The sequence below is a fragment of the Ranitomeya imitator genome, chromosome 3, assembly GCF_032444005.1.
Source record: "Ranitomeya imitator isolate aRanImi1 chromosome 3, aRanImi1.pri, whole genome shotgun sequence".
NCBI lineage: Eukaryota > Metazoa > Chordata > Amphibia > Anura > Dendrobatidae > Ranitomeya > Ranitomeya imitator.
Window position 1 is genome coordinate 832112339 of NC_091284.1, and position 72089 is coordinate 832184427.

Here is a 72089-nt window from a genome sequence, read left to right on the forward strand (position 1 = left end):
GACAGTATCTTATCATGTATCTCTGTATACAGGGAGCTCCCCTTAGTGGTGACTGCAGACAGGATCTTATCATGTATCTCTGTATACAGGGAGCTCCCCCTAGTGGTGGCTGCAGACAGGATCTTATCATGTATCTCTGTATACAGGGAGCTCCCCCTAGTGGTGGCTGCAGACAGGATCTTATCATGTATCTCTGTATACAGGGAGCTCCCCCATAGTGGTGACTGCAGACAGGATCTCATCATGTATCTCTGTATACAGGGAGCTCCCCCTAGTGGTGGCAGCAGACAGGATCTTATCATGCATCTCTGTAAACAGGGAGCTCCCCCTAGTGGTGACTGCAGACAGTATCTTATCATGTATCTCCTGTATACAGGGAGCTCCCCCTAGTGGTGACTGCAGACAGGATCTTATCATGTATCTCCGTATACAGGGAGCTCCCCCTAGTGGTGGCTGCAGACAGGATCTTATCATGTATCTCCGTATACAGGGAGCTCCCCCTAGTGGTGACTGCAGACAGGATCTTATCATGTATCTCTGTATACAGGGAGCTCCCCCTAGTGGTGACTGCAGACAGGATCTTATCATGTATCTCTGTATACAGGGAGCTCCCCCTAGTGGTGACTGCAGACAGGATCTTATCATGTATCTCTGTATGCAGGGAGCTCCCCCTAGTGGTGGCTGCAGACAGTATCTTATCATGTATCTCTGTATACAGGGAGCTCCCCCTAGTGGTGACTGCAGACAGGATCTTATCATGTATCTCTGTATACAGGGAGCTCCCCCTAGTGGTGACTGCAGACAGGATCTTATCATGTATCTCTGTATACAGGGAGCTCCCCCTAGTGGTGACTGCAGACAGGATCTTATCATGTATCTCTGTATGCAGGGAGCTCCCCCTAGTGGTGGCTGCAGACAGGATCTTATCATATATCTCTGTGTACAGGGAGCTCCCCCATAGTGGTGACTGCAGACAGGATCTCATCATGTATCTCTGTATACAGGGAGCTCCCCCTAGTGGTGACTGCAGACAGTATCTTATCATGTATCTCTGTATACAGGGAGCTCCCCCTAGTGGTGACTGCAGACAGTATCTTATCATGTATCTCTGTATACAGGGAGCTCCCCCTAATGGTGGCTGCAGACAGGATCTTATCATGTATCTCTGTAAACAGGGAGCTCCCCCATAGTGGTGACTGCAGACAGGATCTCATCATGTATCTCTGAATACAGGGAGCTCCCCCTAGTGGTGACTGCAGACAGTATCTTATCATGTATCTCTGTATACAGGGAGCTCCCCCTAGTGGTGACTGCAGACAGGATCTTATCATGTATCTCTGTATACAGGGAGCTCCCACATAGTGGTGGCTGCAGACAGGATCTTATCATGTATCTCTGTATACAGGGAGCTCCCCCTAGTGGTGGCTGCAGACAGGATCTTATCATATATCTCTGTATACAGGGAGCTCCCCCATAGTGGTGACTGCAGACAGGATCTCATCATGTATCTCTGTATACAGGGAGCTCCCCCTAGTGGTGGCTGCAGACAGGATCTTATCATGTATCTCTGTATACAGGGAGCTTCCCCTAGTGGTGACTGCAGACAGAATCTTATCATGTATCTCTGTATACAGGGACCTCCCCCTAGTGGTGACTGCAGACAGGATCTTATCATGTATCTCTGTATACAGGGAGCTCCCCCTAGTGGTGGCTGCAGACAGGATCTTATCATGTATCTCTTTATACAGGGAGCTCCCCCTAGTGGTGACTGCAGACAGGATCTTATCATGTATCTCTGTATACAGGGATCTCCCCCTAGTGGTGACTGCAGACAGGATCTTATCATGTATCTCTGTATACAGGGAGCTCCCCCTAGTGGTGGCTGCAGACAGGATCTTATCATGTATCTCTGTATACAGGGAGCTCCCCCATAGTGGTGACTGCAGACAGGATCTTATCATGTATCTCTATATACAGGGATCTCCCCCTAGTGGTGGCTGCAGACAGGATCTTATCATGTATCTCTGTATACAGGGAGCTCCCCCTAGTGGTGACTGCAGACAGGATCTTATCTTGTATCTCTGTATACAGGGAGCTCCCCCTAGTGGTGGCTGCAGACAGGATCTTATCATGTATCTGTATCTCTGTATACAGGGAGCTCCCCCTAGTGGTGACTGCAGACAGGATCTCATCATGTATCTCTGTATACAGGGAGCTCCCCCTAGTGGTGGCTGCAGACAGGATCTTATCATGTATCTCTGTATACAGGGACCTCCCCCTAGTGGTGACTGCAGACAGGATCTCATCATGTATCTCCGTATACAGGGAGCTCCCCCTAGTGGTGACTGCAGACAGAATCTTATCATGTATCTCTGTATACAGGGAGCTCCCCCTAGTGGTGACTGCAGACAGGATCTTATCATGTATCTCTGTATACACGGAGCTCCCCCTAGTGGTGGCTGCAGACAGGATCTTATCATGTATCTCTGTATACACGGAGCTCCCCCTAGTGGTGGCTGCAGACAGGATCTTATCATGCATCTCTGTATACAGGGAGCTCCCCATAGTGGTGACTGCAGACAGTATCTTATCATGTATCTCTGTATACAGGGAGCTCCCCCTAGTGGTGACTGCAGACAGGATCTTATCATGTATCTCTGTATACAGGGAGCTCCCCCTAGTGGTGGCTGCAGACAGGATCTTATCATGCATCTCTGTATACAGGGAGCTCCCCCTAGTGGTGACTGCAGACAGTATCTTATCATGTATCTCTGTATACAGGGAGCTCCCCCATAGTGGTGACTGCAGACAGGATCTCATAATGTATCTCTGTATACAGGGAGCTCCCCCTAGTGGTGGCTGCAGACAGGATCTTATCATGCATCTCTGTATACAGGGAGCTCCCCCTAGTGGTGACTGCAGACAGTATCTTATCATGTATCTCTGTATACAGGGAGCTCCCCCTAGTGGTGACTGCAGACAGGATCTTATCATGTATCTCTGTATACAGGGAGCTCCCCCTAGTGGTGGCTGCAGACAGGATCTTATCATGTATCTCTGTATACAGGGAGCTCCCCCTAGTGGTGGCTGCAGACAGGATCTTATCATATATCTCTGTATACAGGGAGCTCCCCCATAGTGGTGACTGCAGACAGGATCTCATCATGTATCTCTGTATACAGGGAGCTCCCCCTAGTGGTGGCTGCAGGCAGGATCTTATCATGTATCTCTGTAAACAGGGAGCTCCCCCTAGTGGTGGCTGCAGACAGGATCTTATCATGTATCTCTGTATACAGGGACCTCCCCCTAGTGGTGGCTGCAGACAGGATCTTATCATGCATCTCTGTATACAGGGAGCTCCCCCTAGTGGTGACTGCAGACAGGATCTTATCATGTATCTCTGTATACAGGGATCTCCCCCTAGTGGTGGCTGCAGACAGGATCTTATCAGGTATCTCTGTATACAGGGAGCTCCCCCTAGTGGTGACTGCAGACAGGATCTTATCATGTATCTCTGTATACAGGGAGCTCCCCCTAGTGGTGGCTGCAGACAGGATCTTATCATGTATCTCTGTATACAGGGAGCTCCCCCATAGTGGTGACTGCAGACAGGATCTTATCATGTATCTCTGTATACAGGGAGCTCCCCCTAGTGGTGACTGCAGACAGTATCTTATCATGTATCTCTGTATACAGGGAGCTCCCCCTAGTGGTGACTGCAGACAGGATCTTATCATGTATCTCTGTATACAGGGAGCTCCCCCTAGTGGTGGCTGCAGACAGGATCTTATCATGTATCTCTGTATACAGGGAGCTCCCCCATAGTGGTGACTGCAGACAGGATCTCATCATGTATCTCTGTATACAGGGAGCTCCCCCTAGTGGTGGCTGCAGACAGGATCTTATCATGCATCTCTGTATACAGGGAGCTCCCACTAGTGGTGGCTGCAGACAGGATCTTATCATGTATCTCTGTATACAGGGAGCTCCCCCTAGTGGTGGCTGCAGACAGGATCTTATCATGTATCTCTGTATACAGGGACCTCCCCCTAGTGGTGGCTGCAGACAGGATCTTATCATGCATCTCTGTATACAGGGACCTCCCCCTAGTGGTGACTGCAGACAGGATCTTATCATGTATCTCTGTATACAGGGATCTCCCCCTAGTGGTGGCTGCAGACAGGATCTTATCATGTATCTCTGTATACGGGGAGATTTCCCTAGTGGTGACTGCAGACAGGATCTCATCATGTATCTCTGTATACAGGGAGCTCCCCCTAGTGGTGGCTGCAGACAGGATCTCATCATGTATCTCTGTATACAGGGAGCTTCCCCTAGTGGTGGCTGCAGACAGGATCTTATCATGTATCTCTGTATACAGGGAGCTCCCCCTAGTGGTGGCTGCAGACAGGATCTTATCATGCATCTCTGTATACAGGGAGCTCCCCCTAGTGGTGACTGCAGACAGGATCTCATCATGTATCTCTCTGTATACGGGGACCTCCCCCTAGTGGTGACTGCAGACAGGATCTCATCATGTATCTCTGTATACAGGGAGCTCCCCCTAGTGGTGACTGCAGACAGTATCTTATCATGTATCTCTGTATACAGGGATCTCCCCCTAGTGGTGGCTGCAGACAGAATCTTATCATGTATCTCTGTATACAGGGAGCTCCCCCTAGTGGTGACTGCAGACAGGATCTTACCATGTATCTCTGTATACAGGGAGCTCCCCCTAGTGGTGGCTGCAGACAGGATCTTATCATGCATCTCTGTATACAGGGAGCTCCCCCTAGTGGTGACTGCAGACAGGATCTTATCATGTATCTCTGTATACAGGGAGCTCCCCCTAGTGGTGGCTGCAGACAGGATCTTATCATGTATCTCTTTATACAGGGAGCTCCCCCTAGTGGTGACTGCAGACAGGATCTCATCATGTATCTCTCTGTATACAGGGACCTCCCCCTAGTGGTGACTGCAGACAGGATCTTATCATGTATCTCTGTATACAGGGAGCTCCCCCTAGTGGTGACTGCAGACAGGATCTTATCATGTATCTCTGTATACAGGGAGCTCCCCCTAGTGGTGGCTGCAGACAGGATCTTATCATGTATCTCTTTATACAGGGAGCTCCCCCTAGTGGTGACTGCAGACAGGATCTCATCATGTATCTCTGTATACAGGGAGCTCCCCCTAGTGGTGGCTGCAGACAGGATCTTATCATGTATCTCTGTATACAGGGAGCTCCCCCTAGTGGTGACTGCAGACAGGATCTTATCATGTATCTCTGTATACAGGGAGCTCCCCCTAGTGGTGACTGCAGACAGGATCTTATCACGTATCTCTGTATACAGGGAGCTCCCTCTAGTGGTGACAGCAGGCAGGATCTTATCATATATCTCTATATACAGGGAGCTCCCCCTAGTGGTGGCTGCAGACAGAATCTTATCATGTATCTCTGTATACAGGGACCTCCCCCTAGTGGTGGCTGCAGACAGAATCTTATCATGTATCTCTGTAAACAGGGAGCTCCTCCTAGTGGTGGCTGCAGACAGGATCTTATCATGTATCTCTGTATACAGGGAGCTCCCCCTAGTGGTGGCTGCAGACAGAATCTTATCATGTATCTCTGTATACAGGGAGCTCCCCCTAGTAGTGGCTGCAGACAGGATCTTATTATGTATCTCTGTATACAGGGAGCTCTCCCTAGTGGTGACTGCAGACAGGATCTTATCATGTATCTCTGTGTACAGGGAGCTCCCCCTAGTAGTGGCTGCAGACAGGATCTTATTATGTATCTCTGTATACAGGGAGCTCCCCCTTGCGGTGACTGCAAACAGGATCTTATCATGTATCTCTGTATACAGGGAGCTCCCCCTAGTGGTGACTGCAAACAGGATCTTATCATGTATATCTGTATACAGGGAGCTCCCCCTAGTAGTGGCTGCAGACAGGATCTTATTATGTATCTCTGCATACAGGGAGCTCCCCCTAGTGGTGACTGCAGACAGGATCTTATCATGTATCTCTGTATACAGGGAGCTCCCCCTAGTGGTGGCTGCAGACAGGATCTTATCATGTATCTCTGTATACAGGGAGCTCCCCCTAGTGGTGGCTGCAGACAGGATCTTATCATGTATCTCTTTATACAGGGAGCTCCCCCTAGTGGTGACTGCAGACAGGATCTTATCATGTATCTCTGTATACAGGGATCTCCCCCTAGTGGTGGCTGCAGACAGGATCTTATCATGTATCTCTGTATACGGGGAGATTTCCCTAGTGGTGACTGCAGACAGGATCTCATCATGTATCTCTGTATACAGGGAGCTCCCCCTAGTGGTGGCTGCAGACAGGATCTCATCATGTATCTCTGTATACAGGGAGCTTCCCCTAGTGGTGGCTGCAGACAGGATCTTATCATGTATCTCTGTATACAGGGAGCTCCCCCTAGTGGTGGCTGCAGACAGGATCTTATCATGCATCTCTGTATACAGGGAGCTCCCCCTAGTGGTGACTGCAGACAGGATCTCATCATGTATCTCTCTGTATACGGGGACCTCCCCCTAGTGGTGACTGCAGACAGGATCTCATCATGTATCTCTGTATACAGGGAGCTCCCCCTAGTGGTGACTGCAGACAGTATCTTATCATGTATCTCTGTATACAGGGATCTCCCCCTAGTGGTGGCTGCAGACAGAATCTTATCATGTATCTCTGTATACAGGGAGCTCCCCCTAGTGGTGACTGCAGACAGGATCTTACCATGTATCTCTGTATACAGGGAGCTCCCCCTAGTGGTGGCTGCAGACAGGATCTTATCATGCATCTCTGTATACAGGGAGCTCCCCCTAGTGGTGACTGCAGACAGGATCTTATCATGTATCTCTGTATACAGGGAGCTCCCCCTAGTGGTGGCTGCAGACAGGATCTTATCATGTATCTCTTTATACAGGGAGCTCCCCCTAGTGGTGACTGCAGACAGGATCTCATCATGTATCTCTCTGTATACAGGGACCTCCCCCTAGTGGTGACTGCAGACAGGATCTTATCATGTATCTCTGTATACAGGGAGCTCCCCCTAGTGGTGACTGCAGACAGGATCTTATCATGTATCTCTGTATACAGGGAGCTCCCCCTAGTGGTGGCTGCAGACAGGATCTTATCATGTATCTCTTTATACAGGGAGCTCCCCCTAGTGGTGACTGCAGACAGGATCTCATCATGTATCTCTGTATACAGGGAGCTCCCCCTAGTGGTGGCTGCAGACAGGATCTTATCATGTATCTCTGTATACAGGGAGCTCCCCCTAGTGGTGACTGCAGACAGGATCTTATCATGTATCTCTGTATACAGGGAGCTCCCCCTAGTGGTGACTGCAGACAGGATCTTATCACGTATCTCTGTATACAGGGAGCTCCCTCTAGTGGTGACAGCAGGCAGGATCTTATCATATATCTCTATATACAGGGAGCTCCCCCTAGTGGTGGCTGCAGACAGAATCTTATCATGTATCTCTGTATACAGGGACCTCCCCCTAGTGGTGGCTGCAGACAGAATCTTATCATGTATCTCTGTAAACAGGGAGCTCCTCCTAGTGGTGGCTGCAGACAGGATCTTATCATGTATCTCTGTATACAGGGAGCTCCCCCTAGTGGTGGCTGCAGACAGAATCTTATCATGTATCTCTGTATACAGGGAGCTCCCCCTAGTAGTGGCTGCAGACAGGATCTTATTATGTATCTCTGTATACAGGGAGCTCCCCCTTGCGGTGACTGCAAACAGGATCTTATCATGTATCTCTGTATACAGGGAGCTCCCCCTAGTGGTGACTGCAAACAGGATCTTATCATGTATATCTGTATACAGGGAGCTCCCCCTAGTAGTGGCTGCAGACAGGATCTTATTATGTATCTCTGCATACAGGGAGCTCCCCCTAGTGGTGACTGCAGACAGGATCTTATCATGTATCTCTGTATACAGGGAGCTCCCCCTAGTGGTGGCTGCAGACAGGATCTTATCATGTATCTCTGTATACAGGGAGCTCCCCCTAGTGGTGGCTGCAGACAGGATCTTATCATGTATCTCTGTATACAGGGAGCTCCCCCTAGTGGTGGCTGCAGACAGGATCTTATCATGTATCTCTGTATACAGGGAGCTCCCCCTAGTGGTGACTGCAGACAGAATCTTATCATGTATCTCTTTATACAGGGAGCTCCCCCTAGTGGTGGCTGCAGACAGAATGCTATCATGTATCTCTGTATACAGGGAACTCCCCCTAGTGGTGACTGCAGACAGGATCTTATCATGTATCTCTGTAAACAGGGAGCTCCCCCTAGTGGTGGCTGCAGACAGGATCTTATCATGTATCTCTGTATACAGGGAGCTCCCCCTAGTGGTGACTGCAGACAGAATCTTATCATGTATTTCTTTATACAGGGAGCTCCCCCTAGTGGTGGCTGCAGACAGGATCTTATCATGTATCTCTGTATACAGGGAGCACCCCCTAGTGGTGACTGCAGAAAGAATGCTATCATGTATCTCTGTATACAGGGAACTCCCCCTAGTGGTGACTGCAGACAGGATCTTATCATGTATCTCTTTATACAGGGAGCTCCCCCTAGTGGTGGCTGCAGACAGGATCTTATCATGTATCTCTGTATACAGGGAGCTCCCCCTAGTGGTGGCTGCAGACAGGATCTTATCATGTATCTCTGTATACAGGAAGCTCCCCCTAGTGGTGACTGCAGACAGGATGTTATCATGTATCTCTTTATACAGGGAGCTCCCCCTAGTGGTGGCTGCAGATAGAATCTTATCATGTATCTCTGTATACAGGGAGCTCCACCTAGTGGTGGCTGCAGACAGAATGCTATCATGTATCTCTGTATACAGGAAACTCCCCCTAGTGGTGACTGCAGACAGAATCTTATCATGTATCTCTTTATACAGGGAGCTCCCCCTAGTGGTGGCTGCAGATAGAATCTTATCATGTATCTCTGTATACAGGGAGCTCCCCCTAGTGGTGACTGCAGACAGAATCTTATCATGTATCTCTTTATACAGGGAGCTCCCCCTAGTGGTGGCTGCAGACAGAATGCTATCATGTATCTCTGTATACAGGGAACTCCCCCTAGTGGTGACTGCAGACAGGATCTTATCATGTATCTCTGTAAACAGGGAGCTCCCCCTAGTGGTGGCTGCAGACAGTATCTTATCATGTATCTCTGTAAACAGGAAGCTCCCCCTAGTGGTGGCTGCAGACAGGATCTTATCATGTATCTCTGTATACAGAGAGCTCCCCCTAGTGGTGGCTGCAGACAGGATCTTATCATGTATCTCTGTATACAGGGAGCTCCCCCTAGTGGTGGCTGCAGACAGAATCTTATCATGTATCTCTGTATACAGGGAGCTCCCCCTAGTAGTGGCTGCAGACAGGATCTTATTATGTATCTCTGTATACAGGGAGCTCCCCCTAGTGGTGACTGCAGACAGGATCTTATCATGTATCTCTGTATACAGGGAGCTCCCCCTAGTGGTGACTGCAGACAGGATCTTATCATGTATCTCTGTATACAGGGAGCTCCCCCTAGTGGTGGCTACAGACAGGATCTTATCATGTATCTCTGTATACAGGGAGCTCTCCCTAGTGGTGACAGCAGGCAGGATCTTATCATGTATCTCTATATACAGGGAGCTCTCCCTAGTGGTGGCTGCAGACAGGATCTTATCATGTATCTCTGTATACAGGGAGCTCCCCCTAGTGGTGGCTGCAGAAAGAATGCTATCATGTATCTCTGTATACAGGGAACTCCCCCTAGTGGTGACTGCAGACAGGATCTTATCATGTATCTCTGTTGACAGGGAGCTCCCCCTAGTGGTGGCTGCAGACAGGATGTTATCATGTAACTCTGTATACAGGAAGCTCCCCCTAGTGGTGGCTGCAGACAGAATGCTATCATGTATCTCTGTATACAGGAAACTCCCCCTAGTCGTGACTGCAGACAGAATCTTATCATGTATCTCTTTATACAGGGAGCTCCCCCTAGTGGTGGCTGCAGATAGAATCTTATCATGTATCTCTGTATACAGGGAGCTCCCCCTAGTGGTGACTGCAGACAGAATCTTATCATGTATCTCTGTATACAGGGAACTCCCCCTAGTGGTGACTGCAGACAGGATCTTATCATGTATCTCTGTAAACAGGGAGCTCCCCCTAGTGGTGGCTGCAGACAGTATCTTATCATGTATCTCTGTAAACAGGGAGCTCCCCCTAGTGGTGGCTGCAGACTTAATCTTATCATGTGTCACGATATGGTATGAAATATCATAAGTAGTTCTTTTGCTAGCCTGAGTGGGCTAAGCCCCCCCTTCTTGGAGTAACAGTTTGTAGCTGCAAATTCCTGGCTTTCCTTCTCAGAGAGTGTGGGGGTAGAAGTTTTATGGCCGAACGGAATTTACGACTGGCATTTCCTGTGTAAGCTCTTGTCCAGCTAGAACAGGAAAAATGGCTCCAAAAATCCATGAAAGATTCTTTGTTTAGTTTTTGTTAGATATTAGGCAAACGATTTAAGCTAGAAATACGAAAATATATATTCGTAGTCCCACTCGGTGTAGCTACACATCTCATGACACTCGGGTTTCTAACTCCATCTGGTAAAGAAGTAGGGTTTTCTCTGTAAATATGTATCCCAGATAGGACATATTTGATCTCATTAGAATGCTCACGTTAATCTGAGATGAATTATGGGTTTGGTATGACTCTGTCATGTTTTGTAGTGAAGTTATAGAAATCAGAGAGAATAGTTTAAAGTTTAGGCAGAATGTAGAGAGAGGAGGGTCTGGATAAGCCAGCCTTTCTGTGATGTCACAGCCTTAATGTTTTAAGTGTCTGGCAGGCTCTGAGGAGTCACTTTTTGCTGATTTCTCCTTCTGGACTGCTTTGTCCTATTGTCCTGGAAGAGCTGGTACATCCCATGGACTGGGATGTATGGAAACTGCACTAGCCTGGTTGCTTGTCATGCTTTAAACATGTGAGTGTTATCTTTTCTCATTTATTCCCTTTATGTTATAATTACCCATGTACATATTTGCAATTGTCTCATTTATAACCTCTTTATAAACTATTTTTGATAAAGCATTGCCTAATTATTTTTAATGGGATATACTATTATATATTAGTTCGTTCTCCTGCTCTAAACCGTACCCTAAGTCTCTTGAAGGGAAAATACGCTACTGTTACTGTTGTGTTGGGTTAGCTTCGGACCCGTTTAATCGAAGCTGGTGGCAGCGAAAGTGTGCTGACGGTTGGATTCTGCTGAAGCAACTGCGGGTTTGATAATTATTGTTCCTGCCTGTGTGGGAGTAGTTATCGCGTCGCTGCAGCGTGCCCAATAGCCAGTACATAGCAGGCAGCCTTTCTGGCGACTAATTACCCAGGGTGCAGTACCTAATCTGACCTGAGAGTAAGGGGGCGCCAGAGAGCTGCAAGTGTTAAGTGGAACTGTAAGCGGGATATACATAAATCCCTGCAGTTCGTGGTATATAGAAAAGCAGTGGGATACCTAGAATAAGCCCCTGCTGTAAACTAAGAGGTCAATAGCCTTGTGTGTGGTTTTTCATCACATTGTTAGCAGTGGAGGGATAACTAAGATAAGCCCCCCTGCACATGTGATAGCCGTCTGTTGGCCTAAAGTCACCCTGATCCGTGACGTAGGGGTGACGGTCACGGTGTGAATCCTGACCCAGTGGTGACAGCGGTCAGGGGAATCGTGACAATTGGTGGCAAGGCGGTGGGATATCTTAGAGCATTAGTGATTTGGTTTGAGTAATCATTCCTCTCACTAAAAACTTGCAGAAAGTTCTTGCGAGGACTCTGCGCAAATAAGTTTGGAGAACGAACTCAGTGCTTTTTAGTTGTGAGACAATTGCGTACTGGTAATTATCCCCTCCCTTTCTCTTCGTTTTTCTATCCTATCTTTTATTTGGCAACCATGGTTGTGCTGGGAGAAACCTTCTATGAGCAGCAGACCAGAGACACCCTTGTCGCCTTATGCAAGTCACAGCACATTGACTCTGCAAGCAAAAACAAAGCCCAACTGGTCGCAGATCTGGTGCAATGGGAAGCCGCTCGAGACCAATCTCAGAGCTCAGAGGCCGCAGAAGCCAGCACAAGCGAACATGGTGCTGCAGCAGAGGTCCAACCACTGAATGCTGGCCCTGTTAGCAATCCGGGCGAATTGGACCCCCACCTGCAGGCGGCCTTGAAAGAATTCCCCATTGACGACCATGAGGGACGTCGGCAGCTGATTCAGCAATACCGGCAGGAGGCCCAGCGAGCTGAGAGAGAGGCCCGAGCTGAGAGAGAGGCCCGAGCTGAGAGAGAGGCACAGGCCCAGCGAGCCGAGCGGCAAGCTGAGCGGGAGTACCAGCTGCAATTAGCCCGACTGCAAATGCAGGGGTTGTCTCAGACCAACCGTGAGCCCAGCAGCGCTCAGATACCTAAGCCCCGGCCCGATCACTTCCCTGTTATGGAGAAGGACGGAGACTTGGACACTTTTCTGCGGGCCTTTGAGAAAGCCTGCAGACAGTACCGGCTGCCTACAGATGAATGGGCCCGATACCTGACACCAGGGCTGAAAGGTAAAGCTCTGGAGGCGTTTGCTGCCCTCCCTCAAGAACAAGATGGAGACTATGAGGCCATCAAGCAGGCTCTGATAGCCAAGTACCAGCTTACACCCGAGGTGTACCGTAGAAAGTTCCGGACCCTCCAACGTGGCCCACACGACAGTTACAGTGATGTGGTGCATGGACTGGGGACCCACTTTGACCAGTGGACCCAAGGACTGTCAGTGACCACCTTTGCACAGCTGCGAGACCTGATGATCAAAGACCAGTTTTTTCATCTTTGCCCAGCTGAGGTGCGACAGTTCGTGATGGACAGAGAACCCAAAGACGTGACGAAAGCAGCGCAGATTGCCGATGCCTATGAGGCCAACCGTAGATCGGAAGCGCGGAAGCCAGTCACCACCAGCTGGAGAGGGGGTAAGCCTGCAACCAACGCCAGTACCCCTGCCAGCCAGCACACCCGAGGTCCTGGCCCTGTGGCCAACAGCACCAGACCTACCACCGAACCTCGCACGTGTCACACCTGCAAGCGGCCTGGGCATATCAGTACCTTCTGTCCAGACAGGCCGAAGAACACCCCAGCCAAGGCCCCAGGGCCTAATGCAGCAGTTCTTTTTGTGGGTGGTGTGGTTGGGAGGGTGTGTGACAACGTACAGCCCGTCACTGTGGGAGGCCATGTTGCTACAGGCCTCAAGGACACCGGGGCTGAACGAACCCTCATCCGACCCGAACTGGCGGCCCCTGAAGAAATCATTCCGGGGAAAACCCTAACTGTCACTGGGATTGGGGGCATCAGCTGTCCCTTACCAATGGCCCGGGTTTTTATTGATTGGGGTGCTGGGAGCGGGGTGAAGGAAGTGGGGCTGTCGGATAATTTGCCCACTGATGTTTTGTTGGGAACTGATTTGGGGAGGATGTTTGCATACTACGTCCCTGACACCCCTCCCCAATCTACTAATAAGGGTGACGTTAACCCTGATGATGATGATGATGATGGGAAATCGCGTGTGTTACCTGACCATGCTTTATCTTGTAATGATGCATCTAATAACCATTTTTTCCCTAGGATTGAGGGTGAAAATGTTGTACCTGTGCCAGCGGAACCTGATAATGATTTTTCTGTGAAGGTTAATGTGTCCATAGGTACAGGCGTGCCCAGCCACGTCGCTCTGCGGAGTGAGACGGCTGAGGAACCCCTAACAGGGGCAAGTGTCGGTGCTACAGGAAATGGGGAGATGCATGGGAACCGTGAGGAAGGTGACGCCATGAAAGTGACCAGTGCCACCGAGGAAGGTAACTGGCCCATAAGTAGCACTGCCCCTGGAGTGTTGGGGGTGGATGGGGAGGTAGAGCCCATAGCAGCGCTGGCTGATGGGCCTGTAGAAACCCCCGGGGAGACAGCCTATGTAGCTGCTGTCACCCGCAGTCAGAGTGCCCGGAACGCAGATAACTGTCTGCCTTCCGGACCCTCCTCAGTCATCACTGTGACTGAACCAGAGGTGGACCCAGAGCAGGTCCAAGAGGGTTCCCGTGGGGAAGGGACCCTGACGTCGCTTCTGGCTTCCCCTAGCCAGGAGTTTCAGGCCGCTCTGCACACAGATGCGAGCCTAGAGAGTTTGAGACAACTCGCCGGGACGCGCTTCTCCGAGACTGATAAGGAGAAGGTGTTCTGGGAACAAGGAAGGTTGTACCGGGAGACAGTACCCGGAGAATCACAAAAGGAGTGGTTGAGGGAAAGACAGCTGGTCGTCCCGCAGCAATTCCGGGGTGAGTTGTTGCGGATTGCCCATGAGATCCCGCTAGCTGGACACTTGGGGATCAGCAAAACTAAGGCCCGGCTGTCTCAACACTTCTATTGGCCTAAGATGGGGACAGATGTGTCAAACTACTGCCGCTCCTGTGTCACCTGTCAAAGAGTGGGGAAGGCAGGGCCTGCTCTTAAGGCTCCCCTGATCCCTTTGCCAGTGATAGAAGAGCCTTTCCAGAGGATCGCGGTGGACATTGTGGGCCCGCTGGCCGTCCCCAGCAGCTCTGGAAAGCAATACATCCTTACTGTGGTAGACTACGCTACCCGGTACCCAGAGGCAGTAGCTCTGTCGTCAACTAGGGCAGATAAGGTGGCGGATGCCCTGTTGGCCATCTTTTCACGTGTAGGATTTCCCAGGGAAATGCTTACTGATCAAGGGACCCAATTTATGTCTCGCCTAATGGAGGCTCTCTGTAAGAGAATGCAGGTTAAGCACCTGGTATCGAGTGCGTATCACCCACAGACCAATGGCTTGTGTGAACGCTTCAATGGTACCCTCAAACAGATGCTACGCATGCTGGTTGAGACTCAAGGGCGCGACTGGGAGCGGTACCTCCCACACCTGCTGTTCGCTTACCGAGAGGTTCCACAGGCCTCGACGGGGTTCTCCCCCTTCGAGCTCCTGTACGGCAGGCGAGTCCGGGGACCCCTTGGGTTGGTAAGAGAATCCTGGGAAGAGGAGCCGAACCCTTCTGAAGTGTCCATAGTGGAGTATGTCATGCGCTTCCGTGACAAGATGCAGACCTTGACGCAGTTGGTGCATGACAACATGACGCAGGCTCAGGCTGATCAGAAGCACTGGTACGACCAGAACGCCCGGGAGCGGACCTACCACGTGGGTCAAAAGGTGTGGGTGCTGGTCCCCGTACCAACGGATAAGCTTCAGGCAGCCTGGGAGGGCCCGTACGTCGTCCACCAACAGCTCAACCCGGTCACGTACGTGGTCACGCTTGACCACGCTCGGGGTAGGCGAAAGGCCTTTCACGTCAACATGATGAAGGCTCATCACGAACGTGAACCTTTCGTCCTACCGGTCTGCAGCTTGCCCGAAGACGGTGAGGAAGACACCCTCCTGGACTTGCTGGCCCAAGCCAACGCCAATGGGTCCATCGAGGATGTGGAGGTAAGCGCCTCGTTAACTGAACCCCAGCGGGTGCAGTTGCAAACCACCCTGGAACCTTTCCGGGTCGTGTTCTCCAACCGACCTGGGAGGACTGAGTTAGCAGTCCACGAGGTGGACACCGGGAATCACGCCCCACTACGGCGAACACCCTATCGAATCTCTGACCAGGTGCAGCAGACTATGCGCCAAGAGATCGATGAGATGTTACAGCTGGGGGTGATTCGGCGGTCAAAGAGCGCGTGGGCATCACCTGTAGTTCTCGTGCCAAAGAAGGACCGGACCACCCGGTTCTGCGTGGACTACAGGGGGCTCAACGCCATCACAGCCTCGGATGCGCACCCAATGCCGCGCATCGAGGAGCTGCTTGAGAAGTTAGCTGGCGCAAAATACCTGACAATAATGGATTTGAGTAGAGGATACTGGCAGATTCCCCTGAGCCCCGAGGCGCAGGAGAAGTCCGCCTTTATCACACCCTTTGGACTGTACGAGTCCACGGTCATGCCCTTCGGCATGAAGAATGCCCCTGCCACTTTCCAGCGGATGGTCAACCGCCTGCTTCAGGGACTGGAGACGTACGCCGTGGCGTACTTGGATGACATTGCCATCTTCAGTTCCTCCTGGAAGGAACACCTGCAGCATCTCGAGGAGGTGCTCAGGCGGATTCACCAAGCAGGACTGACTATCAAGCCGGGGAAGTGTCAGATGGGCAAGAGGGAGGTTCACTACCTAGGACACCGGGTAGGCGGAGGCACCCTGAAGCCAGAGCCGGAGAAAGTGGGCGCGATCGTGAACTGGCCCACTCCCGTGACCAAGAAACAGGTGATGTCCTTCTTGGGCACTGCAGGGTACTATAGGCGCTTCGTACAGCACTATAGTAGCCTGGCAAAACCTTTGACGGACCTCACCAGGAAGAAGCTACCCCACATCGTCAACTGGACAGATGGCTGTGAGGGGGCTTTCAAGGCGTTGAAAACCGCACTGTGCAACGCCCCTGTGTTGAAAGCAGTCGACAGCAGTCGACTGTTCTTGGTGCAGACCGACGCCAGCGAGTTTGGCCTTGGTGCTGTACTCAGCCAGGTTGACTCGGAGGACCAAGAGCACCCCGTGTTATACCTGAGTCGGAAACTTTTGCCGAGGGAAGTGGCCTACTCCACCATCGAGAAGGAGTGCCTGGCCATAGTCTGGGCCCTGCAGCGCTTGCAGCCCTACTTGTATGGTCACACCTTCACTGTGGTGACCGACCACAACCCTCTGCGCTGGCTAAACGCCATGTGTGGAACCAACGGCAGGTTGCTACGCTGGAGCCTTGCCCTTCAGCAGTTTGACTTCACCATTGAACATAAAACGGGCAAAGAGCATGGGAATGCAGATGGACTCTCCCGCCAGGGTGAACCTACTGAGGTGCCCATGGAGGCATACCGTGGGGTACTGCCTCCCTAGCGCACACCAAAAGGGGGAGGTGTCACGATATGGTATGAAATATCATAAGTAGTTCTTTTGCTAGCCTGAGTGGGCTAAGCCCCCCCTTCTTGGAGTAACAGTTGTAGCTGCAAATTCCTGGCTTTCCTTCTCAGAGAGTGTGGGGGTAGAAGTTTTATGGCCGAACGGAATTTACGACTGGCATTTCCTGTGTAAGCTCTTGTCCAGCTAGAACAGGAAAAATGGCTCCAAAAATCCATGAAAGATTCTTTGTTTAGTTTTTGTTAGATATTAGGCAAACGATTTAAGCTAGAAATACGAAAATATATATTCGTAGTCCCACTCGGTGTAGCTACACATCTCATGACACTCGGGTTTCTAACTCCATCTGGTAAAGAAGTAGGGTTTTCTCTGTAAATATGTATCCCAGATAGGACATATTTGATCTCATTAGAATGCTCACGTTAATCTGAGATGAATTATGGGTTTGGTATGACTCTGTCATGTTTTGTAGTGAAGTTATAGAAATCAGAGAGAATAGTTTAAAGTTTAGGCAGAATGTAGAGAGAGGAGGGTCTGGATAAGCCAGCCTTTCTGTGATGTCACAGCCTTAATGTTTTAAGTGTCTGGCAGGCTCTGAGGAGTCACTTTTTGCTGATTTCTCCTTCTGGACTGCTTTGTCCTATTGTCCTGGAAGAGCTGGTACATCCCATGGACTGGGATGTATGGAAACTGCACTAGCCTGGTTGCTTGTCATGCTTTAAACATGTGAGTGTTATCTTTTCTCATTTATTCCCTTTATGTTATAATTACCCATGTACATATTTGCAATTGTCTCATTTATAACCTCTTTATAAACTATTTTTGATAAAGCATTGCCTAATTATTTTTAATGGGATATACTATTATATATTAGTTCGTTCTCCTGCTCTAAACCGTACCCTAAGTCTCTTGAAGGGAAAATACGCTACTGTTACTGTTGTGTTGGGTTAGCTTCGGACCCGTTTAATCGAAGCTGGTGGCAGCGAAAGTGTGCTGACGGTTGGATTATGCTGAAGCAACTGCGGGTTTGATAATTATTGTTCCTGCCTGTGTGGGAGTAGTTATCGCGTCGCTGCAGCGTGCCCAATAGCCAGTACATAGCAGGCAGCCTTTCTGGCGACTAATTACCCAGGGTGCAGTACCTAATCTGACCTGAGAGTAAGGGGGCGCCAGAGAGCTGCAAGTGTTAAGTGGAACTGTAAGCGGGATATACATAAATCCCTGCAGTTCGTGGTATATAGAAAAGCAGTGGGATACCTAGAATAAGCCCCTGCTGTAAACTAAGAGGTCAATAGCCTTGTGTGTGGTTTTTCATCACATTGTTAGCAGTGGAGGGATAACTAAGATAAGCCCCCCTGCACATGTGATAGCCGTCTGTTGGCCTAAAGTCACCCTGATCCGTGACGTAGGGGTGACGGTCACGGTGTGAATCCTGACCCAGTGGTGACAGCGGTCAGGGGAATCGTGACATCATGTATCTCTGTATACAGGGAGCTCTCTCTAGTGGTGGCTGCAGACAGAATCTTATTATGTATCTCTGTATACAGGGAGCTCCCCCTAGTGGTGACTGCAGACAGGATCTTATCATGTATCTCTGTATACAGGGAGCTCCCCCTAGTGGTGACTGCAGACAGGATCTTATCATTTATCTATGTATACAGGGAGCTCCCCCTAGTGGTGACAGCAGGCAGGATCTTATCATGTATCTCTATATACAGGGAGCTCCCCCTAGTGGTGACAGCAGGCAGGATCTTATCATGTATCTCTATATACAGGGAGCTCCCCCTAGTGGTGGCTGCAGACAGGATCTTATCATGTATCTCTGTATACAGGGAGCTCCCCCTAGTGGTGGCTGCAGACTTAATCTTATCATGTATCTCTGTATACAGGGAGCTCTCTCTAGTGGTGGCTGCAGACAGAATCTTATTATGTATCTCTGTATACAGGGAGCTCCCCCTAGTGGTGACTGCAGACAGGATCTTATCATGTATCTCTGTATACAGGGAGCTCCCCCTAGTGGTGACTGCAGACAGGATCTTATCATTTATCTATGTATACAGGGAGCTCCCCCTAGTGGTGACAGCAGGCAGGATCTTATCATGTATCTCTATATACAGGGAGCTCCCCCTAGTGGTGGCTGCAGACAGGATCTTATCATGTATCTCTGTATACAGGGAGCTCCCCCTAGTGGTGGCTGCAGACAGAATCTTATCATGTATCTCTGTATACAGGGAGCTCCCCCTAGTGGTGGCTGCAGACAGAATCTTATCATGTATCTCTGTATACAGGGAGCTCCCCCTAGTGGTGGCTGCAGACAGAATCTTATCATGTATCTATGTATACAGGGAGCTCCCCCTAGTGGTGACAGCAGGCAGGATCTTATCATGTATCTCTATATACAGGGAGCTCCCCCTAGTGGTGACTGCAAACAGGATCTTATCATGTATCTCTGTATACAGGGACCTCCCCCTAGTGGTGGCTGCAGACAGGATCTTATTAAGTACTAGATTGCGGCCCGATTCTAACGCATCGGGTATTCTAGAATATGCATGTCCCCGTAGTATATCGACAATGATGATTCCAGAATTCGCGGCAGACTGTGCCTGTCGCTGATTGGTCAAGGCAACCTTTATGACATCATCGTCGCCATGGCAACCATTATGACATCATCGTCGCTGTGCCCGTTGCTGATTGGTCGAGGCCTGGCGGCCTCGACCAATCAGAGACGCAGAATTTCTACGTCGATGCTGTGCCAGTCTCTGATTGGTCAAGGCCTGGCGGCCTCGACCAATCACAGACGCGGGATTTCCAGGACAGACAGACAGACAGAAAGACAGACAGACAGAAAGACAGACAGACGGAAAAACCCTTAGGCAATTATATATATAGATTTCTGTATACAGGGAGCTCCCCCTAGTGGTGGCTGCAGACAGGATCTTATCATGTATCTCTGTATACAGGGAGCTCCCCCTAGTGGTGGCTGCAGACAGGATCTTATCATGTATCTCTGTATACAGGGAGCTCCCCCTAGTGGTGGCTGCAGACAGAATCTTATCATGTATCTCTGTATACAGGGAGCTCCCCCTAATGGTGGCTGCAGACAGGACCTTATCATGTATCTCTGTATATAGGGAGCTCCCCCTAGTGGTGGCTGCAGACAGGATCTTATCATGTATCTCTGTATACAGGGAGCTCCTCCTAGTGGTGACTGCAGACAGGATCTTATCATGTGTCTCTGTATACAGGGAGCTCCCCCTAGCGGTGACTGCAGACAGGATCTTATCATGTATCTCTGTGTACAGGGAGCTCCTCCTAGTGGTGGCTGCAGACAGGATCTTATCATGTATCTCTGTATACAGGGAGCTCCCCCTAGTGGTGGCTGCAGACTGGATCTTATCATGTATCTCTGTATACAGGGAGCTCCCCCTAGTGGTGGCTGCAGACAGGATCTTATCATGTATCTCTGTATACAGGGAGCTCCCACTAGTGGTGACTGCAGACAGGATCTCATCATGTATCTCTGTATACGGGGAGCTCCCACTAGTGGTGACTGCAGACAGGATCTTATCATGTATCTCTGTATACAGGGAGCTTCCCCTAGTGGTGGCTGCAGACAGGATCTTATCATGTATCTCTGTATACAGGGAGCTCCCCCTAATGGTGGCTACAGACAGAATCTTATCATGTATCTCTGTATACAGGGAGCTCCCCCTAGTGGTGGCTGCAGACAGGATCTTATCAGGTATCACTGTATAGAGGGAGCTCCCCCTAGTGGTGGCTGCAGACAGGATGTTATCATGTATCTCTGTATACAGGGAGCTCCCCCTAGTGGTGGCTGCAGACAGGATGTTATCATGTATCTCTGTATACAGGGAGCTCCCCCTAGTGGTGGCTGCAGACAGGATCTTATCATGTATCTCTTTATACAGGGAGCTCCCCCTAGTGGTGGCTGCAGACAGAATGCTATCATGTATCTCTGTATACAAGGAACTCCCCCTAGTGGTGACTGCAGACAGGATCTTATCATGTATCTCTGTATACAGGGAGCTCCCCCTAGTGGTGGCTGCAGACAGGATCTTATCATGTATCTCTCTGTATACAGGGAGCTCCCCCTAGTGGTGGCTGCAGAAAGAATGCTATCATGTATCTCTGTATACAGTGAACTCCTCCTAGTGGTGACTGCAGACAGGATCTTATCATGTACCTCTTTATACAGGGAGCTCCCCCTAGTGGTGGCTGCAGACAGGATCTTATCATGTATCTCTGTATACAGGGAGCTCCCCCTAGTGGTGGCTGCAGAAAGAATGCTATCATGTATCTCTGTATACAGGGAACTCCCCCTAGTGGTGACTGCAGACAGGATCTTATCATGTATCTCTGTATACAGGAAACTCCCCCTAGTGGTGGCTGCAGACAGTATCTTATCATGTATCTCTGTATACAGGGAGCTCCCCCTAGTGGTGGCTGCAGATAGAATCTTATCATGTATCTCTGTATACAGGGAGCTCCCCCTAGTGGTGACTGCAGACAGAATCTTATCATGTATCTCTTTATACAGGGAGCTCCCCCTAGTGGTGGCTGCAGACAGAATGCTATCATGTATCTCTGTATACAGGGAGCTCCCCCTAGTGGTGACTGCAGACAGGATCTTATCATGTATCTCTGTATACAGGGAGCTCCCCCTAGTGGTGACTGCAGACAGGATCTTATCCTGTATCTCTGTAAACAGGGAGCTCCCCCTAGTGGTGGCTGCAGACAGTATCTTATCATGTATCTCTGTAAACAGGGAGCTCCCCCTAGTGGTGGCTGCAGACAGGATCTTATCATGTATCTCTGTATACAGGGAGCTCCCCCTAGTGGTGACTGCAGACAGGATCTTATCATGTATCTCTGTGTATAGGGAGCTCCCCCTAGTGGTGGCTGCAGACAGAATCTTATCATTTATCTCTGTATACAGGGAGCTCCCCCTAGTGGTGGCTGCAGACAGAATCTTATCATTTGTCTCTGTATACAGGGAGCTCCCCCTAGTGGTGGCTGCAGACAGAATCTTATCATGTATCTCTGTATACAGGGAGCTCCCCCTAGTGGTGACTGCAGACAGAATCTTATCATTTATCTCTGTATACAGGGAGCTCCCCCTAGTGGTGGCTGCAGACAGAATCTTATCATGTATCTCTGTATACAGGGAGCTCCCCCTAGTGGTGACTGCAGACAGAATCTTATCATGTATCTCTGTATACAGGGAGCTCCCCCTAGTGGTGGCTGCAGACAGGATCTTATCATGTATCTCTGTATACAGGGAGCTCCCCCTAGTGGTGACTGCAGACAGAATCTTATCATTTATCTCTGTATACAGGGAGCTCCCCCTAGTGGTGGCTGCAGACAGAATCTTATCATTTATCTCTGTATACAGGGAGCTCCCCCTAGTGGTGGCTGCAGACAGGTTCTTATCATGTATCTGTGTATACAGGGAGCTCCCCCTAGTGGTGGCTGCAGACAGAATCTTTTCATGTATCTCTGTTTACAGGGAGCTCCCCCTAGTGGTGGCTGCACACAGGATCTTATCATGTATCTCTGTATACAGGGAGCTCCCCCTAGTGGTGGCTGCAGACAGGATCTTATCATGTATCTCTGTATACAGGGAGCTCCCCCTAGTGGTGGCTGCAGACAGAATCTTATCATGTATCTCTGTATACAGGGAGCTCCCCCTAATGGTGGCTGCAGACAGGACCTTATCATGTATTTCTGTATACAGGGAGCTCCCCCTAGTGGTGGCTGCAGACAGCATCTTATCATGTATCTCTGTATACAGGGAGCTCCCCCTAGTGTTGACTGCAGACAGAATCTTATCATGTATCTCTGTATACAGGGAGCTCCCCCTAGTGGTGGCTGCAGACAGGATCTTATCATGTATCTCTGTATATAGGGAGCTCCCCCTAGTGGTGGCTGCAGACAGGATCTTATCATGTATCTCTGTATACAGGGAGCTCCCCCTAGTGGTGACTGCAGACAGGATCTTATCATGTGTCTCTGTATACAGGGAGCTCCCCCTAGTGGTGACTGCAGACAGGATCTTATCATGTATCTCTGTATACAGGGAGCTCCCCCTAGTGGTGGCTGCAGACAGGATCTTATCATGTATCTCTGTATACAGGGAGCTCCCCCTAGTGGTGGCTGCAGACAGGATCTCATCATGTATCTCTGTATACAGGGAGCTCCCACTAGTGGTGACTGCAGACAGGATCTCATCATGTATCTCTGTATACGGGGAGCTCCCACTAGTGGTGACTGCAGACAGGATCTTATCATGTATCTCTGTATACAGGGCGCTTCCCCTAGTGGTGGCTGCAGACAGGATCTTATCATGTATCTCTGTATACAGGGAGCTCCCCCTAATGGTGGCTACAGACAGAATCTTATCATGTATCTCTGTATACAGGGAGCTCCCCCTAGTGGTGGCTGCAGACAGGATCTTATCATGTATCTCTTTATACAGGGAGCTCTCCCTAGTGGTGGCTGCAGACAGAATGCTATCATGTATCTCTGTATACAGGGAACTCCCCCTAGTGGTGACTGCAGACAGGATCTTATCATGTATCTCTGTATACAGGGAGCTCCCCCTAGTGGTGGCTGCAGATAGAATCTTATCATGTATCTCTTTATACAGAGAGCTCCCCCTAGTGGTGGCTGCAGACAGAATGCTATCATGTATCTCTGTATACAGGGAACTCCCCCTAGTGGTGACTGCAGACAGGATCTTATCATGTATCTCTGTATGCAGGGAGCTCCCCCTAGTGGTGGCTGCAGACAGGATCTTATCATGTATCTCTCTGTATACAGGGAGCTCCCCCTAGTGGTGGCTGCAGATAGAATTTTATCATGTTTGTATACAGGGAGCTCCCCCTAGTGGTGACTGCAGACAGAATCTTATCATGTATCTCTTTATACAGGGAGCTCCCCCTAGTGGTGGCTGCAGATAGGATCTTATCATGTATCTCTGTATACAGGGAGCTCCCCCTAGTGGTGACTGCAGAAAGAATGCTATCATGTATCTCTGTATACAGGGAACTCCTCCTAGTGGTGACTGCAGACAGGATCTTATCATGTATCTCTGTATACAGGGAGCTCCCCCTAGTGGTGGCTGCAGACAGGATCTTATCATGTATCTCTGTATACAGGGAGCTCCCCCTAGTGGTGACTGCAGAAAGAATGCTATCATGTATCTCTGTATACAGGGAACTCCCCCTAGTGGTGACTGCAGACAGGATCTTATCATGTATCTCTTTATACAGGGAGCTCCCCCTAGTGGTGGCTGCAGAAAGAATGCTATCATGTATCTCTGTATACAGGGAACTCCCCCTAGTGGTGACTGCAGAGAGGATCTTATCATGTATCTCTGTATACAGGAAACTCCCCCTAGTGGTGGCTGCAGACAGGATCTTATCATGTATCTCTGTATACAGGGAGCTCCCCCTAGTGGTGGCTGCAGATAGAATCTTATCATGTATCTCTGTATACAGGGAGCTCCCCCTAGTGGTGACTGCAGACAGAATCTTATCATGTATCTCTTTATACAGGGAGCTCCCCCTAGTGGTGGCTGCAGACAGAATGCTATCATGTATCTCTGTATACAGGGAGCTCCCCCTAGTGGTGACTGCAGACAGGATCTTATCATGTATCTCTGTATACAGGGAGCTCCCCCTAGTGGTGACTGCAGACAGGATCTTATCCTGTATCTCTGTAAACAGGGAGCTCCCCCTAGTGGTGGCTGCAGACAGTATCTTATCATGTATCTCTGTAAACAGGGAGCTCCCCCTAGTGGTGACTGCAGACAGGATCTTATCATGTATCTCTGTGTATAGGGAGCTCCCCCTAGTGGTGGCTGCAGACAGAATCTTATCATGTATCTCTGTGTATAGGGAGCTCCCCCTAGTGGTGGCTGCAGACAGAATCTTATCATTTATCTCTGTATACAGGGAGCTCCCACTAGTGGTGGCTGCAGACAGAATCTTATCATTTATCTCTGTATACAGGGAGCTCCCCCTAGTGGTGGCTGCAGACAGGATCTTATCATGTATCTCTGTATACAGGGAGCTCCCCCTAGTGGTGACTGCAGACAGAATCTTATCATGTATCTCTGTATACAGGGAGCTCCCCCTAGTGGTGGCTGCAGACAGGATCTTATCATGTATCTCTGTATACAGGGAGCTCCTCCTAGTGGTGACTGCAGACAGAATCTTATCATTTATCTCTGTATACAGGGAGCTCCCCCTAGTGGTGGCTGCAGACAGAATCTTATCATTCATCTCTGTATACAGGGAGCTCCCCCTAGTGGTGGCTGCAGACAGGTTCTTATCATGTATCTGTGTATACAGGGAGCTCCCCCTAGTGGTGGCTGCACACAGGATCTTATCATGTATCTCTGTATACTGGGAGCTCACCCTAGTGGTGGCTGCAGACAGGTTCTTATCATGTATCTCTGTATGCAGGGAGCTCCCCCTAGTGGTGGCTGCAGACAGGATCTTATCATATATCTCTGTATACAGGGAGCTCCCCCTAGTGGTGACTGCAGACAGGATCTTATCATGTATCTCTGTATACAGGGAGCTCCCCCTAGAGGTGACTGCAGACAGGATCTTATCATGTATCTCTGTATATAGGGAGCTCCCCCTAGTGGTGGGCTGCAGACAGGATCTTATCATGTATCTCTGTATACAGGGAGCTCCCCCTAGTGGTGGCTGCAGACATGATCTTATCATGTATCTCTGTATACAGGGAGCTTCCCCTAGTGGTGACTGCAGACAGGATCTTATCATGTATCTCTGTATACAAGGAGCTCCCCCTAGTGGTGGCTGCAGACAGAATCTTTTCATGTATCTCTATATACAGGGAGCTCCCCCTAGTGGTGGCTGCAGATAGGTTCTTATCATGTATCTCTGTATACAGGGAGCTCCCCTAGTGGTGGCTGCAGACAGGATCTTATCATATATCTCTGTATACAGGGAGCTCCCCCTAGTGGTGGCTGCAGACAGGATCTTATCATGTATCTCTGTATACAGGGAGCTCCCCCTAGTGGTGGCTGCAGACAGGATCTTATCATGTATCTCTGTATACAGGGAGCTCCCCCTAGTGGTGGCTGCAGACAGAATCTTATCATGTATCTCTGTATACAGGGAGCTCCCCCTAGTGGTGGCTGCATACAGAATCTTTTCATGTATCTCTGTATACTGGGAGCTCCCCCTAGTGGTGGCTGCAGACAGAATCTTATCATGTATCTCTGTATACAGGGAGCTCCCCCTAGTGGTGGCTGCAGAGAGAATCTTTTCATGTATCTCTGTATACAGGGAGCTCCCCCTAGTGGTGGCTGCAGACAGAATCTTATCATGTATCTCTGTATACAGGGAGTTCCCCCTAGTGGTAGCTGCAGACAGAATCTTATCATGTATCTCTGTATACAGGGAGCTCCCCCTAGTGGTGGCTGCAGACAGAATCTTATCATGTATCTCTGTATACAGGGAGTTCCCCCTAGTGGTAGCTGCAGACAGAATCTTATCATGTATCTCTGTATACAGGGAGCTCCCCTTAGTGGTGGCTGCAGACAGGATCTTATCATGTATCTCTCTGTATACAGGGAGCTCCCCCTAGTGGTGGCTGCAGATAGAATCTTATCATGTATCTCTGTATACAGGGAGCTCCCCCTAGTGGTGACTGCAGACTTAATCTTCTCATGTATCTTTCTGTATACAGGGAGCTCCCCCTAGTGGTGGCTGCAGATAGAATCTTATCATGTATCTCTGTATACAGGGAGCTCCCCCTAGTGGTGGCTGCAGATATAATCTTATCATGTATCTCTCTGTATACAGGGAGCTCCCTCTAGTGGTGGCTGCAGACAGAATCTTATCATGTATCTCCAGTGGCGTAGGAAGGGGGGTGCGGGGGGGGGCGGTCCGCCCCGGGCGGCACAATGCTGGGGGCGGCCGGCGCTGCAGGAGAAGAAGATTGAAAAAAAAAAAGACGCCCCTTTAAATCTTCGGGCGGTGCCGTCCGCCGCCACGACCAGGGCCAGCTCCCCCCACCCCCGGGTCCCGCCCCCGCCCCCCGCTCTATACTCACCTCTCCTGGTTCCTGCGGCGCCGGCAGCTGCAGCGTCCTCTGACTCTGCGACGTCTCAGAGCAGAGGGCGCGATGACGTCACTACTGTGCGCGCCTCTCTGTCCTGAGCGTCGCAGAGCCGGAGAGACGCTGACTGCACCGGACCTGCGCTAGGAACGGGTGAGGTGAGGATTTTACTTTTTTTTTTTTTTTCTTTATGTCTGACTGTCTGGCGCTGGGGCAATGCTGGACACACTGGGGCAATACTGGAGACCATGGGGCAGATTGCTGGACACACTGGGGCAGTACTGGAGACCATGGGGCAGAATGCTGGACACACTGGGGCAATACAGGAGACCATGGGGCAGATTGCTGGACACACTGGGGCAATACAGGAGACCATGGGGCAGATTGCTGGACACACTGGGGCAATACAGGAGACCATGGGGCAGATTGCTGGTCACACTGGGGCAATACTGGAGACCATGGGGCAGATTGCTGGACACACTGGGGCAATACTGGAGACCATGGGGCAGATTGCTGGACACACTGGGGCAGTACTGGAGACCATGGGGCAGAATGCTGGACACACTGGGGCAATACAGGAGACCATGGGGCAGATTGCTGGACACACTGGGGCAATACAGGAGACTATGGGGCAGATTGCTGGACACACTGGGGCAATACAGGAGACCATGGGGCAGATTGCTGGACACACTGGGGCAATACAGGAGACTATGGGGCAGATTGCTGGTCACACTGGGGCAATACTGGAGACCATGGGGCAGAATGCTGGACACACTGGGGCAATACTGGAGACCATGGGGCAGAATGCTGGACACACTGGGGCAATACTGGAGACCATGGGGCAGATTGCTGGACACACTGGGGCAATACAGGAGACCATGGGGCAGATTGCTGGACACACTGGGGCAATACAGGAGACTATGGGGCAGATTGCTGGTCACACTGGGGCAATACTGGAGACCATGGGGCAGAATGCTGGACACACTGGGGCAATACTGGAGACCCTGGGGCAGATTTCTGGACATACTGGGGCAATACTGGAGACCATGGGGCAGATTGCTGGACACACCCGGGCAATACTGGAGACCATGGGGCAGAATGCTGGACACACTGGGGCAATACAGGAGACCATGGGGCAGATTGCTGGACACACTGGGGCAATACTGGAGACCCTGGGGCAGATTGCTGGACACACTGGGGCAATACTGGAGACCCTGGGGCAGATTTCTGGACACATTGAGGCAATGCTGGAGACCCTGGGGCAGACTTCTGGACACACTGGGGCAATGCTGGACACTGGGGCAGATTGCTGGACACACTGGGGTAATATACTGGACATACTGGGGCAATGCTGGACACTGGGGGTAATATGCTGGACACACTGGGGCAGACTGCTGGACACACTGGGGAAAGGCTGGACACTGGGGCAGATTGCTGGACACACTGAGGGCAGATTGCTGGACACACTGGGGGTAATATGCTGGACATACTGGGGCAGATTGCTGGACACACTGGGGGTAATATGCTGGACACACTGGGGCAGATTGCTGGACAACATGGGGGTAATATGCTGGACAACATGGGGGTAATATGCTGGACACACTGGGGGCAGGACTTGAGGCATGGGCAGAATGTAGATACGGGGCATGATTGGAGACACGGGGCAGGATTGGATCATGGGGCAGGACGGATACGATGGAGGCTGGTGGGGCAGGATGGGGAGATCATATGGGGTAGAATGGATACTCATGAGGGCAGGATACGACAACATATGGCTGGAGCCAGGAATGAGATAAACGGGGCCAGGGTGGGGAATATTATTACCATAGGGGATAATTAAGGGATATTATTACTGCAGTGATGTATTTATTTTATTTTTTGAGTATACTGTTTTAAATGGGGGGGCGGTCCTGTTACTGTGCAGAGTGACACTATATCACCTTTTTTTCTTCATGTGGTGTAATGTAGAAGTTGTGAAAAATTAAGTAATGTGTTCTGCAAGCGGAGCTCGAGATAACTGTGTTATTTCCTGCAGAAACGAGTCCTGGCTGGAAGGAATGATGGCGGTCTGTGCTGGATGAAAGATGAAGGACTTCACCTAGAGACGTCACTGGTGAGTCAGTGTTACCTATACACTGGCACTATACACTGTATACTATATAGAGGTCCTGTGTATAATGTCACCAGTGATCTCTGTATTACCTCTACACAGACACTGCATACTAAGTACAGATCTCCTGTGAATACTGGCACTTATGGTGATAGTATTGTGGTTTTTTTTTTATTACTGATCAGTATTGTAGTATTCAGTCACTATGTGGTGGTAATATGTGGTCTGGAAATGGTGCGGTGGTATTTGTCCCTTGTATGTAGTATTATTCGGTCACTATGTGGCCTGGTCATGGTGTGGTGGTATTAAGTCACAGGTGTGGCATGTGGGGGTGACACCATTAGGCCCAGTTTAAGTTCTACAAAACAGGAAAACCATTTTTGGTAACCTTTGTGTGTATTGAGCTGGGGGGGGGGGATGGGGGGGGGGCGCCAAACTCGGGATCAGCCCCGGGCGGCAAAAGCTCTAGCTACGCCTCTGTGTATCTCTGTATATAGGGAGCTCCCCCTAGTGGTGACTGCAGACTTAATCTTATCATGTATCTCTGTATACAGGGAGCTCCCCCTAGTGGTGGCTGCAGACAGAATCTTATCATGTATCTCTGTATACAGGGAGCTCCCCCTAGTGGTGGCTGCAGATAGAATCTTATCATGTATCTCTGTATACAGGGAGCTCCCCCTAGTGGTGGCTGCAGATATAATCTTATCATGTATCTCTCTGCATACAGGGAGCTCCCTCTAGTGGTGGCTGCAGACAGAATCTTATCATGTATCTCTGTATAGAGGGAGCTCCCCCTAGTGGTGACTGCAGACTTAATCTTATCATGTATCTCTGTATACAGGGAGCTCCCCCTAGTGGTGGCTGCAGACAGAATCTTATCATGTATCTCTGTATACAGGGAGCTCCCCCTAGTGGTGACTGCAGACAGGATTTTATCATGTATCTCTGTATACAGGGAGCTCCCCCTAGTGGTGACTGCAGATAGAATCTTATCATGTATCTCTGTATACAGGTAGCTCCCCCTAGTGGTGTCTGCAGACTTAATCTTATCATGTATCTCTGTATACAGGGAGCTCCCCCTAGTGGTGACTGCAGACAGGATCTTATCCTGTATCTCTGTATACAGGGAGCTCCCCCTTGTGGTGGCTGCAGACATGATCTTATCATGTATCTCTGTATACAGGTAGCTCCCCCTAGTGGTGTCTGCAGACTTAATCTTATCATGTATCTCTGTATACAGGGAGCTCCCCCTAGTGGTGACTGCATACAGGATCTTATCATGTATTTCTGTATACAGGGAGCTCCCCCTAGTGGTGACTGCAGACAGAATCTTATCATGTATCTCTGTATACAGGGAGCTACCCCTAGTGGTGACTGCAGACAGAATCTTATCATGTATCTCTGTATACAGGGAGCTCCCCCTAGTGGTGGCTGCAGACAGGATCTTATCATGTATCTCTGTATACAGGGAGCTCCCCCTAGTGGTGGATGCAGATAGAATCTTATCATGTATCTCTTTATACAGGGAGCTCCCCCTAGTGGTGGCTGCAGACAGAATGCTATCATGTATCTCTGTATACAGGGAACTCCCCCTAGTGGTGACTGCAGACAGGATCTTATCATGTATCTCTGTATACAGGGAGCTCCCCCTAGTGGTGACTGCAGACAGGATCTTATCATGTATCTCTGTATACAGGGAGCTCCCCCTAGTGGTGGCTGCAGACAGGATCTTATCATGTATCTCTGTATACAGGGAGCTCCCCCTAGTGGTGACTGCAGACAGGATCTTATCATCTATCTCTGTATACAGGGAGCTCCCCCTAGTGGTGGCTGCAGACAGGATCTTATCATGTGTCTCTGTATACAGGGAGCTCCCCCTAGTGGTGACTGCAGACAGGATCTTATCATGTATCTCTGTATACAGGGAGCTCCCCCTAGTGGTGACTGCAGACAGGATCTTATCATGTATCACTGTATACAGGGAGCTCCCCCTAGTGGTGACTGCAGACAGGATCTTATCATGTATCTCTGTATACAGGGAGCTCTCCCTAGTGGTGGCTGCAGACAGGATCTTATCATGTATCTCTGTATACATGGAGCTCCCCCTAGTGGTGGCTGCAGACAGGATCTTATCATGTGTCTCTGTATACAGGGAGCTCCCCCTAGTGGTGACTGCAGACAGGATCTTATCATGTATCTCTGTATACAGGGAGCTCCCCCTAGTGGTGACTGCAGACAGGATCTTATCATGTATCACTGTATACAGGGAGCTCCCCCTAGTGGTGGCTGCAGACAGGATCTTATCATGTATCTCTGTATACAGGGAGCTCTCCCTAGTGGTGGCTGCAGACAGGATCTTATCATGTATCTCTGTATACAGGGAGCTCCCCCTAGTGGTGACTGCAGACAGGATCTTATCATGTATCTCTGTATACAGGGAGCTCCCCCTAGTGGTGCTGCAGACAGCATCTTATCATGTATCTCTGTATACAGGGAGGTCCCCCTAGTGGTGGCTGCAGACAGAATCTTATCATGTATCTCTGTATACAGAGAGCTCCCTCTAGTGGTGGCTGCAGACAGAATCTTATCATGTATCTCTGTATACATGTATTGGCAGCATCAATAGTGAAAATTTGGTCACACAGGGTTAATAGCAGCGTTAATGGAGTGCGTTACACCGCGGCATAACGCGGTCCGTTAGTCCTGCCATTAACCCTGTGTGAGCGCTGACTGGAGGGGATAATGGAGCAGGCACTGATTGCAGGGAGGAACGAGCGTCCATTTTGGCACCGGACTGTGGCCATCGCTGATTGGTCGCGGCAAAACAGCCACGACCTATCAGCGAGTTGGATTTCTGTGACAGACAGACAGATGGAAGTACCCCTTAGACAATTATATAGTAGATACATAGGGGACAATATTATAATAGTTACCATATAAAATTATTGCATGCCTAGTGAGTATTGGTGGAATTGTATACTGTCACGTTGCTGCAATGCAGGTAGGTGCAAGCACCAATAGATGGCTATAGAGAGGAATGAGGGCTGCACCTAGACAAAGCAGGCTTGTCGTGCAGCAGTGATGCTACCACTAAGTGGCAGCAGGAAAGTCAAACAAGCCGGGTCGAAATTAGTAGCGCAGTACCAAATGAATAGAAAAAAGAGGCAAGCCAAAAGGTCATTAACAGTCAGGAGCTGATAAGCGAAAGACAGAAGCAGGTCAGGATACAAGCCAAGTCAAAACCAGGGAGTAAACACATGAAAGGTAAACACTGAGTCAAGACGGGCATAGGGGGAAACAGAGACACGGGTTCAGGCAGCTAACGCAGCAGGACAAATCAGGATGTAAACAAAACCAAAGAATAAAAGAATAACATAGTAACATAGTAACATAGTAACATAGTTAGTAAGGCCGAAAAAAGACATTTGTCCATCAGTTCAGCCTATATTCCATCATAATAAATACCCAGATCTACGTCCTTCTACAGAACCTAATAATTGTATGATACAATATTGTTCTGCTCCAGGAAGACATTCAGGCCTCTCTTGAACCCCTCGACTGTGTTCGCCATCACCACCTCCTCAGGCAAGCAATTCCAGATTCTCACTGCCCTAACAGTAAAGAATCCTCTTCTATGTTGGTGGAAAAACCTTCTCTCCTCCAGACGCAAAGAATGCCCCCTTGTGCCCGTCACCTTCCTTGGTATAAACAGATCCTCAGCGAGATATTTGTATTGTCCCCTTATATACTTATACATGGTTATTAGATCACCCCTCAGTCGTCTTTTTTCTAGACTAAATAATCCTAATTTCGCTAATCTATCTGGGTATTGTAGTTCTCCCATCCCCTTTATTAATTTTGTTGCCCTCCTTTGTACTCTCTCTAGTTCCATTATATCCTTCCTGAGCACCGGTGCCCAAAACTGGACACAGTACTCCATGTGCGGTCTAACTAGGGATTTGTACAGAGGCAGTATAATGCTCTCATCATGTGTATCCAGACCTCTTTTAATGCACCCCATGATCCTGTTTGCCTTGGCAGCTGCTGCCTGGCACTGGCTGCTCCAGGTAAGTTTATCATTAACTAGGATCCCCAAGTCCTTCTCCCTGTCAGATTTACCCAGTGGTTTCCCGTTCAGTGTGTAATGGTGATATTGATTCCCTCTTCCCATGTGTATAACCTTACATTTATCATTGTTAAACCTCATCTGCCACCTTTCAGCCCAAATTTCCAACTTATCCAGATCCATCTGTAGCAGAATACTATCTTCTCTTGTATTAACTGCTTTACATAGTTTTGTATCATCTGCAAATATCGATATTTTACTGTGTAAACCTTCTACCAGATCATTAATGAATATGTTGAAGAGAACAGGTCCCAATACTGACCCCTGCGGTACCCCACTGGTCACAGCGACCCAGTTAGAGACTATACCATTTATAACCACCCTCTGCTTTCTATCACTAAGCCAGTTACTAACCCATTTACACACATTTTCCCCCAGACCAAGCATTCTCATTTTGTGTACCAACCTCTTGTGCGGCACGGTATCAAACGCTTTGGAAAAATCGAGATATACCACGTCCAATGACTCACCGTGGTCCAGTCTATAGCTTACCTCTTCATAAAAACTGATTAGATTGGTTTGACAGGAGCGATTTCTCATAAACCCATGCTGATATGGAGTTAAACAGTTATTCTCATTGAGATAATCCAGAATAACATCCCTCAGAAACCCTTCAAATATTTTACCAACAATAGAGGTTAGACTTACTGGCCTATAATTTCCAGGTTCACTTTTAGAGCCCTTTTTAAATATTGGCACCACATTTGCTATGCGCCAGTCCTGCGGAACAGACCCTGTCGCTATAGAGTCACTAAAAATAAGAAATAATGGTTTATCTATTACATTACTTAGTTCTCTTAGTACTCGTGGGTGTATACCATCCGGACCCAGAGATTTATCTATTTTAATCTTATTTAGCCGGTTTCGCACCTCTTCTTGGGTTAGATTGGTGACCCTTAATATAGGGTTTTCATTGTTTCTTGGGATTTCACCTAGCATTTCATTTTCCACCGTGAATACCGTGGAGAAGAAGGTGTTTAATATGTTAGCTTTTTCCTCGTCATCTACAACCATTCTTTCCTCACTATTTTTTAAGGGGCCTACATTTTCAGTTTTTATTCTTTTACTATTGATATAGTTGAAGAACAGTTTGGGATTAGTTTTACTCTCCTTAGCAATGTGCTTCTCTGTTTCCTTTTTGGCAGTTTTAATTAGTTTTTTAGATAAAGTATTTTTCTCCCTATAGTTTTTTAGAGCTTCAATGGTGCCATCCTGCTTTAGTAGTGCAAATGCTTTCTTTTTACTGTTAATTGCCTGTCTTACTTCTTTGTTTAGCCACATTGGGTTTTTCCTATTTCTAGTCCTTTTATTCCCACAAGGTATAAACCGCTTACACTGCCTATTTAGGATGTTCTTAAACATTTCCCATTTATTATCTGTATTCTTATTTCTGAGGATATTGTCCCAGTCTACCAGATTAAGGGCATCTCTAAGCTGTTCAAACTTTGCCTTCCTAAAGTTCAGTGTTTTTGTGACTCCCTGACAAGTCCCCCTAGTGAAAGACAGGTGAAACTGCACAATATTGTGGTCGCTATTTCCTAAATGCCCAACCACCTGCAGATTTGTTATTCTGTCAGGTCTATTAGAGGTCTATGTGCATATACCCTAATGAAAATAAATAAGTATGATTATTGTGTACATTTACATTTGATATCTTTATGTTTGAAGCATGATATGTGGGAAAAGGTGGAAAAGTTCCAGGGAGCCGAATACTTTCGCAAGGCACTGTATATTCTAGTGGCCTTCTAATGCAGGTCTATATACAGTGGGTACAAAACGTATTCAGACTCCGTTACATTGTTCACTCTTTGTTTCATTGCAGCCATTTGGTAAATTCAAAAAAGTTCATTTTTTTCTCACACTCTACACCTCATCTTTACTGGAAAAAAAAACAGAAATGTAGAAATTTTTGAAAATGTATTAAAAACGAAAAAAAAAACTGAAATGTCACATGGTCATCAACAGTGCCATAGTATGTATACTGAGACCCTTGACTCTGCTACATCAATGGACCCTGCTACATTGTTGCTGTGAAATTTTGGACCTATTGAACTGTGCTACATCACTGGACTCAACGAGATCACTTCAGTGACATTTATGGTTCACTCTGCTCTGCCGCTACTTCTTTACTTGTCCAGTTACTATACAGCCTCTACTAACTCCCCTACTGCAACGTCATCAGTCCGTTCTGCACTCCAACTGCTTACTTCCAGAACAATGACGTTAAGAAGCCATCCATTCAGTTGAGACGTAACACAATTGTTTGGTTCATCCCAGATCTAGGCACATCCTCTATCATCCTGCAAGTACCTGGAAACCATTTTTCTCAGGGGCTTACCTCCTTCCATGGTGGTCAATACAGACAAGAAGTTACAAAACATTATAGCATAAGGCATTAAGAAAAACAGTGAATTATACAAAAAGTTAACGAAAACTAACTCTTTGTAGGTTCCAGTTTGTTCATTGACCTTGTATCACAATAGTCGGCCGCCATTTCTGTCCATTCCCAAGGCACGAGCTCCTAATTGTCCAGTCTTTAGACCAGAGCTGCATTCTACAGACTAACATTGCCCTTTAAGGAACGATCAATAAAACATTGAAGGAACAAGGGAGACAAACTGCTCAGAATTCAGGAAAAGTCAAATCAACAACACTTAATCAATCACAACAAAGCCAATTATTTTCCATTCACAAGATGTCACCCCAGGCCTAGAGCAATTGCATTTAGAGCTAAAGTGTCTTGTTTTATTTGTCCATCACCAGAGAACGGTGTCAGCTCTCCCTTCCCCCTCCGTGTGCAGGATATATTGCCAGAGTAGGTTGATGGACATGGCGTTTCCACCCTCCCAATAATGCGACTTCTGGGACCTTCTTGTAACATAACATAGTAACATAGTTAGTAAGGCCGAAAAAAGACATTTGTCCATCCAGTTCAGCCTATATTCCATCATAATAAATCCCGAGATCTACGTCCTTCTACAGAACCTAATTGTATGATACAATATTGTTCTGCTCCAGGAAGACATCCAGGCCTCTCTTGAACCCCTCGACTGAGTTTGCCATCACCACCTCCTCAGGCAAGCAATTCCAGATTCTCACTGCCCTAACAGTAAAGAATCCTCTTCTATGTTGGTGGAAAAACCTTCTCTCCTCCAGACGCAAAGAATGCCCCCTTGTGCCCGTCACCTTCCTTGGTATAAAAAGATCCTCAGCGAGATATTTGTATTGTCCCCTTATATACTTATACATGGTTATTAGATCGCCCCTCAGTCGTCTTTTTTCTAGACTAAATAATCCTAATTTTGCTAATCTATCTGGGTATTGTAGTTCTCCCATCCCCTTTATTAATTTTGTTGCCCTCCTTTGTACTCTCTCTAGTTCCATTATATCCTTCCTGAGCACCGTATGTATGATGTCCATGTCTAGTTAAAAAGGCCACAGGGTTATAGAGGTTAATCATGAAATCAATATCACGTTGGTGGGGGTCCGACACCTGGGAAAGTACATAAACTAAGCATTGCGTAGAGCTTCTTCATATGATAGGCATCAATATCAAATCATTGGTCATCTGACTGGAAGAGAACCAACCGGTTCGAGACTAAACCAATTTTTGCCTTGAATTTCACGAAAAAAAAAAAAATAACTTGCCAATAACTAGTGTCTGGTTAGCTGTCACTTTGTTGAATAATAAAGAGGTTAAGGAGGGGAAGAGGTTAAAAAAAAAGATGTCCTCACCAGTAACTGTGTGCCAGCATGCTTGAGTCCGGTGATCTTCTTAGGTCTCTTCTTCTGCCGGGTTTGCTCTTGACCCTGGCTCTTGGCATCTTTAGCCGTAACTAAGCCCTGAGTCATCATGACGTTCCCTGTAAGCTTCACACAACGACGTGATGACAACCGACATCCTCAAGCTGCTGCCTTGGCCAAAGATTGTCTTTTCGTTATGATATGGCTTGTAGACATTTTCAAAGCGTGCCTAGTAGAATTCACATGATGATATGATGTGATAAAGTAATAGGTATACTGGACTTCTGTCATGAGGATTGGATACTCAAGTAGGGTTCCACTCCATTAGACCAGAAATCCAAAAATAATTCAAACTCTAGGTAGATGATATTTTTAGTTTGATAATTCAATAAAAAATAGTAGTGCAACCTTTTGGTCACAGAGTATGGACCTCCATCAGACACGGATTGCTAATTTGATACAAGGAGGTAAGGTAGAGATGAGAACAGCACTGGAGAAAAGTGATCTTAATCGCATGACGCAGGGTACTCTGCACCCTGTCTGATGAAGGTCCATACTCTGTGACCGAAACGTTACAATACTATTTTTTGTTGAATTGACAAAGTAAAACACGAATCTATCTACAGTTTGAAGTGCCAAGTATTTTTGCATTTATGACATGATGTTATAGTCAGGAGTTGGAGTAAGGCACCAAAAGAAAAAGAAGAGGCTGCAAAGACAATGAAGAAGACACTGGGCTCCACGTCGGAACAGATGGGGATCGAGTGAGTATAATTTTTTTTTTCCATTTTAATTATGTTCTGTGGTCTGGAACGAACATTTGATTGTAAATAAATTTGATGGAGATCAAATTTCCCAACCAAATTTGAACAATTTGGCTAAGTTTAATTTGGTAGAGAACAAATTCAGTCATTCTTAGGTCTGGCAACCTCATCGTTCAGCTGACACCTGGAGCTTTGACTTGTGGATTATCAGCTACGTACTTTGTGTAATGACCGTTCTCTGCTTAGATCACATTGACTTTAATAGGAGCCAAGCTGCGGAACCCAAGAAAGACCACTATATAGTGTAAGGAACTTTGGTGTTTCATCTCCGCACACTAGGAATTTTCGGTGGTCGTTACTCCAAGTATCAGCTGATTGAGACATTGCCGGAAGTTGAATCCCCACATTTCCCTATACAGTAGATTACCTTTTTGTCAGATGGGTAATCAGTATTTAGCCATGTGTCCATATTTTACTCAAATGCTACTGTCGGCTTCGTCTTAAGACATAGAAACTAGTTAAGACTTGGTCCCTCATTGACCTAATGTTCCATGTGTAGAAGTCTCGCACCATTCTGAGATTAAAGATGAAATCTAAGTCTGATGGTTTTTGAAGGACATCAGTCCTTAGGGAAATTGGATTCACATGGTTCCCATAAGTCATTTTTCTTTATCAACCAGACCGTAGTGTCTGTAAATCAGCGCTCATCGTCTTCTCGCTGGTGGCTTCTGTCACAACACTTCATCCTTTTATCTCCGATATGACAGGGCTTAGTTTTTTTCTTTTTCCTCTTCAAAGTTCTCCTGCTGTTACACCTCGGGTGAACCTTCGCTTCTATGTTCCTCGCAATTATTCATTGGTACCTTCTTCATCTTTGGGCTATTTTTCTATTACAGAATCCAAAACTTTATTTTAACTCAGAACTGAAAAAAAAAGATCACATTCGGGCTTTTAGAAAAAAACATTAAGGAAAACCAGAATGAATAGAGTAGTGTCTAAGACTACATGACTAACAGAAACCAGACAAATTTAGTCAAAGTCAGTTCGAAAAACATAAACAAAAAGTATATATCACCAATCTATAACAAATACTTGGAAGGGTCAGCTATAAGGCTATGTTCACACTGAGTTTTCTTCGGTAGTTCAAAAACTTTTTTAATTAGAAACTGTTTCAGGAAATGAAACTTTCCCTTTTAGGGAGTATTTTGGAGGAATTTTAGAAGAGTTTTTTTTATTGAAGGGTTCTTTGAAACATTGGAAAGTCAGGGGTGGACATACCACCGGTGCAGCCAGTGCAGCTCCACCAAGGCCCGTGGGCGCACTGGCCATACTGTTTGACACTGGGCCACTCCCACCCATAATCATTCTGATACACAGAGCTGGGGCGAGGGCGCTGTGCCAAAGGCGGGAACTGAAACATGAGTGCATGTATGTGCGTATTTGTATTTATGTATGTTTGTGTGTCTGTATGCGTATATGTCAGATTGCACTTGTTGGGCAAGGAGGGGGCCCAGACACATTTCTTGCACAGGGGTCCCAAGCTATCAGTGTCTGCCCCTGTGCTGACAAACAAAACTAACAATGACAGACTGATACAGAGGGGCGAGGACCCTGCCCTTGTGGGCTTACATTCTGCAGGATTATGGGGAAGGAGACAGTAGGTCGAGGCTTGCAGTAGCTCCAATGGTGTTGAGGTGGCCGTGTGGTCTTTACAGGCTGTAAGCTTCCTTGAAAAGGTGGGTTTTCAGGTTTCTTTTGAAGGATCCAAAAGTAGTGGATAACCGGATGTGTTGGGGCACTGAATTCCAGAGGATGGGTGATATTCGGGAGAAGTCTTGGAGGCGATTGGGTGAGGAGCAAATAAGCGTGGAGGAGAGGTGGAGGTCTTGGGAGGATCGGAAATTACGTGAGGGAAGATATTGCGAGATTAGTGTGGAAATATACGGAGGAGAAAGGTTATGGATGGCTTTGTAGGTCAGTGTTAGTAATTTAAACTGGATACGCTGGGAAATTGGGAGCCAGTGAAGGGATTTGCAAAGAGGGTAAGCAGGAGTGTTACGAGGAGAGAGATTAATTAGTCGGGCAGCAGAGTTAAGGTTGGACTGGAGGGGTGTGAGAGTGTTAGAAGGTAGGCCACAGAGGAGTATGTTGCAGTAGTCCAGGCGGGAGATGATTAGGACATGCATGAGCATTTTGGTAGAGTGTGGGTTGAGGAAAGGACGGATTCTGGAAATATTTTTGAGCTGGAGGTGACAGGAGGTGGCGAGAGCTTGGATGTGCGGTTTGAAGGACAGGGCAAAGTCAAGGGTTACTCCGAGGCAGCGGATTTTGGGGACAGGGGAAAGTGTGATTTCATTTATTTTGATAGATAGATCAGGTAGGGAAGATATGCGAGATGGAGGAAAGATAATGAGTTCAGATTTGTTCACATTGAGCTTGAGGAAGCGAGAGGAGAAGAAGGAGGATATGGCTGATAGACACTCTGGGATTCTGGACAGCAGAGAGGTGACATCTGGGCCAGAGAGGTAGATCTGTGTGTCATCGGCATATAGATGGCACTGGAAGCCATAGGACCTTATGAGTTGTCCCAGGCCGAGTGTATAGATTGAGAAGAGTAAAGGTCCTAGGACAGAGCGTTGGGGGACTCCAACAGAGAGAGGGTGGGATGAGGAGGTAGTGTGGGAGTAGGAAACGCTAAATGTGCGGTTGGAAAGGTATGAGGAGATCCAAGATAGGGTACAGTCTTTGAACCCAAAGGAAGAGGGGATCTGTAGTAGGAAGCAGTGGTCAACTGTGTCGAAGGCAGAGGACAGGTCTAGGAGGAGGAGTATAGAGAATTGTCTGTTAGCTTTGGCTGTAAGTAAGTCGTTAGTAATTTTGGTCACGGCAGTCTCAGTGGAATGGTGGGGACAGAAGCCAGATTGTAGGTTGTCGAAGAGAGAGTTAGATGCAAAGTGAGAGGAAAGTTCAGCATGGACGTGCTGCTCAAGGAGTTTGGAAGCAAATGGGAGCAAAGATATTGGGCGATAGCTGGACATACCGCTTGGGTCAAGGGATGGCTTTTTGAGGAAAGGTGTGATTGTGGCATGTTTGAAGGCAGAGGGGAAGGTACCAGAAGTTAGTGAAAGGTTGAAGAGATGGGTTTGGGATGGGATTAGTGTGGTGGTGAGGTGCACAAGTAGTGAGGTGTGATTTGGAGAGAAGATGACCACGCTCCCCTTCAGAGATTTTGGATAGTGAAGTTATGGCGTTTGGGCATTGGTCTCTCATACAAAGGGGTTGTGGTGGTTGGCCAACAAAGACTTGCCTTGTTTGGTCTATCTTATTTTTGAAGTGCGTGGCAAAGTCCTCAGCAACGATTAGGGAACTCGGAGGGGGCAGTGGTGGGCAGAGGAGGGAGTTAAAAGTGTTGAACAACTGTTTGGGGTTGTGGGATAAGGAAAATACGAGGGTTGTGAAGTAGGCCTATTTAGCAGAGGTGAGAGCTGATTTGAATGCCAGTGTTGCTTGTTTGAGTGCAGTGAATTCATCTTGTGAATGCGATTTCTTCCAACGCCGTTCTGCAATTCTGGATACTTGCTGAAGCTTTTTAGTGATGTTATTGTGCCAGGGTTGTCTATTGGTTCGTCGCACTCTGCTATGCTCTGCTATGCTCTGCTATGCATGATAGTGGCAGTGTCTGTGTCGTGGAGTGAGGATATAGAGTACAGTGGTAGGATAGAGTCAGAGAGTGTGTTGGTGTCTAGGTGTGCGAGGTTCCTGCGTGGCTGCGCATGGTGCTGGACATGGGTGGCAGGTGAGGAGGACAGAGATGAGAAAGTGAGCAGATGGTGGTCAGATAGAGGGAGAGGGGAGGTTGTGAAGTTCGATAAGGAGCATAAACGGGTGAAGACCAGGTCTAATGTGTGTCCGTCTGTGTGGGTGGCTGAGGAGGACCACTGAGTAAGTCCAAAGGATGAAGTAAGGGACAGGAGTTTGGAGGCTGCTGACTGGTGGGTGTCAATGGGGATGTTGAAGTCACCCATGATGATGGTGGGAATGTCAGCAGACAGAAAGTGAAAGAGCCAGGTGGAGAATTGGTCAATAAAGGCAGTGGTTGGGCCCGGAGGTCGGTATATGATGGCCATTTGGAGGTTGTAGGGGGAGTAGATGCGGACAGAGTGGACTTGAAAAGAGGGGAGGATAAGGGAGGGTAGAGGTGGGATTGGGTTAAAGGTACAGTTGGAAGAAAGGAGAAGGAACACTCCTCCACCATGTTTGTTGCCAGGGTGAGGAGTGTGGGTGAAGTGGAGGCCACCGTAACATAGTGCAGCGGGGGAGGCTGTGTCAGAGGGTGTCAGCCATGTTTCGGTGATGCCCAGAAAGAAAAGATTTCAAGAGGTAAAGAGGTCGTGAATCACGTGGAGTTTATTGCAGATGGAGTGGGCATTCCATAGCGATCCAGAGAGAGGGTGCATGGGGGTGGGCGTCATGGGCACGGATTTGAGGTGGGCAAGATTTCGGGTGTTTATATTGGGTTGGGAGCGATAGGAGGGGGTAGTAGTAGGAGGTATGAGCTGTGTGGGACCAGGATTGGGAGATATGTCACCAGCAGTGAGGAGAAGCAGAGAGAGAGAGAGCAGGTGGGAGAAGAAGAGTGGGCGGCTTGTTTTGTGTTTTATTAGGAGAGATCTGAGGTTGAGGAGCAGGTCAGCGGAGGAGGTCAGGTGGGGAGGCAGGAGGGAAGGAGAGATTATTACTTGGTTAGGGGGTGCTGGGGTTTGAGGATAGCGAAGGAGAGTGAGGAGTAAGGGAGCCAAAACTGTTAGAGCGTATGTCAGCATGATGAGAATAAGTGTGGCGGAAAGGGAAAGAAATTTAGTACATTTATTAACAGTGGTTAGTCTCACCTTCTGTTCATTTCTGGCATATTTCTGCTGTCATATTTGCTGTTATCCTTTTAGAGACATCCTTCTAGAGACAGACCGAGGTCCAGACAGACCTGTGTCTCTGAATTTATAACAGGCTATGTGCTCATGAAATAGGCCAGGTATGATCGGGAGGGAGGAGCAGCAGGAAGACTGGTCACAGACACAGGAGGGGATTAATTAGAAGTCAGAAGGGAAAATGCAAGGGGAAATAGATCCAAATGGAAAGATAAAGCCAACTGTGTATTGGCATCAAGGAATTAAAATGAGAAAACATGAGGTGGGAAAAAAAAATCATAGCAGCCAGCGGACGTACCAGGAAGAAATAGCAGAGTGAGCAAGATCAGGAAAGTTGGGTGATGGTGATGGGATTGGGGTAGCAGCCAGCGGACATACCTGAAGATGAAGCAGATAAGTTGTCAGATTGATAGCAATAACAAAGCATTGCAAAAATAAATGTAATGATCATGGTTCTGTTGCTATATTTGAGTACTGTTGGTGGTTCTGGTGATGTATTTCTGTACTGTTTATGGTTCTGGCATCCTATTTATGTACTGACGATGGTTCTGGTGCTGTATTCATCAGTAAAATTGCTTCTAGAGCTGTATTCCTGTACAGATGGTGTCTCTGATAACGTACCGACTTACAGATGTTAATTACTGTGATGTAATTACTTTCAGCATTTATGGAAAGCTGGGTACTAATTATTGAAGGTATTTTAATGATCATTGTTTGTTATCCGCTTTCTCCATCAGACAGCAGATATAGGCTTAGCTAGTGTGTTTTCACAGATATTATCAAACTCGATAACCTTAGGTAAGATTCACACAGGTGCTTGAGGAAGTTTTTTCACAAGCTTTGTCACTTTACAGATGTTAACACTGTCAGACGTATCCCTTTAAGCATAGGTGGGTCCATTTGGCTTCCATTAAGGTATCTGACACTTTAACTGAGACCAAACATCGCCCATTATAATTGAGTTACATTACTTTTCATGGCTATACTAGGTTTTGACATTAAAAAAATAAAGGGTGTCAGAGAGGAAGTTATTTGTGCCTGGTATTGTGTGAACATTCACCAAACAATGAGCGCTTCTGATATCTAACCTTGAAGTTGTGCCCCTTTTAAGCCTCTCCCCTGGTAAATTTTAACAATGTTAGGGAAATTGGTCATCAGAGCTTGTTACTTGACCCGTGCTGCGTAAGGGGTCTTGTTACCTTACCTTCTTACTCATTGCTTTGCTTCGGTAGAGGAGGCGCCATTGGTCTCACCTGCCTAGCCTTGTCCCGACCCTGTCATAGCACCTCGATGGCTCCCGATATCTGGGGCACAAGCTGGGCCTCTGATGGCAACTGCTTCCCAACATTTGAAGTTTGCAGGAACGTTAGGTGCTGCAGAGATACTGTATTTTTTATATTCTCACGTCTACATTAGTTCCTTTTTAATTACATTTCTATATATTTTTGGACTGATGATTTTTTTTTTCCACTTTTCGTAAAAGTCATCTGTAATGTGGGGCAAAGACATGAATAGTTAAACATGTAATAGCCGGATAATTGTACAGTAAGATATTCTTAGCAATGCTGCGCGAAAAAAAAGTTTCAACCATCAATTTGAGAACTTTCTGGAAGTTTGACTTTATTCCCTGGAGAAATCTAGATCTGTATCCCGGGTTTTGCTTGAGATCAGATAGACGTGTACAGTAAAAAGATGTGGTCTTATCTCCTCAATCTTCCTTATCTCCAAGTGCTGCCATTAAGCTTTGTTCTGTACATGAAAGGATTACTGGAAGCCACAGTGGGGATTTCCTGCAGTTTAATTTTCTAGCTGTGTATATTAAAAAGGGTTGCCCAATATTAAAAGAACATGGGTGCGTTCTTTCAAAAACAAATCCATACGTTGTGTGTGCTAACAAAGGGTCATTCCCATCTTTAGACCCTTAGTTTAGGAAGGATGATAATTTGGTGATTACTGAGAGTCTGACCACTTGGAACCTCAATCAATCCCTAGAGTAGGTGTCACGCCGATTATGGCGATAAGGGCAGGACGGCATACTGGGACCCGCACTGCCACTGTAAGGGGCCCTGGCTTTCCTTTATCTCAGGGGTACCTATGATGGTTTAGGATGCCTGAGCCGCCAGTGTATCCCTGTCTCCTGTGCAGGCCCCCTCTCCCCCCCAGGGAGGAGCACTGCACCAGTGTATAAATACAACAATAAACAGGGTATACAGACAAGGTAACAAAAAGTCTCATACTCAACCAAATGCTCTCACAGCCACAGAGGAAACACAGAGAAGGGAGGAGAAGGAAAAAACTAGGAAGAAAAACAGGTTTAACATGCAACCAAAACAGCAGACACCAATATCTGTACATAAACCTCCAAGCTCCAAACACCACTGCTCCTTCAACCTCCAAGCCAGGCAGCTGAACTGATCACTGACAATAGCTGTAGTCAAGGCTGGGTCTATATAGAGGAGGAGATTACAAAATCCACTTCAGCTGAGAGACCCAGCTCAAAGCAACTCAGCAACAAGGTTAACTCCTGCACTGCTGGCACAAAGCAGCCAGGTCAGAATACAGAATACAGGAGAAGAGCTTCTGTTCACTGTGTATGAACGAGCCCCAGAGCGCTGCGGTTCTCTGGAACCTCTCTGTCGCGGTAGCCCTGTGACTGTAGGGTTCCTCAGAGCCCTGTCTGAATGGATGCCAGGTTGGTCAGTTCTTCGGGACGTTTTCTCTTTCTTTGGGCAAGTATGCAAGCCTTGAAAACCCACCTCCGGGATCCAGATTTTGTCTGACACCCTAAATCAGCTATATATTAAAGGTGGTCATTTATAATTGTTGCCCGTTCCACTGAAGTTTACGGAAATTATAAAGAAAGACAGGATGATGTTTACCTTAAATTTCAATAAAACAAACTTTATTTTTGGGTGGCCATGTCTCCAACTCTTTATTACTCCATAAGGTCATCAGAAGGTCAACAAGAAGGAAGGCTGGTGGAGGCCACCTAGTTTCCCCAGTGCAGATGGTCCATGTGATCTTCTGAAAACCCAACCCTGGTTAAAAACGACATGACCACTATCTTAGAGACTTCTACTCTTTCATGATTGAAGCTTCCCTGTATGGAAACATGGAAATTAGATTGTATGACATCATAGAGTAGAATAAAATCAAGAGATCAGTTTTTTGTGTATCAGATTCGTATTGGAATGGAAAAATCTAGTATTTTGAGACCTTTCGAACAAGACATAGTGATCATTGCTAGACTAGCTGGGGCCAGGATTTGTAAAACTGCCAACTTTGATGGATTTTCTCAGGCAGCGGTATTGATAGTGTACAGAGAATGGTGTAAAAGAGAAAAATTATTCATTGAAAGAGGATCATCTATTGAAAGTCAACATAAACAAGACGTCATTGAAACAAATCTCAGGATGTGAAGAATCGTTCTGATGATCCAGGGAAGGGGGGGAGGGGGTAGACTGTCAAGGAAACCACCGTCGAATACAAAGTTGATGTTCAAGAGATATGTCTGAATGGGCAACTCATCATTCCTCAGCATGCATGGGCTTGAACAGCAGAAGACAACTGAAGGTGCCGATGTTGTCTAAGGGAAACAGAAAAGTGACTCCAGGAAAAAAAAGAGGCTACAATTATTTGACTGAGCAGCAAAAAGAAAACCTTACAGGCTGATAGAGGTATAACAGAATTCCGATAAGCATTATCAATGGTGGAAACCAACTATATATTAAGTACGCTGGACGTGTGTATATGTAACACCCACTACTATATTCCCATCTATCACACCACCACCTATGCATGGACATATGGACAACTGTAATATACAATAGTCAAATCAAAGAAAAAAGCACCAAGCAGTCATGGAGTCCAAAAAACAATCTTTTATTATATCAAACATGATAAAAGGCCAGACAAACGATACATAGCAGGGCTAAAAAGATGACATATGGGAGTCACCCACAGCATGTAAAGCCCAAGGCAGGGTGTGAACCTAACACAAACTGGTGATACTAGCATACAGGGAATAACCAAAAAGTGCTCAATATTACAATACAGTGGTCTCCCATATGGATGGAGAATAGTATGGCCACAATGTTCGCACACTCCGTAGTAGCAAATAGTATCAAGGCTACAGTGAGCCGTGCACGTTACCTGATGCTGATGGTCAGTATCGTAGGGACACCCATCCACCCCGACGCACGTTTTGGTATGGTACCTTCCTCAGGGGGCGCATATACAAGCAAGGGGCGAAGCCGAATAAATAGGGTCCCCCAGATAGAGCGGCGCGGCAACACATCGCCTCACTTCCACCCAGTCCCAGCGAGCCGGGCGCTAGACAACCGGAAACACGCGGGGCCCCACGTGACCAAAAAATATCGGATATCGCCGACACCGATACCCGATACCAATGCAAGTCAATGGGACACAAATATCGGAAGTGATCCTGGATGGTTCCCAGTTTCTGAAGGTCATTCAGACTCTGGCTATTAAAATAGGGGGACCCCCCCAAAAAATGACGTGGGGTCCCCCTATATTTTATAGCCAGAAAAGCTACCCAGACAGCTGCGGGCTGATATTCATAGCCTAGAGAGGGTCCATGGATATTGCCCCCCCCCGGCTACAAATACCAGTCCGCAGCCACCCCAGAAATGGCGCATCTGTAAGATGCACTTAGCCCCTCTCTTCCCACTCCCATGTAGCAGTGGGATACGAGGTAATAAGGGGTTAATGTCACCTTGCAATTGTAAGGTGACATTAAGCCGGGTTAATAACGGAGAGGCGTCAATAAGACGCCTATCCATTATTAATCCAATAGTAAGAAAGGGTTAATAAAACACGCACACATTCGGAAAAAAAGTATTTTAATATTCTTCATTTATCCATACTTACCATCAGGGGTGGATTAAGGGTAGCCAGGGCCCCGGGCTGTTCAGACACTGTGGGCCCCCCCGGTCATGTGACGGGGGTCATGTGACGGGGGTCATGTGACGGGGGTCATGTGACGGGGGTCATGATATACCCGAACCAGATTATTCCAGAAAAATGGCCGGGCCCTACTCTACTGTAACCTATTAAATATTTGTTAGAATCTGCAATACAATTTAGGTATATTTTGACCAATATCATCACATACAAGGAACAAATACCACCGCACCGTGACCAGACGACAAATTACAACCACAGTGATCGAATAATATCACATACAAGGATCAAATACCACAACACCATTTCCAGACCACATATTACCACCACATAGTGACTGAATACTACAATACTGATCAGTAAAAAACAACAACACAATACTATCACCAGTATTCACAGGAGATCTGTACTTCGTATGCAGTGTCTGTGTAGAGGTAATACAGAGATCACTGGTGGTATTATACACAGGAGCTCAATATAGTATACAGTGTATAGTGTGTTGTGAATTCTGTGGCTGAATTCACTCCTGTGGTCACAAGTGTTACTGCAGCTTCTGAGCTTCCTTCCTCAGGTGTTCTGGTGAGCTCGTTAACTGCTTCGTTACTTAACTCCGCCTGATGCTGCTATCCCTGCTCCTTGTCAATGTTCCAGTGTTGGATCTGAGCTTCTCCTGATTGTTCCTGTGACCTGCTGCTCTGTATAGCTAAGTGCTTTTTTGCTATTTTGTTGCTTTTTTTCTGTCCAGCTTGTCTTTTGTTTTGCTGGAAGCTCTGAGAAGCAAAGGGTGTACCGCCGTGCCGTTAGTTCGGCACGGTGGGTCTTTTTTGCCCCCTTTGCGTGGTTTTTGCTTTAGGGTTTTTTGTAGACTGCAAAGTTCGCTTTACTATCCTCGCTCTGTCTAAGATTATCGGGCCCCACTTTGCTGAATCTATTTCATCCCTACGTTTTGTCTTTTCATCTTACTCACAGTCATTATATGTGGGGGGCTGCCTTTTCCTTTGGGGTATTTCTCTGGGGGCAAGTCAGGCCTATTTTTCTATCTTCAGGCTAGCTAGTTTCTTAGGCTGTGCCGAGTTGCATAGGTAGTTGCTAGGCGCAATCCACAGCCGCTATTAGTTGTGTTTAGGATAGGATCAGGTGTGCAGTCTACAGAGTTTCCACGTCTCAGAGCTCGTTCTTTTGTTTTTGGGTATTTGTCAGATCACTGTGTGCGCTCTGATCGCTAGGCACACTGTGTCTCTGGATTGCCTTCATAACACCTTTCATTAGCAGACATAACAGTACAAGGAGCCAAACTAATGATTCTCAATAGAGGGAAAGAAAAAGTTCTGACACCAATTTTTTTTCTCTGCTCTGTGTTCACTTTTTTTTTTTCCCCTAGACATTTGGGTGATTCTGGACACAGGTGTGGACATGGATATTCAGGGTCTGTGCTCTTCAATGGATAATCTCGTTATAAATGTACAAAAGATTCAAGATACTATTGATCAGAAATCTATGTTAGAACCAAGAATTCCTATTCCTGATTTGTTTTTTGGAGATAGAACTAAGTTTCTAAGTTTCAAAAATAATTGTAAGCTATTTCTGGCCTTGAAACCTCATTCTTCTGGTAATCCTATTCAACAGGTTTTGATTATTATTTCTTTTTTGCGCGGCGACCCTCAAGACTGGGCATTTTCTCTTGCGCCAGGAGACCCTGCATTGAGTAGTGTCGATGCGTTTTTCCTGGCGCTCGGATTACTGTACGATGAGCCTAATTCAGTGGATCAGGCTGAGAAAAATTTGCTGGCTTTGTGCCAGGGTCAGGATGATATAGAAGTATATTGTCAGAAATTTAGGAAATGGTCAGTACTCACTCAGTGGAATGAATCTGCGCTGGCAGCTTTGTTCAGAAAGGGTCTCTCTGAGGCTCTTAAGGATGTCATGGTGGGATTTCCTATGCCTGCTGGTTTGAATGAGTCTTTGTCTTTGGCCATTCAGATCGGTCGACGCTTGCGCGAGCGTAAATCTGTGCACCATTTGGCGGTATTGCCTGAGGTTAAACCTGAGCCTATGCAGTGCAATAGGACTATGACCAGAGTTGAACGGCAAGAATACAGACGTCTGAATGGGCTGTGTTTCTACTGTGGTGATTCCACTCATGCTATTTCTGATTGTCCTAAGCGCACTAAGCGGTCCGCTAGGTCTGCCGTCATTGGTACTGTACAGTCCAAATTCCTTCTGTCCATTACCCTGATATGCTCTTTGTCGTCGTTTTCTGTCATGGCGTTTGTGGATTCAGGCGCTGCCCTGAATCTGATGGATTTGGATTATGCTAAACGTTGTGGGTTTTTCTTGGAGCCTTTGCGGTGTCCTATTCCATTGAGAGGAATTGATGCTACACCTTTGGCCAAGAATAAACCTCAGTACTGGGCCCAGCTGACCATGTGCATGGCTCCTGCACATCAGGAAGTTATTCGCTTTCTGGTGTTGCATAATCTGCATGATGTGGTCGTGTTGGGGTTGCCATGGCTACAAACCCATAATCCAGTATTGGATTGGAATTCCATGTCGGTGTCCAGCTGGGGTTGTCAGGGGGTACATGGTGATGTTCCATTTTTGTCGATTTCGTTATCCACCCCTTCTGAGGTCCCAGAGTTCTTGTCTGATTATCAGGATGTATTTGAAGAGCCCAAGTCCGATGCCCTACCTCCGCATAGGGATTGTGATTGTGCTATCAATATGATTCCTGGTAGTAAATTCCCTAAAGGTCGATTATTTAATTTATCCGTGCCCGAACACGCCGCTATGCGCAGTTATGTGAAGGAATCCCTGGAGAAGGGACATATTCGCCCATCATCATCACCACTGGGAGCAGGGTTCTTCTTTGTAGCCAAGAAGGATGGTTCGCTGAGACCGTGTATTGATTACCGCCTTCTTAATAAGATCACTGTTAAATTTCAGTATCCCTTGCCATTGTTATCTGACTTGTTTGCTCGGATTAAGGGGGCTAGTTGGTTCACTAAGATAGATCTTCGTGGTGCGTATAATCTGGTGAGAATCAGGCAAGGAGATGAATGGAAAACTGCATTCAATACGCCCGAGGGTCATTTTGAGTATCTAGTGATGCCGTTCGGACTTGCCAATGCTCCATCTGTGTTTCAGTCTTTTATGCATGACATCTTTCGTGAGTATCTGGATAAATTCCTGATTGTTTACTTGGATGACATTTTGATCTTCTCAGATGATTGGGAGTCTCATGTGAAGCAGGTCAGAATGGTTTTTCAGGTCCTGCGTGCTAATTCTTTGTTTGTGAAGGGATCAAAGTGTCTCTTCGGTGTGCAGAAAGTTTCATTTTTGGGGTTCATCTTTACCCCTTCTACTATCGAGATGGATCCAGTTAAGGTCCAAGCCATCCAGGATTGGATTCAGCCGACATCTCTGAAAAGTCTGCAAAAGTTCCTGGGCTTTGCTAATTTTTATCGTCGCTTCATCTGTAATTTTTCTAGCATTGCCAAACCATTGACCGATTTGACCAAGAAGGGTGCTGATTTGGTTAATTGGTCTTCTGCTGCTGTGGAAGCTTTTCAGGAGTTGAAGCGTCGTTTTTGTTCTGCCCCTGTCTTGTGTCAGCCAGATGTTTCTCTTCCGTTCCAGGTCGAGGTTGATGCTTCTGAGATTGGAGCAGGGGCGGTTTTGTCACAGAGAGGTTCTGATTGCTCAGTGATGAAACCATGTGCTTTCTTTTCCAGGAAGTTTTCGCCCGCTGAGCGTAATTATGATGTGGGCAACCGAGAGTTGCTGGCCATGAAGTGGGCATTCGAGGAATGGCGCCATTGGCTTGAAGGAGCCAAGCATCGCGTGGTGGTATTGACTGATCATAAGAACTTGACTTATCTCGAGTCTGCCAAGCGCTTGAATCCTAGACAGGCCCGTTGGTCGTTATTTTTTGCCCGCTTCGACTTTGTGATTTCGTACCTTCCGGGCTCTAAAAATGTGAAGGCGGATGCTCTGTCTAGGAGTTTTGTGCCCGACTCTCCGGGTTTATCTGAGCCAGCGGGTATCCTCAAGGAAGGAGTCATTGTGTCTGCCATCTCCCCTGATTTGCGGCGGGTGCTGCAAAAATTTCAGGCGAATAAACCTGATCGTTGTCCAGCGGAGAAACTGTTCGTCCCTGATAGGTGGACGAATAAACTTATCTCTGAACTTCATTGTTCGGTGTTGGCTGGTCATCCTGGAATCTTTGGTACCAGAGAGTTAGTGGCTAGATCCTTCTGGTGGCCATCTCTGTCACGGGATGTACGTACTTTTGTGCAGTCCTGTGGGATTTGTGCTAGGGCTAAGCCCTGCTGTTCTCGTGCCAGTGGGTTGCTTTTGCCCTTGCCGGTCCCAAAGAGGCCTTGGACGCATATTTCGATGGATTTCATTTCTGACCTTCCCGTTTCTCAAAAGATGTCAGTCATTTGGGTGGTCTGTGATCGCTTTTCTAAAATGGTCCATCTGGTGCCCTTGGCTAAATTGCCTTCCTCCTCTGATTTGGTGCCTTTGTTCTTTCAGCATGTGGTTCGGTTGCATGGCATTCCTGAGAATATTGTTTCTGACAGAGGTTCCCAGTTTGTTTCAAGGTTTTGGCGAGCCTTTTGTGGTAGGATGGGCATTGACCTATCCTTTTCCTCGGCTTTCCATCCTCAGACTAATGGCCAGACCGAACGAACCAATCAGACCTTGGAAACATATCTGAGATGTTTTGTTTCTGCTGACCAGGATGATTGGGTGTCCTTTTTGCCGTTGGCTGAGTTCGCCCTTAATAATCGGGCCAGCTCGGCTACCTTGGTTTCTCCATTTTTTTGCAATTCTGGGTTCCATCCTCGTTTCTCTTCAGGACAGGTTGAGTCTTCGGACTGTCCTGGTGTGGATTCTGTGGTGGACAGGTTGCAGCAGATCTGGACTCAGGTAGTGGACAATTTGACCTTGTCCCAGGAAAAGGCTCAACTTTTCGCTAATCGCAGATGCCGTGTGGGTCCCCGACTTCGTGTTGGGGATCTGGTTTGGTTATCTTCTCGTCATATTCCTATGAAGGTTTCCTCTCCTAAATTTAAACCGCGTTTTATTGGTCCGTATAGGATTTCTGAGGTTCTCAATCCTGTGTCTTTTCGTTTGACCCTCCCAGACTCCTTTTCCATACATAACGTATTCCATAGGTCGTTGTTGCGGAGATACGTGGCACCTATGGTTCCTTCTGTTGAGCCTCCTGCCCCGGTTTTGGTGGAGGGGGAATTGGAGTATATTGTGGAGAAGATTTTGGATTCTCGTGTTTCTAGACGGAAACTCCAGTATCTGGTTAAATGGAAGGGTTATGCTCAGGAAGATAATTCCTGGGTTTTTGCCTCTGATGTTCATGCTCCCGATCTTGTTCGTGCCTTTCATGCGGCTCATCCTGGTCGGCCTGGGGGCTCTGGTGAGGGTTCGGTGACCCCTCCTCAAGGGGGGGGTACTGTTGTGAATTCTGTGGCTGAATTCACTCCTGTGGTCACAAGTGGTACTGCAGCTTCTGAGCTTCCTCCCTCAGGTGTTCTGGTGAGCTCGTTAACTGCTTCGTTACTTAACTCCGCCTGATGCTGCTATCCCTGCTCCTTGTCAATGTTCCAGTGTTGGATCTGAGCTTCTCCTGATTGTTCCTGTGACCTGCTGCTCTGTATAGCTAAGTGCTTTTTTGCTATTTTGTTGCTTTTTTTCTGTCCAGCTTGTCTTTTGTTTTGCTGGTAGCTCTGAGAAGCAAAGGGTGTACCGCCGTGCTGTTAGTTCGGCACGGTGGGTCTTTTTTGCCCCCTTTGCGTGGTTTTTGCTTTAGGGTTTTTTGTAGACTGCAAAGTTCGCTTTACTATCCTCGGTCTGTCTAAGATTATCGGGCCCCACTTTGCTGAATCTATTTCATCCCTACGTTTTGTCTTTTCATCTTACTCACAGTCATTATATGTGGGGGGCTGCCTTTTCCTTTGGGGTATTTCTCTGGGGGCAAGTCAGGCCTATTTTTCTATCTTCAGGCTAGCTAGTTTCTTAGGCTGTGCCGAGTTGCATAGGTAGTTGCTAGGCGCAATCCACAGCCGCTATTAGTTGTGTTTAGGATAGGATCAGGTGTGCAGTCTACAGAGTTTCCACGTCTCAGAGCTCGTTCTTTTGTTTTTTGGTATTTGTCAGATCACTGTGTGCGCTCGGATCGCTAGGCACACTGTGTCTCTGGATTGCCTTCATTACACCTTTCATTAGCAGACATAACAATAGTGTCAGTGTATAGGTAACACTGACTCACCAGTGACGTCTCTAGGTGAAGTCCTTCATCTTTCAGCCAGCACAGACCGCCATCATTTCTTCCAGCCAGGACTCGTTTCTGCAGGAAATAACACAGTTATCTCGAGCTCCGCTTGCAGAACACATTACTTAATTTTCACAACTTCTACATTACACCACATGAAGAAAAAAAGGTGATATAGTGTCACTCTGCACAGTAACAGGACCGACCCCCATTTAAAACAGTATACTCAAAAAATAAAATAAATACATCACTGCAGTAATAATATCCCTAAATTAGCCCCTATGGTAATAATATTCCACATCCTGGCCCCGTGTGTCTCATTCCTGGCTCCAGCCATATGTTCTCGCATCCTGCCCTCATGAGTATCCATTCTACCCCATATGATCTCCACATCCTGCCCCATATGTCTCCATCGTATCCATCCTGCCCCATGATCCAATCCTGCCCCATGTCTTTAATTCTGCCCCGTGTCTCCAATCATGCCCTGTGTCTACATTCTGCCCATGCCTCCAGTCCTGCCCCCATTGTGTCCAGCAATCTGCCCCAGTATGTCCAGCATATTGCCCCAGTGTCCAGCAATCTGCCCCAGTGTCTCCAGCATATTGCCCCCAGTGTGTCCAGCATTGCCCCCAGACAGTGTGTCCAGCAATCTGCCCCAGTGTGTCCAGCAATCTGCCCCAGTGTGTCCAGCATATTACCCCCAGTGTGTCCAGCATATTGCCCCCAGACAGTGTGTCCAGCAATCTGCCCCAGTGCGTCCAGCATTGCCCCCAGACAGTGTGTCCAGAATATTACCACCAGTGTGTCCAGAAATCTGCCCCAGTAAGTCCAGCATTTCCCCCAGTGTCTCCAGCATTGCCCCAGTGTCCTCCAGCTCCAGCAATCTGCCCCAATGTCCTCCAGCATTGCCCCAGTGTCCTCCAGCATTGCCCCAGTGTCCTCCAGCAATCTGCCCCAGTGTCCTCCAGCATTGCCCCAGTGTCCTCCAGCAATCTGCCCCAGTGTCATCCAGCAATCTGCCTCAGTGTCATCCAGCAATCTGCCCCAGTGTCATCCAGCATTGCCCCAGTGTCATCCAGCCATCTGCCCGTGTCCTCCAGCATTGCCCCAGTGTCTTCCAGCATTGCCCCAGTGTCCTCCAGCCATCTGCCCCAGTGTCCTCCAGCCATCTGCCCCAGTGTCCTCCAGCCATCTGCCCCAGTGTCCTCCAGCCATCTGCCCCAGTGTCCTCCAGCATTGCCCCAGTGTCCTCCAGCATTGCCCCAGTGTCCTCCAGCATTGCCCCAGTGTGTCCAGTCCTCCGTTGTAAAAAAACAAAACAAAAAAAAACAAAGTCTCCTCACCTGTCCTCGCTCCAGCGCCGCGGTGAGCTCCCTCCAACAGAGCACACTCGCCGGCGACTGACAATGACATCAGACGCCGGCGACGTGTGCGCCTGCGGCCGACATCAGCCGCCAGCCTCCAATTGGCTGGCGGCTGGTGTTAACTATTGACGTGCGGGCGCGTGCCCGCACGTCAATAGGAAACCGCCGCAGGCAGCGCCGGAAGGGGCCCGGTGAGCAGATGAGAAGGGGCCCGATGCGGGCCCCCTCTCTCTGCCCACCGGCTACGGCAGGGGGCCGGGGGCGGGCACATAAATGCCGGCGGCGGCCGCCGGCAGCGGCATTCGAATCACAGATGATCAGAGGGTCAACAGTGCGGTAGCCCAGGGCCCCCCCAGACCACTGGGCCCTGGGCTACCGCCCATATTGACCCCCTGATAATCCGCCCCTGCTTACCATACTTCAGCGCCTGCAAAAAAAACATAAAATAATAAACCGTATACTACCTGTCCGCCGTAGTCCAATTAATAACGAGTGTCCCACAACGATCTCCCCTATAGAACAGTGATATCGGGTGATGTCACTGCTCTATAGGACCCTCAGTGACACACTGACAGGAGACAATGGCTCCTGCAGTGCATCACTGAGGTTACTAAAGTTCAAAGTCTTACTTTATGGCAATTGCTGCGTTGGGAAAATTTCTCATACAGCAATGCCATAACTGGGACTATTTTTTTTACAGCGGTGGAGGAATCCCTTCCTCCCATCATTGTGTTTCTGGGGCCCCTGGAGAGCGGTTGCAACAACTGTTGCTGCCGTTCTCCACGGGAGATCGTCGTGGGACACTCGTGGATTTCTGCGGACTGGGAGTATATTGGTTGTTTGTTTTTTTTCACCTTTTTTACAGATGACACTGGCTTCAGGGATCAAAATGACAAGTGATGGTGAGTATGAACTCTATGTTTAATGTACTGTATGTCTATATGCAATGTATGAATGTACTGTATGGAGTATGTATGGAGTATGTATGTATATAGTATTTTTTTTTTTTCATTCAACACATTAGCCGGATGATGGGACTACTACTGTCCCATCATTGGCTAATGTGTCAATCACTGTCAGTGTAGTAGGCATCGTCCAATGGGATTTGTAGTCCCATTGGACAATGCCCGCACTGAGACACCCTGCACGCCACAGAGACACCCCACAGAGACTCTGCACGCCGCAGAGACAGCCCACACGCTGCAGAGACCCCGCACAGAGACACGCTGCACAGAGACACGCCGCAGAGACACCCCGCATGCCCTGCAGAGACACCCCGCACGCCCCACAGAGACACCCCGCATGCCCCGCAGAGACACCCCGCACGCCCCGCAAAGACCCCGCACGCCGCACAGAGACCACGCCCGCCGCAGAGACACCCCGCACACCGCAGAGACACCCCGCCCACCGCAGAGACACCCCGCCCGCCGCACAGAGACACCCCGCACACCGCACAGACCCACAGACCCCAGAGAGCCCCGGTAGGCAGGTACACATCCCTGGCAGGCCCGCACAGACCCCGCCCGCACAGACACTCACAGTGTCCGCCCACGCACCGCCCACACTCTTCCCCCCTCTGGAGCAGGATGTTTAAGGACAGAAAGGGCTTATTTACATTCCGATATTTGTGTCCCATTGACTTGCATTGGTATCGGGTATCGGTATTGGCGATATCCGATATTTTTTGGATATCGGCCGATCCAATCTGATACCGATACTTATGGATATCGGAAGGTATCGCTCAACACTACTAACCATACGTGAGGAGCATACATATTGTACTGCCTAGCATATCTGCATCAGGGAATACGTAAAGACACCTTGGGTCACCTCAGGCCTTTTCCTCCTAAATTCCCATCTCAGAAACAGTTTCGTCAAAATTTTTCAAACATTTAATGAAACAGAAATTTTCGTGAAGGTTTTCTCAATAGCTGTAGGTCAGATTCCCTATCCCCAACCACCATAAACATGAGCATCAGACATTCACTTACGATATAATTTACTTCCACCTGCAGAAAAACATAATTAAGATCTTTATTGGCCCTTGAGTTTATTTTTGCTGTCGTAACCTGTGACAGGTAATCACCCAAGCTGTGAATCAAAAGGGATAATCTGACATGGAAAAGCTTGCCGACGCGAAGCTCCGAACATCACTCTTACCGATGTCTGAAATTAAATTGGAAGAAAGAAGCTGATTTATGTTCACCTGAGCGTGGCAGAAGCCCGGAGCAATTTTGACTCCGTGTCTTCTATTAATCATTTGCGTTTCACGGTTTGGTCGTGATGACGCACCACCGAGCAGAGACTTTTATCCTATAAATCAAAGACGGCAATAATTTATCTATTGCTTTTTTAATCATCTGTTTTATGCAGAGAGCAAACAAGAAAGTGAAAAATCGGAGATGGAGATTCTAGGAGTTTCTCGTTTGACACTTGAACACCCTCACAGTAGTCGATGGCGTCATCTTCTTGTAAATTGTTAGTTTTGCCATCTCTACCTGTGACATTTAATCATCTAAAGCTGTGAATCCAAAATTCTTGTAGAACATGATGGCATCAGGTTCTTCTGCAACTCAGTCCAGTCCTGAACCCGATGTCCTCCAACATCTGACTATACTTTCCATCAGGTGAGACTTCGAGGGTCCCAATTACTGCAGTTTCTCCTCCAGTAATTTATCTTCTTCCTCTAGGTTCTCTTCAACTTCCGACACCCAAAAGTAACTCCAATCCTGGCTCTAGATTAATTTAGTTTTGTCTGTGGGAATGAAGTTACTTTGGTGCCTGGTGTCTGTACTTTTTCAAGGTTTTGCTCTGTGGTCTGAGTTTGGTGGTAGATTGCCTTAACATTAGTTTAGAGATTTTATTTTCATCATCTGCAGCGCCCCAGGGTCCTGGTCGTTGCGGTAATGTCGTTTTCCTCTAGGAGAGAGTGATGTTACGTTTGGAGGCAAAGAAGGACAACTGCATCCAGGTATCACAAACATGCAACACATTTCACACTCCAGGCCACCAGGGGGAGCCTTGCGCCTATTTACTAGGTCACTCCCCACACTTAGGTAAAACTGGTGACCTGGAGGGATAGTGAGTTAGTTGCTGGCTGAGCTTCGCTCAGGTAGTTGGTCCCTGGCAGGGGTGGGATCCTGTCAGAGATCGAGACAGAAGGACACAGAGCTGTGCATGCCCTGAGAGCTGCAGCTTCCAGAAAGAGACACTGAAGGAGAAATGTATTGCAGAGAGGGTGAAAGAAGTCATAGCAATGGAGTGGATACCAGGAGGGGAAAAGCCCCCACACAGGCTGCCTCCTTCTGGGGCGCAGAATCACCGGTAGCCGGAACACCGAGGAATCAACGATCCTTTATGCCTTGCTCCAGAGACTGGCAGGACAGCTAACTTCACGTTACCTGCCCACCCTATACCCAGGAAGCAAGGTGGCACCCCTTAGAGGCTGGGGCATGATAGAGTCCCTGTAAAACGCCTCAAGCCACCGGTCATATGGGTTTGTCCTATCCTATCTGGGGGACAGAGAGAGAGAGACATAACATCTGTGAGGACCTGATAAGAAGCATAGCAGTAAGGGACTACAACACTGCAGTGCTAGAGGAAGGCTACTGATTTCTACCTGGACAAGGGGACGCTGGACTTGCCTCCAAACCGGCCGGACTCTGCCTTCCCTGTGGTCTGGTGCCCTGGACTGTGGATGCTGAGACTGCAACCTCGTGTCCTCATTCTTCACTGCGCCTCTCACCATCCACCATCTACACACTGGGAAGCCCTGGGGACACACTTCACCTGTGGGAAGGTATACCATCTAGCTGCGATAACATCACCCCAGTCGACCCCTTAAAGCACCGTCGGTCTTCCTGACCGAATACCTTATATACAGCAGCCGATGGTGACGGGTTGGTAATTGTCCAGGGATCTCCCACCACCCACTCCCACACATAAAACAGTGGACATTCCGGGGACAGGGATGGGGCATTAAGACGCTGGGGACATACAGCCTTGAAGTGTCCCAGCTGGTTGCAGTGATGACAACGTCTGGGTTCTGCGCCTGGCCTGGAGAGGGCAGCAGGGGGGTACACCCCTTGCACTCTGGGGGCTGGGGAAACAGGGGCAGGATTGGGCTTACTCTCCAGGTGCTGCTGGCCGGCATCTTCGGCTCAGGCGCCCTGTTATTTGCATACTCGTCTGCCAGGGCGGCTGTAGCAGAAGCCCCCTTCGGTTTACGGTCACGGAGGAACTGCTGGAGGTCCTCTGGGCAGTCCCACAAGAACTGCACCGTGACGAACAGTTCCTGGACCTTCTGGCGGGTGGTGAGCGCAAGACCCGAGGTCCAGTGCTCTGCAGCTCTCAGCAACGCCTGCATGTGGTCGGTCCAGGTTTCCTTTGGGCCCTGCTGCAGGCTCCGGAACTTCTTGCGGTAGGACTTCGGGGTGAGGTTGTAGTGCTGGATCAGGGCCCGCTTGATGCTGCTGTTGTCCTGTTCCACCCCGGCAGGTAAGTCCCCCAAAACTTCCAGGGACTTACCCCTCAAACGGGGGGTCAGGTATCTTGCCCACTGATCCAGAGCCAGATGGTGTTGAAGGCAGGTCCTTTCAAAGGCCAGCAAGAAGGAATCCAGGTCTCCATCCTTCTCAAGCAGAGGGAAGTCCTTGGCCCGGACTTTGGAAGCCCTGGACTCTGGTGATGCTGGGGCGTCCAGCGGGAGCCCGTGTTGAGCCATCTCCAGTCGGTGCTGGTGCTCCGCTGCTCTCTCTGCCACTGCTTGCTCCGCTACCCGCTCTGCAGCTTTCTCTGCCCGCTCCTCTGCCTCACGGCGTTCTGCCTGCTCTCGCTCCTCTGCTTCACGGTGTTCTGCACGCTCTCGCTCCGCCGCTTCAGGGCGTTCTGTACACTCAGCCTCCGCTGCTTTCTCTGCAGCTGCCATGAGTCTCCTATAGGCGTCTTCATTACCTGCCTCAAGACGTACCACTGCCGCTGCTACAAGGGCCTCTGATGTGGACAGGCTGGGGCGGGTAGGTGGTGGGTAGTCCCTTGCCAGACTAAGGATGGGTGGCTGGCTCCTTGGGGAGTCCGGGCTGAGCTCCCCCTTGCCTTGAACAGTACCATCCACCACCACCTCTTCATAGACCATAGCACTGGCCTGCGCCCTCACTGCACTCCTGGTGCCATACGCCATCTTTGGAACCTCTGGTTACTGACACAGCTGTAACCCTGACCTTGCACACAACTTATTATATCTACACTCTGACCGTCTAGTGCTGGGCTGGCCTTTAGACCCCCAGCAGTGGAAGTTACCGCTGGTAGTCTTTAGTGTCTGGGAGTAGGGGTCCCACGCACACTATTGCTCTGATTCCACCACGCTGCCACCAATGTGAAGGAAACCCAGTTCCTCCCACATCACTACACAGGCACAGCTCTCCGGCGCCCCCTTTGTCTCTCAGGTCAATAAGGGAACTGCACCAAGAGCAAATGGCCGCCGGGGAGACTGCCCTGTTACCCACGCTGGGTATTCTAAGATTCGTAATCAGAGTAGAAGGATCAGCCCAAAATTAATTTATGATTTAATTGCCTTGCATGCGCAGTAGCGTCTTTGACTTCGGCTCTGTCCGGCGTCTCTCGGCCCTTCCGAACTGCACCTCGCTCACTTATGCTCCACCCCGTAGGTCAGTTTGATGACCCGGATACACTCGACACGGCGTGTTCTCCGCACCGGATAAAAAGCCGTTTTGTCACATGCCGCTCACCTCCCTACTGTATGGTCACTGCCTCCCGGACCTCCACACCGGACGCGTTTGCGGCACCTGTCTTTAAGGTATCATGTCTTGGAGCGGATACTCCAGCTGGTCTCTAGCTAGATAGGGGTTTTCAGTTGGTTTCGGGTTGTTCTGGGTTTACTTGACATGTTTTTTGTTTATTTCTCCTAGTGGGAGTTCCACCCATATACCAAGGCTGATAAGTAATACACCTTTGGCTTATTCTTATTTCTTATAATTATGTATCTTGACTTATGTTTCATAACTTGGTACTTACATATCGGCAATTTATCATAGATAGTAATTTTTTGCTGCTTCTAGCAGCGGTTTTTTTGAATATCTTTTTTTCTGGATATCAGTGTTTTTCTTATGTGCTAGCAATCTTATGTTTTTTCTTATAAGTCAGTGATCCCATATATATTTTTTCTTCTTTTTCTTATTTTTCCCTTTTTTTCTTATTTTTTCTTTTTTTCTTATTTTCTCTTATGTCAGCGATTTCATGTTTTTTCCAGATGTTTTTTCTAATACGTCAGCGATCTCATCATCTTTATATGCCAGCGATCTCATATGTCAGCGGTGTTATGCTTGTATAAGAATTGAAGCCACTGCCTTCACTAATGATATCAGTTGGAGGTTGCACACTGGGCGGCTGCCCCCACTTGTTCTACTTTCTTCTTTTTAACGATATTTCTCTTTTTTCTTCTCATTTCTCTTGGTTTTTTTGGGCTTCCCTTGATTACTAGGTGATCATTAGGTGGAATCAACTATAAGGGATCCAGTAAAATACTATAAAATATTTAGTAAAAATATATATTTAGTTATTCGAGACTCATTTTCATTTGCATTTTTTATGTTCACATTGTTAATTAGTGAGATACATAGGTTGGTGAATCCTATATAAGACTTAGTTTAATCTTGAGAAGAACTATTGTTCACAAAGGGTTTCGCTGTGGAATGTAACAGTGTTTTCATGTATTTTGTTTATTGTGTATGAATACTGTATATGGAAATTACACTTTACTTACATATTTTTGTGTATGTTGCAGACTGTAATCTCTTGAAAAAGGCTCAAAAGCCGAAACGTTGAGAACCATATACACTGTTTAATATCAACCATTATAAATTAACTACCACATGTGGATTCCCACCAACGTTGTGTCTTGCAATAAAGATTTTTTTCTTGAAAATTCATCATTTCTTGTCTTGAGTGCCGGAGTTTCAGACTTTAATTTAATTGCCTTAAGGGCGCACTAGGTAACAAGACATATACAATCAAACTATATCAAGAGTTACAGTCAGAGTAAAATATAGCAATAATAATACAAGGCATAAAGGTATAAAGCTGGAGGTCAATTTACGAGGATGAAGGTCGCCTGTGGAAGCCGGAGGGGTTCAGCGTCTCGCAGGTCCAAGACTTAGTTGCCAGGCAACCCCCAGAAAGCGTGTGCTTCTCCCCTCTGGCTGGCATACCCTTTCCCTTAGTTCCTTAGTTAGTCATCTTCCTCTGTTCTGTCTGAGTGTCTCTCCAAGCTTCCCTGCAAGATTTATTCCAATATCTAATAAATGGGATAACTGCTCTCACGGTGGTCGGATCAGTACACGGGCGGTACCAGCGCATGAGGTTTGTTCTGGCAGTCATATAGGGATCAAACCTGGACCCATTCAGTCACTGTGGGAGGCTGATCTCCATATCTCAGGTTTCAGAACTCCCACGGACCTGGGAGTTGCACTGCCAGGTGCGCAATTTGTTTGGGGCGAGCGGGATATTTTTTATGAGCCTGTACCTCGGACGATGCGTCCATAATTTACGATTCCATGTTTGAGACGGTTCGCCTGGAAGGCCATAATAGACGTGTATCCTGTGGTCACTTGACATGCGTGCTTTAATTAAGCCCCCAGGCACCTACTTGACCCCTGCTGGTGTGGCTTCCTCATTGAGCTTTGAAGTACCTTCTGCCTGCTACACTGAGCTTAATTCCATTACTATGTTAAAAGGAACTTTATTCATGAGAAAAGCTGGGGGCCAGGAGCACTCATTTCTGCAGACCTGTGACCAGGAGACAAAATGGAGTCACGCCAATCTCTGTTAGTATGCCCGTCCAAGATGGTGGCGGCTCCCTCATCACATGCCGATATTACAATTTGCTCTTGACGCACTTTACAAAGTGACTCCATGATAATCCCATCTCCTTCCAAAAATAGAACAGACTGGACTTAAGTTAATGGAATCCAATACCGTTTGGTCTGTTGGTTGTTGAGTAAGTAAAGGGCAATTATTTCTTCATCTATATTCTGTGGATATCTGTCTTGTGTTGACATGTCCATCAACGCCAATGACTGAATAATCTAGGTGTCACCGACATTGATTGGTTAATTCTTAATTGTGCATACCCTCTTAAGAGCAAGGTCATCAAGTCTTCTTCTGCCAGCAAAACTCTGTCTTCTTTCCAGGCTGTCTCTAACTAAAAATCAATGCAGGTCACATGCAGGTCTCCCCTCGGGTGTAATCACGTCAGTAGATACAGGACTATCCGCTTTCTAGTCAATGTAACTCATTACATAAAATCATCACCGATGAAGCCATGAAGTTATCACTGACGGTTCTTGACCCCAAATCTGTAGTTTTGACAGTGTCTTGTGTTTTCTTTAAAAACTATATTTTTAAAACTGTTCTAAAGTCAAGGCCAGATTGCTCTGACAGAAAACGAGAGCTGGTTCCGGGGGATCCAGGCTATGACACAGCAATGGAAATATCAACACTATGGTAGGACTTTAGTCTCTCAACTGGATGTCTCCTCCAATGTCACAAACACACAGATATAAGAAGAGCAAGATTATGTCCATAGCTGATATAAGTGAATCTTCTAACATTGAAATTTGGCAAATTCACTCAAATTTGGAAGGGAAATTCGATTTGAATCTAATTGTTTCCAACTTAAGGTCTCCCAATCCTGAAGCATAACAAACAAATGGCCCAGGAAGGGGTTAAAAACTAATAAAATATCCAATTCATAACCCCCACTTGCACTCTGAGGTCTGGTCTTCTCACTTTCCACCACTGCTTACTTTAATGTTTGATATTCTCTTCATTCCCCGCCAGCCTATATGGTGCCGATAAAGCCTTGAAGTATGTGATGACATTAAACATCTGGGCAAGGTTGGTGCAGGAAATGCCAGCAAAGAGTTAGGAAAAGACAGAGTTTAAGGAATGAGCAAAGGAGTCTGGAGAATATAGAAGAATCTTTAGGGGACAGAGGCATCTGGAGGAAAAGGCCAAAGTGAGTCTAGAGGAGGCTGAAGAATCTGGAGGAAACAGAGGAGTTTGTAAGGGGCATTAGAGTCTGGAGGAAGAAAGAGAGTTCTGGAGCGGACAGAAGAGTCTGGAGGAAGACAAAGGAGTCTGGAGGAGAATGCAAAGTTTTGTGGGGATAAGAGGAGTCTGAAGGAGGAGAGAAGGGTACAGAGAAGTCTAGAGGGGGCAGGAAAGGACTGGAAAGGACAGAAGAGTCTACAGGAGGTCAGAGGAGTCCGAGGGGTACAGAGATGTCTGTGGGAGAATATAGGAGTCTAGAGGGGAATAGAGGAGGAAAGAAGAGTACTGAGTAGTCCAGAGGGGGACAGAATGGTCTTCAGAGGACAACATTATCTATAAGGAACAGAGGGGTCTGGAGGGGACAGAGAGGTCCCAAACCGCAGCTATATCATTCCCATTGGTCCTATCCTTTTTGCATAACAGGAGGAGTTAGCTACTTTCTCTTTCAATGAGCAATGAGTGATGGGTAAAACATTGACAAGTGTTCCTCCTGTCTTTCACAAGTGCCAAGGAGCCGGGATGCTTGGAGACCGCCGGCGCTTTAGTCGCTGATCTGCGCTACTTTCACCTCCACATCACTTGGCTGTAAAGAGACATTCATCTCCGAGTGAACTTCTCCCTCAGAGGCGTCCTGATTGCCTAACTATGAGCTTCCACATCCCCTCCCATAACATGCCTGTATTGCTCAAATCCCCACTGTCACCCAAGATTATTACTTATTTACGTCAATTAATTAAACATAATTTTAATTATTTATGGTACATACTTGTATTAGCGATTTTCTGTTTGGGTGTAAAGTCAGTGTCTCCAGGTTTTCGTGGGCCCCGGGTGAAAGAGTCTCAGTGGGCCCCTTTAACACATACTACAATTCATGAGAAATGCCAAAGATTTCACTTACTGCTTACATAATGAGCCCCACATAGTCCTGTATACAGTATAATGAGCCCCATATATTGCTCCATATAGTATAATGGGCCCCATATATTGCTCCATACAGAATAATGAGCCCCATATATTGGTCCATACAGAATAATGAGCCCCATATATTGCTACATACAGTATAATGAATTTCATATATTGCTCCATATAGAATAATGAGCCCCATATATTGCTCATTACAGTATTATGGGCACCACATAGTGCTCCATACAGACTAATGGACTCCATATATTGCTCCATACAGAATAATGATCTTCATATAATCCTGGCTCCCTGCTGTGAATGACAGGAATGTGCAGCCCAGTGAAAGCCACTAAATTCCCCGAATGGCTCTCACTGGGAGTAAAAATTCACGTGTTCAAATGAAGTAACTCCACCCACCAGGACCAAACCCCATCCTCTGATCAATTTAATTGGTTAGCAGCAGGTGGGCGGAGTTTCTGCAGCACTAACGTCAGTTAGGGTTGAGCGAAACGGATCGGACAAATTCAAAAATCGCCGACTTTTGGCAAAGTCGGGTTTCATGAAATCCAACCCGATCCTAGTGTGGGATCGGCCATGAGGTCTGCGATCTTCGCGCCAAAGTCGCGTTTCGTATGACGCGTTCAGCGCCATTTTTCAGCCAATGAAGGAGGAAGCAGAGTGTGGGCAGCGTGATGGCATAGGTCTCGGTCCCCACCATCTTAGAGAAGGGCATTACAGTGATTGGATTGCTTTCTGCGGCGTCACAGGGGCTATAAAGGGGCGTGCACGCCGACCGCCATCTTACTGCTGCTGATCTGAGCATAGGGAGAGGTTGCTGCCGCTTCATCAGAAGAAGGGATATAGTTAGGGAGGGAAGATAAACCCCCAAACTGCTTGTGCTGTATCAATTTCCACTGTCCAACACCACCATTTCTTTGCAGGGACAGTGGAGGCTACATTTTTGTTCCTCAGCTCTGTAGTTTATTAGGCTGCCTTATAAGGATCCCTGATAGCTGCATTGCTGTTTGTACGCCGCTGTGCAAACCAACTGCTTTTTAAAAAGCAAAAATCCCATTGCTCCTTTCTGCACAGTTCTCTTGTTTATTTGTCCACACTTTTGTGTGCAGCAGTCCTTTTTTATTGCTGCCATACTTGTCCTGAGATCATTGTAGGGAGATTGAAATTGTACTACAGCCCTTGTATTTTTTCATATATCTTCCAGCCACTTTCTGCCACTTACATTGTGATGTTTTATACACTGGGCCTGAGGTTTGGTTTAGTCTCCCCCCAAAAAAAGTGAGATTCAAATTATCACAAAGTGGATATACTTCTGTCCTGTTCGTTTGTCGTATATCAGCCAGCCACTTTCAGCCACTTACATTGTGTTGTTTTTTGCACAGGGCCTGATTTTTTGTTCAGTCTCTCAAAAAAAAACACACCCTCCATGCACACGATGACTGCCGCGACCCAGGAAACTCTTCTCCCACAAAGTGACGCCACACATGACTATTTAAATATAACTTGTTTAATTTATGAAAGAACTTATTCATATAACTTCCATCTTTTTTGTTTTGGCTTAAAATTATGGTCGCAGCTTAAAACCGGCAAAATTTGCCAACCAATCGGGTGTAGGGAGATTGTCTGCCTTCCGGTCTCCCGGTGCAGGTATCATCACCACCAGAATCTCCACCCATTCCGCCACGGAGTAGCCCATGACCCGAGCTACGACCCACCCAAAGAATGGAGCGCCTGAACCACCCCTTCCCGAAGACCATCCAGGAAAATATCCAGGCCAACGTCATTAAGATGGACCCCATCAGGTAGGAGAAAACCCGAATTATCCCCCTCCAATCGGTGGTGCATCACCACAACACCATTCTTAAACCTGATGAAGTGAGATATCCATTGGTTTAAAGTGCGTCTAGATCTTTCCATGGCGCTCAGCTCCCTGGCGCCTCGCCAAACCAATCTAGGAATCAACTCCGACCAAACCAAATGCATTACTGGAAAGAAACCTGGAAATTTGTCCAAATCAGCTCTCATTAGGGTCAACAGTTCAGCGAGAGGAAAAGAAGCCAGGTCGTTCCCTCCGGCATGAATGACCACCACTGTCGGGGAAGACGCGACTCTTGCGATACGCACAACTTCCGGAAGGACTTGGGACCAGGTAAGACCCCTCGTGCCACGCCAGATAACGTCCATTCCTGTAAAACCGAGCGATCGACCTCCTGGGCATAATTTAGCACGCCGGGCTGCCCAATATATGTACGAATGGCCCACCAGCCATATGCTGGGCCGCATACCATCTGAAACAAATCAAAAGGTGTTGTTAAGCAAAGCGAAATGCGAGCTAGGGAACAAAACATCAGACAACTTGCATCAAAGTGTATCCCTGATGAAAAAACTCTTACAGTGCTAATTCGGACCTGATATACCTGGTAAAACAACGGGACCTCCATCTACCAACCCTCTGAATATCCGATTCAAAAAGGCCCGCCCTGGAGGCTTCTGTAGCTGCGCCGATCCTAAACGAATGGGTACCAAAGTCTGCCGCGGGCAGACCTAAGAATGACAGCGCGTGCCTCAGGACCGCCAAAAACTGGCACGAAAAAAGGGGAGAGCTGTTTTCGTGAACGAACAATTGAACCCCGCTGCTCCTGACTTGCATGTAACTGTTGATTAATGCTAATGGGCAAATCACCCCTTTTATGGCAAACAGAGGGAACCAAGTGTCCCTGCCTTCCTGGTCGGTTTTGGATCAGTGCACCCTAACCCTCAAGCCGTCGTCGCAAATCACTATGTCGTCCAGCCGCAGGCCGCCTGCCCTGCGGCGGGACGAGGGGAGTATCTCGCTGACCCGCATGGCCCCAAAAAACGCCAGGCCGAAAGCCGCTGAGATCAAAGTGGCTTCGTAAACGGAGTCGCAAACATTGCCCGAAGCCTTGACCAAACTGGACAGGAGCGGGAAGGAAATAGGCCTCCTTTGGTCGTTCCGCACGCTTGCCCGACGCCAGCCTTTCAGTACTTGCCCGATCAAAAAATGCTTGGTTGAATCGGACCACCCGCGTAGTTTAAAATGGAAAGCCATGCCCGATATGAGGTTACGAGCCACCACTCCCGAAACCCCAGAGGCCTGCAATCGCGCCAGGAAAGCCAAAATGACCTGAACAGTCAGGGAGTCCGAATTACCTACCGGTTTATCTACTGCCAAACTACACCACTCATCCCACGCCTTACCATATGCTCTCCAGGTGGATTGAGCGATGGATGACCTTATCAGTGGAATTAATTCTCCAGGACATCCCAAACCGAAGGAGGGCATTCCAGAATTCGCTGTTGTTCCCTCGGCTGTCGAACACACCGTACCTGTGAATCAGACCGATGTTTGACATTCGTAAAACTGTCATTAATACTGTTGCCAGCGCTCGCTTTTATCCACACGTTAAACTCCAAACATTTCAAAACAATGAAACCGATGACCTTTATGACCGGTAAAGTGGAAGATGATAGGAAATTAATGGCATGTGTAGCGCTGTCCGTTTTGAGCTGTAGTCGGCATAACAGCTGGCCCCAAAGTTCCATGGCGGCCGCCAGAGGAAACAACTCCGCTAAAACCGGGTCCTGGGGCCATGCTCTGTCAACCCAAGATTCAGGCCATGTTCCAACGCCCTTTTGGTCCCTAAAACTAACGCTGAAACCTGCCGGACCCACTGGTCCAAACCTTAGGCCCAGGCTGTCACTGTCTCATTCCTCCTCCTGAAAACACGTTTTGCCGTTGTAGGAATTAAGAAATCGCTGCCATATGATCAGATCACTGCGCAGTTGGGCAGTGATCCTGATCCTGTGGTGAGGTTGCGTCACGCCTCTCGTGGCAAGAATCAACCTGCAAGAAAAGATTCTGCCCATCGGCATTATTCACAAGCGAAATTCAGGGAGCAGAGAAGGGATTACATTTGAACTGGGGAAACTGTTATGATCCGGTGACCTTGGAGCAGCATGAAAACTTTCACTGGAGTAGGTGGTAACTATACTGACCGCAAATCCTGATCTTAACACCGCAACTAGAAGTAGCCGTGGGGTGTACCTAACAAGCCCTAGACACCTCGTCACAGCCGGAGGACTAAATACCCCTAAAGATGGAAATAGGAATTCTATCTTGCCTCAGAGCAGAACCCCAAAGGATAGGCAGCCCCGCACAAATATTGGCTGTGAGTAGGAGAGGAAAGACACACACAGTCAGAAAACAGGATTTAGCACAAGAGGCCGCTCTAGCTAAAATAGGAAAGGATAGGACAGAGTTCTGTGCGATCAGTATTAAAACCCTTCCAAAAATATCCACAGCAGATTATACAAAAATTCCTCCATCTAACTAAAGACGTGGAACGTATATCTGCAACTCCTGAGAATCCTACACTCAGAGCAGGAATACAATCAAAAAACAAGCACACAGCTTGTGTGCCATAGAAAAAGAAACAGACACTTATCTTTGCTGAATTGGCAGCTAAGCAGGAGAAGCCAGACAGAGATCAAATCCTTCCCAAGAAACATTGACAACTGACAAGGACTAATGAGTCCTGCAAACCTAAATACTCCAGTCAGAACTGCAATCAGTAGATACACCTGTCCAGGACTGCAGCCCAGAGACAACTGCATTAACACCTACAACCACCGGAGGGAGCCCAAAAGCAGAATTCACAACAGGAAACCTTGCCGACCGATAAAAACCCCGCGATTAGATCTAACAGCTTTGCGATCTTGTCCTGGGGCAATCTGAATTCCATGGCAACAGAATCAATTTCGATCCCGAGGAAAGTAATTACAGGGACAGGACCGACCGTTTTTTCCGGAGACAGGGGAACACCGAAATGGGACATGAAATCCTTAAATTGGGCCAGGGCCTGGGAACACGATTCCGAATTTGCCAGGCCCACGAGCAAAAAATCGTCGAGGTAGTGCGTAATAGATGGCAAACGCGTTACTTTACGGGCGACCCATTCCAGAAATGTGCTAAACATTTCAAAATAATGGCAGGAAATTGAGCATCCCATAGGGAGGCATGTGTCGTAGTAGTATCGTCCCTCAAACATGGCACCTAACAAGTGATAGCAGTCCAGGTGAACCGAGAGCAGCCGGAATGCGGATTCAATATCTGATTTGGCCATAAGGGTCCCTGGCCCAGCTTTTCTGACCATTTCAACAGCTCTGTCAAAGGGTATATACGTTACCGCAGTGTCGTCTCCCGGGATGCCGTCATTCACCGATCTGCCTTTTGGGTAGGACAAATGGTGAATTAGCCAATATTTACCCAGCTCTTTCTTGGGAACTATGCCCAAAGGGGAAACCCGTAAGTTATAAAAGGGGGGGCGTCAAATGGGCCCCGAAAGCGTCCTGCCTGAAGTTCCTTCTTCAATTTTTCGTACAAAATAACTGGGAAGTCCCTAGCAGATTTTAAATTAGGGGACAACTGGGGTTTATCCGAAAAAACGAAAGGGATGAAAAAAACGAAAGAAAAGCCGAAACTGAGTTGTGCCGCAGCTGGTTTATTGGGGTACCTGGCCAGCCACGGTTCCATGTTTTTTACGCTCACCAGTGTCAAATGGTTCACCCCTTGCGGGTGTCTTGTTGCTATTCGCTTTTTGAGGGGGTCTGGTGCATTTTGCTGCAGAATGGGTTCCCCCGCACACGGAACATTCATGCTTGTATTTGCATAATCCGTAGAATTTGCAGTGGCCCTCATTGAACAGCCAACAAGTGCCAGGTCTTCGTATAACCGCCGACCCTGTACTGATGGCCGGGCCGGCGGGCGACCCGGGAAAGGGCTGCAGGGTTTTCTGGGCCATCATTAATCGCAACCAGGAATCAGTGGCTTTGACCCCCCACCCTGTTGTGAATTCAGCTTTTGGGCTCCCTCCGGTGGTTGTAGAGGGTAATGCAGTTGTGACTGGACTGCAGGATTGGACAGGTGTATCTACTAATTGCAAACTGACTGGGGTATATAGCCTTGCAGGACTCTTTAGTCCCTGCCAGTTGTCCATTGTTTTTGAAGGATTCACTTCCCTGCTGGTCTCCCCAGTTTGCTGTGCTTTTCTACAAAGATAAGTCCTGGCTTTGTTTTTGCTGTCCACCTGCTGTGGACCTTATAGTTCTGTGCATTTTCATGTTTTTGTCCTGTCTAGCTTGGTCTGTGAAGGATTTTTTGCAGTCTAGCTATTTCTCTGGAGATGCAGATATACCCCCCATGTCTTTAGTCAAATGTGGTGATTCATATTTTCTGTGGTGGATATTTTCTAGTGTTTTTATACTGACCGCATAGTACTCTGTTCTATTCTTTCTTTTTAGCTAGTATGGCCTCCTATGCTAAAATCTGATTTCATATCTGCGTGTGTTATTTCCCTCTCCTCTGACCGTCAATATTTGTGGGGGGCTATCTATCCTTTGGGGATTTTCTCTGAGGCAAGATAGGTTTCCTGTTTCTGTCTTTAGGGGAAGTTAGATCTTAGGCTGTGCCGAGGGGTCTAGGGAGTGTCAGGTACCCCCCACGGCTGCTTCTAGTTGCGCTGCTAGTTTCAGGGTTTGCGGTCAGTACAGGGACCACCTTCTCCAGAGTCCGTCTCATGCTGCTCCTAGGCCACCAGGTCATAACACCACCCCAAGTGTGGGTTGACGGCTAGCTGGCGGCGGAAATCCTAGTCATATTTCAACCATGCTGAACTGCCGTGGGACTTGTACGAACTG

General features: G+C 47.8%; 1 protein-coding gene across 1 annotated transcript; it reads left to right on the top strand.

Moving 5' to 3' along the window:
* Positions 1-12014: 12014 nt before the first annotated feature.
* Positions 12015-42835, top strand: LOC138671826 (uncharacterized; the record flags this gene model as incomplete). The annotated part of the gene is made up of 2 exons (XM_069759962.1): positions 12015-13566; positions 42822-42835. Coding segments are annotated over 2 exons (1566 nt in total), but the record flags the coding sequence as incomplete, so codon positions are not given.
* Between the last annotated feature and the right edge of the window lie 29254 nt (positions 42836-72089).